This window comes from Raphanus sativus, chromosome 1, assembly GCF_000801105.2.
Source record: "Raphanus sativus cultivar WK10039 chromosome 1, ASM80110v3, whole genome shotgun sequence".
Taxonomy (NCBI): Eukaryota; Viridiplantae; Streptophyta; class Magnoliopsida; order Brassicales; family Brassicaceae; genus Raphanus; species Raphanus sativus.
In genome coordinates, this window is record NC_079511.1 from 23,320,842 (window position 1) to 23,392,930 (window position 72,089).

At 34.3% G+C, this 72,089-nt stretch overlaps 5 protein-coding genes, 1 long non-coding RNA gene and 2 pseudogenes across 8 annotated transcripts in view; 3 read left to right on the top strand and 5 right to left on the bottom strand.

The window, feature by feature from the left end:
• Positions 1-3,393, bottom strand: part of LOC108860934 (DExH-box ATP-dependent RNA helicase DExH12) — an 8,220-nt gene extending 4,827 nt beyond the window's left edge. The window contains exons 1-3 of one of the 2 annotated variants that reach the window (XM_018634782.2): positions 3,256-3,393; positions 3,082-3,165; positions 1-2,949 (exon numbers count right to left, since the gene is read on the bottom strand). The exon at positions 1-2,949 is cut by the window's left edge and continues 11 nt beyond it. In XM_018634782.2, coding sequence (XP_018490284.1) covers positions 1-2,947 — 2,947 coding nt within the window. In that variant the 5' untranslated portion in view covers positions 2,948-2,949; positions 3,082-3,165; positions 3,256-3,393. Of the gene's footprint in view, positions 2,958-3,081; positions 3,166-3,255 lie in introns of both variants that reach the window. The other variant, XM_018634777.2, reaches the window with a different exon arrangement.
• A 1,776-nt stretch (positions 3,394-5,169) lies between these two features.
• Positions 5,170-6,858, bottom strand: LOC108840435 (pirin-like protein At1g50590). Its single transcript, XM_018613265.2, has 5 exons — positions 6,652-6,858; positions 6,523-6,561; positions 6,154-6,182; positions 5,888-6,066; positions 5,170-5,802 (listed from the first exon to the last, which is right to left on the bottom strand). Exons 1-5 carry the CDS (start codon positions 6,809-6,811, stop codon positions 5,277-5,279), a joined length of 933 nt encoding a protein of 310 aa, XP_018468767.1. The 5' UTR covers positions 6,812-6,858; the 3' UTR covers positions 5,170-5,276.
• Positions 6,859-9,069: 2,211 nt separating this feature from the next.
• Positions 9,070-11,686, bottom strand: LOC108809104 (scarecrow-like protein 5). Its single transcript, XM_018581238.2, has 2 exons — positions 11,530-11,686; positions 9,070-10,921 (listed from the first exon to the last, which is right to left on the bottom strand). The coding sequence occupies exon 2, from the start codon at positions 10,919-10,921 to the stop codon at positions 9,308-9,310; it is 1,614 nt and encodes a 537-aa protein (XP_018436740.2). The 5' UTR covers positions 11,530-11,686; the 3' UTR covers positions 9,070-9,307.
• A 14,048-nt stretch (positions 11,687-25,734) lies between these two features.
• LOC108841853 (uncharacterized) lies at positions 25,735-29,396 on the bottom strand. The gene is made up of 4 exons (XM_018614636.2): positions 28,841-29,396; positions 26,616-27,065; positions 26,137-26,455; positions 25,735-26,057 (listed from the first exon to the last, which is right to left on the bottom strand). The coding sequence occupies exons 1-4, from the start codon at positions 29,267-29,269 to the stop codon at positions 25,921-25,923; spliced, it is 1,335 nt and encodes a 444-aa protein (XP_018470138.2). The 5' UTR covers positions 29,270-29,396; the 3' UTR covers positions 25,735-25,920.
• Positions 29,397-32,677: 3,281 nt separating this feature from the next.
• On the top strand, positions 32,678-35,029 carry LOC130497421 (uncharacterized). 2 transcript variants are annotated; one of them, XR_008936411.1, is made up of 7 exons: positions 32,678-33,117; positions 33,210-33,439; positions 33,538-33,674; positions 33,756-34,029; positions 34,112-34,268; positions 34,422-34,622; positions 34,799-35,029. It is a non-coding gene; the product is annotated as an uncharacterized LOC130497421 (long non-coding RNA). The 2 variants fall into 2 exon arrangements; XR_008936408.1 differs by lacking the exon at positions 34,799-35,029 and having other exon boundaries at positions 34,422-34,773.
• A 9,561-nt stretch (positions 35,030-44,590) lies between these two features.
• Positions 44,591-45,088, bottom strand: LOC108832354 (uncharacterized). Its single transcript, XM_018605844.2, has one exon. It carries the CDS (start codon positions 45,086-45,088, stop codon positions 44,591-44,593), a length of 498 nt encoding a protein of 165 aa, XP_018461346.2.
• Positions 45,089-47,594: 2,506 nt separating this feature from the next.
• Positions 47,595-49,660, top strand: LOC108832355 (probable disease resistance protein At1g15890; annotated as a pseudogene).
• A 12,049-nt stretch (positions 49,661-61,709) lies between these two features.
• LOC108848916 (uncharacterized) lies at positions 61,710-63,938 on the top strand (annotated as a pseudogene).
• Positions 63,939-72,089: the final 8,151 nt, after the last annotated feature.

Here is a 72,089-nt window from a genome sequence, read left to right on the forward strand (position 1 = left end):
TTCTTTCCTCCAAGACTACGTCTTTTACAAGGGCATCAGGCGCTAAACCATACAGCGTAGGATTACGAACCATACGGATATAGAGATACGTATACCCAAGCCAGTGGCAAGCCTCTTTGGCATTCTGAACAGTTCCAAGAACAATTTCAGCATTAAGCTGATCAGCAAGTTTGGAAATGAACTGGCTCTCAATAGGTAGTTGCTCATTCATCAAAGACAGATAATACTGCAGCTCGCTGTAGCCAGTGATAATTATACCCTCCCCAGATTGATCATACTGAGGTCTTCCAGCACGCCCAAGCATCTGCATAACATCCAGGGGACTGAGTTCCATCCACGCCCCTTTCTCAGGATTATAGACCTGTGTTCCTTTGATTATGACGGTATGAGCAGGAAGATTCACACCCCATGCAAGAGTTGCTGTGGAAACCAAGACTTGCACATGCCCTTCCCCAAAAAGGGCCTCGACTATCTCACGATCACCTCTTGTCAGCCCAGCATGATGAATAGCAAAACCGTAAGGCAGAAGATTTCTCAGATCACCATTCTTAATAAGACTAAGCTGACTCTGAAGAACTTCACGACTTGCACTGTCTTCTTTCAAGAACCTGCTGAGTGTATCGTTCGCCAATGCAGTGTCCACTATTGCCTGTGCAGTTTTTGCTGTTTCCTTCCTCGAATGAACAAAAATAAGAACCTGGTGCTTTCCAGCACCGGCCAATACTTTCTGATAACAAAGATCATTCATCAGCTGGAACCTCTGCAACGGTTTTCTCACACTGATTCCAATATATTGCTGACCAAGAGGCACCGGTCTGTAGCTGCTGTCGAATTTAAACAACCCTTTCTTAAGATCAACCCGCAGAAATAAAGCCACATCTTCGTAATTTGGCAGTGTAGCTGACAACCCCACCAAGCGAATATTCTCCTTCGTGGTTTCAATCTGCCTAAGAGTCCTAGCAACAATGCTTTCAAGTACAGGCCCTCTATTATCATGAAGAAGATGGATCTCATCGATTATAAGAAGTCTCACAAGCTGGGTGTAAGTGCGATCACCAGATTTCCTTGTGATGATATCCCACTTCTCAGGTGTAGTGACAATGATCTGGGTCTCCTCAATTTCCTTCCCACTAAGCGACTGATCCCCACTGAGTTCCCTCACAATGACCCCATAATCCTTCAGACGATTCGACAGGTTACTGACAACCTCAGCAACAAGGGCTTTCATGGGTGCAACATACACAATTTTGTACTTTCCATGATTAAATGTTCCATCTTCGTTCCTACTGAACTTAATTTGCTGCAGTATGGTGAGCATGGCAACATTGGTTTTCCCAGCACCAGTTGGAGCACAAAGAAGTATGTTATCAGCCTTGAATAGCGCAGTCTCATACACTCTGCTCTGAACCCTGTTCAACTGTTGCATTCCCTTAAAAGCCGGCTGAGCCCAATCTGGCATCTCGGAGATCTTCACAAGCTTCTCACTGGTATCCACCTTTTTAGAAACCGCTGGAACATGAACTTCATCATATCCCTTGCCATGAGTTCTGTAGGAGCCAGGTGGAAGGTCACACTTCTTATTCGCCATCAGAAGACCACCTTGGTCAAAAGCCAAGCTCTCGAGGTCCAGCATCTGACGCTGACCCTTCAACCAACCACTCTCTAAATCTCTATCAACAACATCTCTCCTGCCTCGAACTCCATCTCCAACAGTTTCATCCTTCAAACGCCGGGCTTCTTCATTAATACTTTTTTGTAGGTTCTCCTCCCTCTCTTTCGCTGTTGCTCTAGTTGCATGCAACTGCTCCACAATTGCTGCCAATTCCAGACCCAACCCTCTCATCTCCTCTTCAATTCTATTCCTTTCTTCCTGGTCTTCTGCCCTAGCCAAACGGGTGCACCACACAATTTTAAAGCGGTTCCGCAGCAGAAACTTAACGAGGCTGAACTTGTCATACTGAAGATGCCTAAGCAGCTTGTTCTCAACATCCCTATCATCCCCTTCAGCGAGTACCTTAAGCAGCTCTTCAGCTAGTACTTGGCACTGTGTCGGATCAATCTGCTGTTCATAAGCCTGTGATACCTTCCTCTGGAGCCAGTAAGCATCAATATCCTGAACGTTCAGACTGGTGCCTTCATTCGCATCTCCTGCATCCTCTTCATTTATCCCTGCATCCACTTGCATCCCTCCAGATTTCTGAGGTTCTTCATCCTCTTCATCTTCTTCGTCATGTACCATATCAGGATCACTCTCCTCGTCATCTCCTTCATTCTCCTCAAACTCAACAGCCACACCAAGATCATCATCAAGCCCCTCATCCTCATTTGCTTTACCACCACCAGAATCACCACCTTCTTGAAAATCCGTGATCAACTTCCCAATGGAAACAAGCTGATCGAAAACCTGATGAATCTGATCAGGTGCAGGGTTGAGCAGCTTCTGAATCTCCGCCTTCTTTTCAGCGTTCTTCACAGCATCATTCTTGAGAACAGCCAAGACCTCATCTGCAGCACCACTAACAATATTCAGAGGCAACCCACCCAGCTGCTGCTGAATCAGACTAAGCATAGCCTCGTAAGCAGCCCTCGTCTCCTTAGTCTTGGGCTGATAAACCACATCGTCAGTATCCGTGAGCACACTCTCTTCCCTGAGCCGACGCCTCTTGCTCTGCCGAGCAGAAACAGTATCATCCGCAACAACATCACGCTCCTTCTTCTTCTTCTTAGACTTGTTAAGCTTATCCTCCAGCTCCTGAGGTCTTCCCTTAGCAACTCTATCTCCAAAGGACTTGGGATCAATCTTCCCCCACAGAGTCTCAGGTTCTCCGGTAGGCTCGTGTGTATCGCGAGGACGATTCTCACTGGTTAGCACCAAGCTAGAGTTGGCTCTGTACTCGTACTGCTTGAATCTGGCATGAGCTTCTGCGCCGCCTCCCAAGTTCGCCATCACTGAAACCCTAACAATTCGAAATTAAACAATGTTAAAACCACAAATCGAATCTAATCGGCGTCGAGATTTAAACCTAATAACCGCCACGAAACGAAGCAGAGAGACAGAGAGAGAGAGAGAATGTAACTTACGGAAACAACTCGAATCTTCTCTGCAGAGAGTGAAGCTTCGTGTAGATTTAGGGTTACTTCGTTCTCCGGCTGCGAATCCTTTACCTAATTGTCGAATTAACCGATATCAAACAATGTTAAAACCACAAATCGAAAACTTCGCGAAACGAAGCAGAGAGAGAGAAGGAAACTTACGGTGAAGAGCTACGAAATCTCTTCTCGAGCTCGAATCTTCTCTGCAGTGAGAAGAAAGCTTCGTGTAGATTAGGGTTTTTTCGTTCTCGCCTCCTCTAACTAACTAGGGATCCCAACTAACTTACGAAAGATTTGATAGAGGACTATAGGTCGGTTCGGGTTAGGTCGGTTCGGGTTAGCTCGGTTTGCATATAAAATCTGAACAAATTTAAAAATTGGATGTCTGAACCAAACCAAACCGGTTATTATCCATCCGAACCAGATCGGCTTTCATCTATTCCAACATCCTATTGGTTTATTATCCAATTTCCGAAACTAAAACAAAGATATCCCAAGTGCACAAAAAAAAAAAAAAAACAAAGATATTCGACACTATAAAATCTAAACTTTACAACTATTCTTTTTTTCTATAATAAATATTCACATGCCTCGAGCTGACCTTGCTAGTTTTATAATTCATGAAATTTGCGATTTTGAAGATTATCAAATTTCATTTAATCTAACTCCAAACCTTACAAATCCAACTCTTATTGTCTCTTCTCCATATACGTCTTCGAAGAAGAACAAAAGCTAAATTCTATTTTTGTATCTTTCGATATAATTTTTTGCCTTTTAATTGATTAAATTGATTATTTTAAAATGATAGTAAACCTTACAGTTAAACCCTTGATTACTTGGTTTGATTAGTTGTTCTCAAAACTATTTCCGATAACAATGTCGTTTTAACAATTTAACTAGATTTTGACCCGCGCTTTGGAAGCGCGGAATATTTTACGATGAAAAAATTCACTAATAACTTAACAAATATTTTGGTAATTTTTAAAGAGTATGTATTTAAAATATTTTTTGCATTTAAATCAGTGTTTTAAAATTCAACCCGATTGTGATTATACCGGTTAATCCGGAGATCTGACAATTCAATTTAGGTTTTTAAAATATTCATATTAAAAAAAAATCACTAAAACCCGAGATTAACCGATTGAACTGATGGATGACCGATATGTAATCTAATTGGATTTAAATTGTAATAGTTTCATAATTTGTAATCTTATAATCCAAATTTTAAAGTTTCTTATTTTGCAATTTATGAAATTATAACGTTTCTACAAAATTTTAAAAAGAAAATGATATATATAAAATAACTAAAATTAATTATTGTATTGTTTGGAAACATTGATAGTAGTATAAAAAATATATTGTTTGGAAACATTGATAGTGGTATAAAGAAATAAGTATATTGTTTGGAAACATGGATATTAGTATAAAGAAAGGAACATTAGTGATTTAATGTAGGTTTTAACTATAAAGTATAAAAATGTATTTAATTTAAAAACTTACAAAATAAATGTTAGGTCCAACAGAATGTTTCTGTTTTAATAAGATAGATTTGTTTTATTGGACTAGACTTATACATGTATTTGATCACTTGACTGATTCGACGCCTCTCCTTCGACTTTTTCTTATTAACAAATGGATTCATCTCCAAATCAAGATAATTGATCACCACCTAGAGCAAATGAGTCATTTTATTTAAATTTGTTTAATTCTTTTAACAATCGTTTGAGTTTGATTCAAGTGTTTCCTCTAAAACATTGACGTGCATGGAGTTTGACTATTCTTTGTCCTTATTGCTATGGAAATTAACAACTCAATTCAACGACGATCATAACTGTTTACCTTTTCTTAACTAAATATATACATATTTCAATGACAATATTCACAATTATGTTTTAGAATATGATCGACGATTTATTTTCTCACGAGAACTATGATATAACATAAGATGTCTCCCAAACTATGATCTCGTTCTATATATTCCCGAAAATAAAATTTAAGATCTATTTCCCAACAAAAAAAAAAGAGTTTAACATTTCTTTCTACACTAAATTAAAGTTCGAAATCTGAAAAACCATAGATCATAATTAAATTTGGTTTACTGATTATAAATCAAACTGACATGAAGAAATCAAGAAAAATGAATAACTATAAGGTACAAACTCATTGAAACAATTTGTTAAGTATTAGAACAACAATCCCAAGTCAGAGGCAGCTTGAGACTTCCAATGTCTAGCTTTTTCGAATCCATTTGTAAAATTCTCAAAATCATCAACGGTTTGATCAATCTCTTCCTGTGTGTTCATAACAAAAGGACCAAACTGAACCACTGGTTCACCTATAGGCTCACCACCAACAAGGATAAACCGAAGCGGCAGACCTGAATCAGAACCATTCCAAGCCTCTAACCGGTCCCCACCTAGGCCTAGAATCAGCAAGTGATGCGCGGCAGCAGTTGAGTGTTGTGACCTGGAATCCCCAAAATGGCCATGGCCTTGAAGAACATAGACAAATGCATTCCAGTGAAGTGGAATGTGCTGAGAGATTTTAGAACCAGGTGTGAGAGTGAAGTCTAAATACATTGTTGGTGTTCTTGTGCAGATCTTTGACTTAACTCCATTCCATTCTCCTGCTATGATTCTCACCCTCACACCATCTTTCTCTGCTTCTGCTATATCCTTGCTCTCTATCTCTTGATAACTCGGCATTACTCTGAGAATTCACACACTTTGAAGTAAAAATCATGGATCACTCCACATTTACCTATATGAATATTTTTTACATAAAAGAAGCTTACAGTTTATGTTTTGAAGAAAGATTGATCCAAAGCTGCAAGCCTTTGTTGCGAGTAGTGCCAGTAGCGTTAGAAGAAGGCATTTCAGAGTGAACTATGCCTTTTCCTGCCGTCATCCATTGTAATCCTCCTTCTCTTATTACCCCTTTGTGTCCTTCACAGTCTTCATGCAAAATCTCTCCCTATGTATAATACATACCAATAATGCATCAAAAACTTGGCGTTTTGTTTTTGTGAAATGGAATTTGAAGATGAAAAGAGGTCAATACCTCTAACATGTAAGTGACCGTCTCAAATCCTGCTTTTGAAAAGGAAAAAAATATTAAACGCGAAAGAACAATGTTATATAGCAATAGATTTGGTTACTAGTCATACTCTGTTTGTTACTTTTTAATGTTATATCCTTGATCGTTTTTTTTATCGCAACTTGAGTATTTTAACAAAATTTAAACCATAGAAGAGAGTAATTTAAGCAAAATTATTTGTTAATAGTAAAAAAATAAATGTCAAACGCAGATGAAATATAGTTGCAATGTCTTCATGAATACTCAAAATATTAAATAAAAATAAAAATATCATGTAGACACAAACGCAACGAGTAAAACTACGTGTAGAATATGCGGTAAACCAAAACCAACCTCTGTGTGGATGATCTGGGAATCCTGCAGGAGCCGAAACTGCAAGTTTTAAAGATGTTCTGTTAGCTATCTCTGACAAGTTGGGTTTGAAAGAAGCAAGCAAAGACAAACAAAAGAAAGATGGCTCACCTGAGAACTCATCCAGAACAAGAAATGGGTCGAAGTATCTCAACTCAAACCTTCCTATGCTTCTTCTTACAACAGCACCAAAGCCTTCGTGCTGCTGTCTAGCGAAAAGCTTCTTAACAACTAACCTCTTCTTACCAGAAGCTTCCTCTGAGATTGGCATCTTCAATCTCTTAGTGAAGAATATGTTTTTATTTGTTAAGTCTCTCCTCTGGCAAGGATGTATTTATATACTTAAGAAAGAGTTGTTGTATTTGACAGTTGGCCAAATTTAAGAGGATGATTTACAAGTCAATTAATTTGGTTTTGAGGACGCCTTCTCTTTGCCTTTAAAACATTAATTAACTAATTTTGATTATACAAAAAAACTTCATTTTTTGTTTGCTTAATTAAAAAAAGAAACAAATAAAAACAAAATTTAGCTGAATGAAGAAAGAATGATTTGGACCAATATTATTAATGGTTTGTTTTACGTCATCAATTCATCATCCTCTCTATCTTATTAGAAGTTTCAATTCGAAATGTTCTGGTAGAAAGACAAAAGTGAATGCATCATCTCTTGATTCGTTAATGGACCATGTGGTGGATTTTTGCATGCGAAATATTTATATTATTTCTTGATTCTCTCTTTTGTATCCAGAGCTTTTAACAACGATGCACTTATATATATGGCAATGCTATAACAATTGTTTTTCAAATCAATTGATATACTATACGATCTACTCGTTTTGTTATTTAAGATGGGGTAAAGAAAAAACGATTACTTTGAAATTTTCAAGACTAACTAATGTAAGTTCTAGGAAGCTAGAAGTCCACAGCTTATTCAGAATTTGATTTACAATTATATCTTTTATTTGAGAAAACTGATACTACATTTTCCACATATCTAGATAAGCGCACAGGTTTGTGTGCGGGGGATCACGTGACATAAAGGCTTTCGACAGCATGGCGTAAGGATGACGCCACATAAATGGCCAGACGATTTATCCATTCGTTGTCTTCCTGTGGGTACGTACTCCTGATTTGAAGAGTCAAAGATATTACAAACCCAAGTCTTTGACTACTATTTATAATTACACCGTAAGAACAAGGGTCAAAAGCTCAAAACTTCTGGAAACTTTAGGTGTCTGACGAGTGTTTACATAATCATGACGTCATCAGGTATCTAAGTATTTTCTTTCCTAATCAAATAAAAGGATGTATTTATATACTTAAGTAAAATTACAACATTGACCCCTCTCAAACAAATTCCTGCCTCCGCCACTGCCAGGTATACTAGATTAATTGGTGAGGAGGCGGTTGACCAATTAATTAGACAGTTGTTTACATGTTTATAGTGGCGACAACCACTTATATCATCAATTATAACTTTGGTTAAATCGCCATCTCTTTTACCGAACCACATTTTCTTTAACCGTAATATTACCGCGTCAAACGCACATTTTCTTTGATATGGTTGGACTATATTTTTGTTACCAATATAAAAACACAATCAAACTAGTGTGGCTAATCATAATGGTACGGTGTCAAGAAAGAAGAAGCTAATCATAATATACACAAGTACTTTTTAAATACCATTTTTTTTTAAATGAAATTTTATTACGATCGAGCGTTACGAATGAAGTACATCCGCGCTCACGTTAGGTTCACCACCAACCAATGTAACATTAGGAAAACACCTTGACCAATAATTAGCCATTCTTCTGGTATCAAAGACGTACAAGGCAACTCCAGTGAATCACAATTCACAAAGTAACAAAACCTATATTTCATGTTGTAACTTGTAAGAGACGTCGCATTGTGCCCATCAATTGTTCAAACATTTTAGTTATACTGACACATCTTTTTAGTTTATTATTCAGAAGTATTGATTTTACATTTTTAGCTCAATAATTCCTATATTTTACAAGTGTATAACAAGGGTCAATTAGTGTTTAACATTTAATAACTTTCTAATTGGTTAACTAGAAACGTGGCAAGTAGTTCAACCTGAAAATATTCAAAAAAAAAACCCTAAAGATTACATGATTTGAGACAAAACCAATGTTACACGCTTTACCTTTGAGTTTGAATTTTATTTTGTTAATTAATTAGGAAGAGTGTTAAATAGAAAGAATTTGCTTTTAATTTCCTCCAGACCCAAAACCAACTTGTATTAATAACAAAAACATGACATAAAACACTTATTTTACCGGATTTTGAATTAAAAACATAATAAAACCGACTCGAGTGCTTTTAAATCACTAGTCTACCACGTTCACTTGACCCAGAGTCTTATGACATTCGATCAAATCAATTAGGTGACTGAATATTACATCAACTTCATGATTTCTTATAGGAAAAAACCCAGAAAATCTGCAATTTTCCTAATGTCGGTGCTTGATAACGACAAGAAAAAAGAGTTGACCAACATCTAACGTAAAACCAGAAAATCTCATCAATCTAACACATTAAAACAGAACAACAGAGTTGTCACAAGGTTTCAATGCCAAATCATAGTTTTCTTATGAAAATTAAAAACTTTAAACACCAACAACCAACCTTACTACTATTACTATTACAACATTTCTTCGGTTCATAAGTTGTTTACTTTTACAAAACAGAATCAACAAACTGTAAAACATCATCTAAACTCTCTCTCCATATCAAAAGGCATAAGTTACCTCCAAGCACAAGAAGTGATGAGAGGCTGATTCTTCCACCCTAAATACAACGCTCCATCCCTCTCCTCAAGTGTATACTTCTCTGAATAACTCTCAAGCAACCCTTTGATCGTCGCATTCACATAAGAGCTCAACGGATAGGGCTTGAAACCCGCCATGTGAAACCTCGACCTCCACTTCCCCAAAGGCTCATGCCTCTCTTCTCTTTCAACCCCTTCGCAAGCTATAAGATTCACCACCTCCCTAGCCAGACAGTGCTGCTCCACATTGATCCTCTCCTTGTGATCCCTAGCGAGCTTCACATCTATGGACTCAAAAACCGCCAAGTAATGGTTCATCGTCTCCACAAACCGAGGAAGAAACGGCGCGGTGTTTGTGTTCGCTTCTTGCTCAACCAGAGTCACAACGTTGGGAGACAAACGCTTGACAAGCCTCAGCAACCTGTCTCTGTGATTCTCCACGGTCACACTCTCGTCAGGCATGTGGTGAAGGACAAGAGGGAAGTTAACCGCCAAGGCTTCTCCGTTTCTAACTCCAAGCTTCTCTATTTCCACTTCCGTGCAGCACAAGGCAGCTCCGTGAAACTCAAACGGCACACCGCACATCTCAGCGAGCTTCCCGAGTCTCTGTCCGACTAACTCAAGCCCTCCTTGTCTTGCAAACGAGGATCTTGGATCATCAATCCCCGTGATCCTCACCCTCGGAGGTCCACCAGGACGAGCCCCCAGAGCACGGATCAAACTCACCCACTGACCACCTTGAGAGATTTGAAAATCTATAATGTGCACAAAGCTCTCGTTCTTCACAGCTTCAGCTATAGCTCCGTTGGCAGATTCGTAACCGAACTTGAAGTAAGGACAAGCTTCGTACAAGATGTGCATGTAGGTGAGAAGCTCAGGACCTGTGGGGTCTTTGCATCTAAGAGCTTTGTAGATTGAGCTGCCAGAAGAAGCCAGCCGAGCGACGAGGCCTTCAAGCATATAAGCTCCTAAGCGCTGAACAGGCTCTCCAGAGACAGAGACCATATGCTGTAGCTGAGAGATCAACCAATCAGTCATCGCCACATCGCAGTTCTCAACTGCTTTGGCGCATTCGTAGAGCGTTCCTTTTAAGTCTCCTCTGGAGATCATCTCCATGGATCTGTACATAGCTGAAGAAGCAGCAGCTCTGTGTTGTTGCTGCTGTTGTTGTTGTTGTTGTCCATACTCATAACCGTTGAAGCTGGTGTCTTCTAGATCAGGCTCCATCATTGCAGTCTCCAGGTCTTTGAGCATGAGACTGAGCTCTGTCTCGTTGTTGTTTGTGGCGGAAGATCCGCTTAGAGGAGAGTTGTTGTTGTTGTCTTCAGGGGAAAACTGAGATGTGTTGTTGTTGGTGTTGTTGGATTGTGAGACGGGACTTCCGTTAGAGGAAAAGCTTGTGGTTGAAGAAGTGATGTTGTTGTTGTTGTTAGGACAAGGATGATGAGACTTGGTGCCTGAAGAGGATTCAAGTGTACAGTAAGAATCAAAGGTCTGAACAGAGATGTCCATTTGCTTGACTACTGAAGATGGTTGATGATAAAACATTGAAGATCCATCTTGAATGATATGTTTCTGTGTAGCCTCCATCTGCCAGCAAAAAAAAGAAAGAAAAAAAGACAGTTTCTTAGATCTTGAGAGTTCTAGTTTCGGACAAGAACCCTAAAATCTGTTCAGACAACCTTAAAGGTTGTATCTTTACATAGATAGATTCAGTTCAAAGGCTGACCCAATACGTAAAACTCATAAACAAGATCAAAACATGAATTTAATCATCAATAGAGAGAGACAAAGTTAAGAGATTTAAACCGTAACTGTGAGCAAAAGAAGACTGTTACATAACCACCTAAGCTGAACAGAGACAACCATAAAGGTTGTAACTTTATCTAGATAGATTCAGTTTGAAGGCTGACCCAATAGTCAAAACTCATAAACAAGATCCAAACATGAATTTAAATAATCAAAAGGTGTGACAAAGTTCAGAGATTTAAACCGTAATTTTCTGAGCTAAAGAAGACTGTTATACATAACCGTAAAGCTTGATCAATTCATTGCATAATCAAACAAAAGGTAAGTTATTCTGCAGATAGGTTGAAACTTGAAGGAACAGAAACTCAACCGACATAAGAACTTGAATTTGATTGGAGAAAGAGGATGAAGATTGAAGCTTTGAAATCAAGAATCTCAAGAAGACGAACCTTGTTAAGTTTACAGAGAGAGAGAGGTTCTTGAGGTTTCTTGAGCAGGAGATTAGTTGATATGAAGAGGATCAGAGGGCAAAAAGGAATCAAAAGGGAAGTGCTTTGTTGCTACCACTTGCTGCCCACTTTCCACCAGGGGAGAGAATAATAATCTCTCTTATCTCTCACTTTTATCCTCATCTCTTTCTTTACCAAATTACCCCCCTCCTTGACTATTCTCATTCTCATTTACGTCTTTGCCATATCTTTTGTAGCGCGTATTATGACTGCATAACAAAAAAATATAACTTTTAATTGGGTCCAGTCATTATTGTTACTAAATTATGTTTAGGATGTATACTTCTGTTATTTTATTTTATCCGTGGTTGGTTTGGAGGTTTTGATTCGGTTTGTATTCGGTTCGATTTGTGTTTTTGTTTGGTTTAGTAGAGTTTTTTTAATTTAATTCTTTTAATAGAAATCATATTTTAAAATACAAATGTATTGTCATGAAATCATCGTGTTGGTGACAATGAAAAATAAACCATGTAAACTGAAATAATTTTTTTTAAAACACACACACACAAAATTTATAAGAACATAATCATATCAAAGTTAACTAAAGTAAATAAAAAATTAGGAAAACATTGTTAACAATACTTTTTAAAAATAAACTAAGTAAACTAAATATACTATAAATTGAAACAAAAATCTTAAAAACCACAAAAGTTTATAAGAACAAAATCAAACCAAATTTAAGTAAAGTAAATAGAAACTGAAAATCCAACATTGTTAATAAAACTAATATTGATTTTAATGTTAGGATTTCACTATACTGTATATTGCTATTATGTTTAATTCAAATAATAACAAAAACACATTGGTTTGTCGATTCGGTTTGGTTTGGTTTGGATCGATTTCGGTTTGGTTTATTCAGGTTAGAAATCTTAAACCAAACTATTTGATAATAGACTTTGATTTGGTTTGAATCGATTTCGATTCAGTTTATTTGGTTTGACTTGGTTTGATTCGTTTTTTTGCTCATCCCTAATTATGTTTACATACTTTGATAATGTTTTGTCTGAAAAATACTTTTTAACAAATACCTAAATTTAGTTAACCAAATTGTGGTGTAAATTCTACGAAAATAAAATACAATAGTTAGAAATCGTATTTTATGTTTGTATATTTTACACCACTGGTTTGGATTTTCTTTTATATCACACTACTGCTTTGGTTAGTGGAATTGATTTAGGTTTTTAATTTATTTTACTGACAGACAAAAAGTTTTTTTTGTTCTTGTGTACTGTTAAATCATTTCAAATAATAATCTTATTGTTTTAGTATGATGATAATTATGATTGGCAGTTTGCATGATATAAATATTTCAAGATATTTCAAATTTTTACACTCGCGTATGATTTGAAATCGTGATTTAGGTTTTGAACAATTTATATGATTCCTGAGATTATTTATTTCAGTATCTTTCTATATTTTGGGTTACTGATTCCATTTGAAGTATATTTTTGACTAATTTTCAGTTTTTGCGTTTCTTCCGTGTTTTATTGTTCTATACTTCTATTTGTACTAATGGAAAGCATTAATCGCACCAATGATATGATGCTTTTCATCTTACAAATGATGGAATACGAGACTTGGGAGTTAATGAGAGTAGTTGAACTGTCGTGGGCTTACCATCATTTACCAGAGTTTAAATCAATTCTGGTTACGTCATTCTAGTTGTAACAGTTTTTGTTTTGTTCTGTTCATCGAAACATCAAACATCATATATTTTTAACCTCGGAATTTCATGGAACTAAGATCAGTCATATAATATATGGACGGTGTTAACCACGTAGACCATTACAAACTGAATTTGTATTCCTTTGTGTATATATTATATAGTTTTCTAATTCCTCTTAATGAAATAAACACGAGCGAAAGCAAAAACACGGGTTAGTTATCATATCATTCGACTAAAATAATAGCACATGGTCCTCTATACTAATGTGTTAATGTTTAGTCGTTGGAATAAAAATAAAGAACGTACCAACCGAGTCTTTTTTGGTAAACCTCGAGTCTTCAATGAACAATAAAAGTACATACGTAACTAATGTCATAAACATACTATACTGTGGTGATATAGAATGCATTACAATTCAATTTGACCATTTAATTGAACTGTTTTAGCAAAAAAGAAAAACCCATTTAATTGAACTTGAACCATGATCTTTCGGTATGGTAAAAAGGCAAGGGTAAAATAGTCCGCACAGACGCAATCACCGATGAGATCGAAAAGAGATGAGATGACGCTACACGTGCAAGCCAGAGGTTGGTCCGACACTTCTCCCTCTCGGGCCTAAAAGTTTGGGCCTAAAAGTTTGTGATTATTCCCTCCTTTTCTATCCTCTCTTTTTTATTTACTAACACAAGTATCCAGATTGACCAAAAAAAAAAACAGAAGTATCAAGGGGTTTTACATAAAAATGTGAATTTTTACTTTAATAGTTATACAAAGATCAACGAGCTATTTAAATATGAATGACTAGTGATAATTTTAATCTAATCAATGATACATAACATAACATTGACACATTTGCCAAAAATATATTTACCACAAGCAGATATATATATATATATATATATATATGTATTTTGACCCATGCAGATATATATATATATATATATATATATATATATATATATATATATATATATATATATTAGTTGATGTATATTTAGGTAAATTTTAATTGGTTTTCATTTACTAAGACATTCACTTCTCTATTAGAAGAGGAATACAATTTTTATCTACTGTTTCATTAATCATTTAATATGACATATTTGGTTATTTACATTAATCAATCAAATATATATTATTTCTAAAAAAATTAATAATCAATAAAAATACTAATAATAAATCAATTTTATATCAAAATCTGTTGGAAAAAATCTAACAAGATCTAACTAAAATAGTTTTTCAAATAGTATATTAATTGATTTCATAATTAATAATATAATATTATTATAAATTAATGCTAATTAAAAATATGCTATATTTTATAGATTTTATTATTATAGTCTATATTATATTAAAACAGAAATTCCATATCAAATTAATATAAAAATTATAATAAACTGGTAAATTACCCTATTTTATTTGTTTTTGATTCGTTTCTAGCTTATATGAACAAAATCGCTGTAATATGTTTGGATTTATATTTCAGTCTATACAATAACATATGATCTAGTTATTCTTAATATTAGTTGGAATGCATTAGAATCAGATCAAACAATGTGATAACCATTTCATTCTATAACATAATATGTGTGTGTGTTTTTTTTTCCGAAATTGACCCGATAACAGATATGATTCATAAAAAACACCAGAAAATTAAGGTGGAAAATAATATAAACCAATAAAGATAAATCATCTATTTTAGCACATAACAAGTACATCTTCAAAAGCTTCATAATACTAATAACATAATTCCCAAGAATCACATTATGGGTTGTTCTGATGTTTGTGCAACAGATCACTTTTGTTCATCGCAACACAAAGATACATATACAAAATACTTATCAAAACATTGTATTTTCGAATGTGATGTTAAGCTTTACCGGACATGAATTATAGAAAGACTATCAGATAATGAAAACAAAGGCTGAAAATTTCAATCACAACTTGGACTTGAGATGTTGATTTATATACCACCTTATTTGCACTACTGGAGTAAAGAAAACTTTATGAAACTAAAACAGAAAATATATTATATTCAATTGGTTTTACAAATATACACTTGTTCATAAATATTAAAAATACATTAATAAATGTATCATTTTGTGACTATCAGTTTTTAATAAAGTTAAACTAATCTTAATTAATTTAATTATTTTTTAAAAAAAAAATTCTTATACTAAAAATTATAGAAAACAGGAAATTTTGATTTTTGTGAAATAAATTTTTCCAAAAGATGTATCATTGTGGAAATGAAATAATAAATATATAGGATCGGAAATCCATGCTTTCCAACTTTTTCCAAAAGATTTATCATTGTAAAAAATTGGTCCCATGCTGGTATTGAACTCGAAGAAAATATTATCTTCATCAAATATGAAAAAAAAAATTTACCAAAAAAAGAAAGTAAACTAAGTTCCAACAGGAACAAAATTGATATGGACGCTCCAAGGACCAGCACAGGGTGTGTACTGGAATGTTCACACGTTACAACTTTCATTCACTACAAAATCGCCGACCAATTGAATGGGCCCAACTTTTGATTTTAAAGCGTTTGACCATATTACGCGGCTCCTTTGAAGATTTTCAGAAATACTCTTTACACTTGACCTCTCATTTATTTATTTTACATTGATTTCCAACCATATACTAGTAATTTAATTTCTCATTTTCTCTTTGTTTTCTTTTTGTCGTCTCACGAGTAACAACACTGTCGGGACAAATCAATTCCTTCTATTCGTGCGCAGTCAGAATAAAGGAATTACAAAGTCACCATTTATGATTTCTTTGGAAGACTTTTAAAATGAACAAATATTTCCTTGCTACTAATAAGGGCCCTTCTATGAAAAGAACACTAATCTTTCTGTCTACAAAACAAAACTATCACTATAGATAATAGATGATAATTTTGTTCATGTGACATATCAAGACCAAGAAAAGATAACCTACTATTGTTTAACCAGTTCAGATATCAAATTTGTTATACCAGCTCAAATGACGATCAGAACAATTGATTCACATGTACAACTTAAAACTATATGATGTTGATGTAAAATGTCAACCCTGAAGTAGTCGCTGACGTAGTTGCTGAAGGAGACGTTTTGTAGAGTGATGAAGACCATGTGGAGTCGAGATGCTGAGCTGGAGTCAACAGACTTGGACAGCAAGAGAGTATCTTGAAGATATGGAAAGAGGAATAAACTTGAGAAGCAAGTTTATGATTTAAATTTAAAGAAATAAGTGCATTCCAAGAAAAGGAAAGTTGCACTTATTGTTATGGAAGATGTCCATATTCATGTTGCCTTGGAAACTAGGTTTCAGGAACGTGGGGAATAATATAAAATAGCTATGGAGTCGTCTGTATGAAGACAGAGACACAAAGGCTGAGTTTATAGAGAGAGAGAGAAGCTCTTGGAAGTGTTCTGAGTTGTGCTGAAGCAGTAACTGAAGTACTTGACGTAGGAGATATATAAGCGGTGTAGCTTAGGAATCTTTCAGTAGCGTGTGTTAGGGTGTTAACACTAGACGTGTAAAAGCTGAATTAAGCAGATCTTGTAATAGATTGTTTAAAGAAGATTCTAATAAAGCATAGTGGTTGCTTGTTTTGTTGTGTCTCTCGGTTTATTTTCTGCAGTACTATTGGGGTGCCCCTTTTGTTCCAACAAGTGGTATCAGAGCGGGTCACCTAAGTTACTGGTGAGGATCCCGAAGGCAAGAGGAAAGAAGGGAAGATAAAGTACAGCAGAAAGCATGGTGGTTGAGTTTATGCTAGATCCAGAACAATATGGGCACTGGAAAGCAAAGATGAAGGCAAGCTTACAAAGTATTGATATGGATGTTTGGGCATCAGTAGAAGATGGCTATGAAGTTCCCAAGACAGTAGATAAAGATGGTGTTATGGTCAACAAACCATTGGCTAAATGGACAAAGCGTGAGAAGGATATGTCAAGGCATAATGCAAAAGCTTTATTTGGTATTTTTACATCAGTCACAAAGAAGCAGCTAGATCTTATTCAAGGATGCAAGAATGCAAAAGAGGCGTGGGATATTCTGCAATTACACTTTGAAGGAACTGAGAAGGTTAAGAGCTTAAGGATGGATTTTCTCAAATCAAAATTTGAGAACTTGAAGATGAAAGAACATGAATCTGTATCAGATTTTAGTTCTCAACTCAGTGGGTTAGCACAAGAGGCTCGTGTTCTGGGCATGGAATACAAGGACAAGAAACTGGTGAAGAAGTTTTTAAGGTGTCTACCAGAAAGATTCACAGCTTATAAGGCAGCAATGTTTGTGTCTCTTGACATAGATAAATTCAGCTTTCATGAAGTTGTAGGGATGTTAAAAGCTCATGAGATGGAGCTTGATGACGTGGGGAATCATACTGAAGTGAATTTGGCAGTTGATGAAACAACAAGTCAAAAATCAGAGAATGAAGATGAGGTGATCAAGATGATTCGCGTGCTTCACCAAGTACTACAGGAAATGATAAAGTGGCAAGGACATGAGAAAGTTGGTTTGAGAAAGCGAAGACATGAAGCTGGCGAGCAATGTGTCAATACAGAGGTGCAATGTTACAAATGCAGAGGATATGGGCACTTCAAAAGGGAGTGTCCAACTTTCAAGAGACTAAGATTCAAAAGCTTCGAGGGTAATGAATTTGGTAATGCTCAGAAGAAATGTGACAATTTACTGAAGCAAAAGAATAACAGTGACGTCAAGAATGAATCTGATATTGATTCAGATGATAGTGAAGAGTTGAACAACTTGGTGGCGTTTACTACTTTTGAGTCTGGTTCTAAGACGAAATCTGCGGCAGGATCTGCATCAGCATCTGTGACAGGGGCTTCATATGGAAGTGATGATGATGATGGGGATTTTGATCTTGCTGAGAAGTCTGGAAAACTGTATGAGAATTGGCTCAAACAAGTTGAGGCGAATTCAAAGTTGACAAAGGAGAAGGTCAAGCTAGAAGCTCAAGTTGCTGAAGCACTTAAGTATGCTTCAGAGAAAGAAGAAGAAGCACGACATATTAGTGCTCAACTTGCAGAGACTCAGAAGGGTTTGAGGATGCTGAATGGTGGGACGAAGCAGCTAGATCATCTTCTCAGTATTGGAAAAAGTGATCGATGTGGCATTGGATATCAAGGAGAAAGTTCTACAGCTAAAGGTATTTTTGTATCAGCAGGAAAAACTGAGGTTTTAGCTACGTCTGCTACAAGACCAGGGGTTAAAGTGTCTGCAAAAAAGACATCCAATGGAAAGACTACAATGAAGACTGTAACTGATGTGAAGAACACGACTGCTACACGTACTGCTACGACAACTGCTACGGTGACTGCTCTAGAGAGAGTTTCTAGATTGAAGAGTGCAACTCAACGGAAGTTTCGGCCTGTTTGTCATCATTGTGGTGTTATTGGGCACATTAGGTCAAGGTGTTACAAGTTATTGAGGGAGAAGAACCAAACGGTGCAAGCTTATGGTATGAGGAGACATGGTCCTATATGTTATTCTTGTGGAGTTCAAGGACATATTCGACGTGAGTGTTTCAAGTCTGTTCAAAGGGCTAATCATGGAGGATTTGGGCTCAGGAATAAGTGGTCTAGGAGATTTGATCACTATGGAGATGGTGGAATGAGATTTTCTCCTTACTTTGGAGGATATAAATCTTCATATTAGTTTTTGACCATGATGTGACTCATAGGGGGAGAATGAAGACGTGGTTTTCTATCTAGAGGTGATGAGTTCACATACATAGTCAAAAAGGGGGAGATAAGTATTAGTTCGCGGAGTACTACAGGAGGTAGTACGTAACATGTTACATGAAGCTGGAGTTATATTAGAGTACGTGTGTTGATTGCCTGAGCTTGAAAAATGAAAGAAGATACGTGCCTTATGAGAAATATAGACCTCGTAGAATAAAGAGAGAGGTTTCCTTAGTGTGTGTTACTGCTTGGTGTCGAAGCAGTGTTTGAAGTAGTTCATAATGGAGTCTGATGTGGACTAAGTTTTATGGCATTGGAGTTGACGTTTTGTGTGGTGGAGTTAGCCATCGTGTGGTGCTCGTGGTGAGCGTGTGGTGCGTTGAAGATAACGTGCTCTTAATGTCACTGGTGTAGTACTTGGTGCTGACGTACTTGGTAAAGTACTTCTGAGAAGTGGACAAGATTGAAGCATAGACTCAGGGGGAGTTTGTCTATAAGGCTTGACATTTAAGCATCTGTGTTTTAGCTTAGTATGCAATCAAGCAGGGGGAGAATGGTGACGTTCTGGTACAAGGAGTGCATATCTCCTGAGGGAGAAGAGTATGGTGGATGACGTCTTGATGTAGATTGTGCTTATCTCATGGGGGAGAAAAGCATGGTGTGGTGCACATCCCGTGAGGGAGAAAAGCACAATTAGCATGGAAGCTTCCAGGTGGGAAACATGGTTGTTGAACCAGAACAGTATTGTGCTTGATTGGCACACAAAGCTAAAAGGGGGAGATTGTTGATGTAAAATGTCAACCCTGAAGTAGTCGCTGACGTAGTTGCTGAAGAAGACGTCTTGTAGAGTGATGAAGACCATGTGGAGTCGAGATGCTGAGTTGGAGTCAACAGACTTGGACAGAAAGAGAGTATCTTGAAGATATGGAAAGAGGAATAAACTTGAGAAGCAAGTTTATGATTTAAAGGAAAAGAAATAAGTGCATTCCAAGAAAAGGAAAGTTGCACTTATTGTTATGGAAGATGTTCATATTCATGTTGCCTTGGAAATTAGGTTTCAGGAACGTGGGGAATAATATAAAATAGCTATGGAGTCGTCTGTATGAAGACAGAGACACAAAGGCTGAATTTATAGAGAGAGAGAGAAGCTCTTGGAAGTGTTCTGAGTTGTGCTGAAGCAGTGACTGAAGTACTTGACGTAGGAGATATATAAGCGGTGTAGCTTAGGAATCTTTCAGTAGCGTGTGTTAGGGTGTTAACACTAGACGTGTAAAAGCTGAATTAAGCAGATCTTGTAATAGATTGTTTAAAGAAGATTCTAGTAAAGCATAGTGGTTGCTTGTTTTGTTGTGTCTCTCGGTTTATTTTCTGCATTACTATTGGGGTGCCCCTTTTGTTCCAACATATGATTGGGTTGTTACCCAAAGATATCTCTCACTTAAATAAGAATCTTACAAATCCAAAAAAGAAAGCAGAAAACACACATTTTTGCCAATTTCTACACTCGTGCTTTGTCTATTCTTTGTAGAATCAAGAACACCAAGTAGAAACAAGAACAACAAGTAAACCGATATTAAGAAATAACTCTTCTTTTATTGCTTTAGAAAACTGACTCAAAAACTAAAGCTCTCAATCACAAATCACTTATCTATTACCACACATTGGTATCTCTATTTATAGCCAAACATAAGTCCTAATCATAAGACACAAAGGATGTTTAGATAACTCCTAAACACCAAGGACTTTACTATTTCCTATTCTATAACTCAGTAGGAAATAGATAGCTTTATCTTCAAGCTATTTCAAGCTTATCTCAACATTCTCCTCCTTAAGCTTGAAATCATTTCTTGTCACCTCGTACATTCCAATGAGCTCCTTCATCTCCTTAAATTTGATTCTTCCTAAAGCCTTTGTTAGGATATCTGCTTTCTGTTGACTCCCCGCTATGTGCTCCACGTTTACTTGCCCTTTCTCAACACTCTCTCGTATAAAATGAAACCTCGAATGTATATGTTTGCTTCTCCCGTGAATACTGGATTTCTAGTAAGGGCTATGGCTGATTGATTATCAATCCTTATGGTTACCTTCACGACTGGTTCTCCTAAGATTTCGCCAAGTAGTTCCTGTAACCATATAGCTTGTTTAGCTGCCTCTGTACCTGCCATAAACTCAGCCTCACAAGATGAGAGTGCAACCGTTTCTTGCTTTTGTGAACACCACGTGATCATGCTATCATTTAAGTAGAAGATGTGGCCAGTGATGCTCTTCCCGTCGTCCAAGTCTGTGTTGTAAGATGAATCACTATATCCCACAAGTCTTGGTATACTCGGAGTTGATCGCTTGTATATCAGTCCAAGACCAGTGGTCCCTTTAAGGTATCTCAAACATTGCTTCATTGCCGCCCCGTGTGATACTTTTGGATGAGACATGTAGCGACTAAGTACTCCCACTACATAGGACAAGTCTGGTCTCGTGTGAAGTAAGTACCTAAGACATCCCACACTCTTCCTGTATCGTGTAGCATCTATGTCCTTCTCGTTGTCTGAGCGACAAAGCTTCAAACCTGCCTCCATTGGTGTATGAGTCATATTGCAATCTTTCATTCCACTTTCTTCAAGAATCTTCATTGCATACCTTGTTTGGTTCAAGGTTATTCCTCCATCGAACTGTTTGACTTCTATTCCAAGATAATAGCTAAGCTTTCCAAGATTACTCATGTCGAACTTAGAAGCCATCTCAGTTTTGAATGTCTCAATGACATTCTCACTTGATCCTGTAACAAACAGATCGTCTACGTATACTGCAACCACCAATAGATGAACGCTCACACTCTTCCTGTAGACGGAGGGCTCTTTTGAACATTTATAAAATCCAAGCTCGAGTAGTATCTGATTCAATTTATGATTCCAGGCTCTTGGTGCCTGTCTTAAACCGTATAAAGCTTTGTTAAGTTTGTATACTTTTCTCTCACTACCTTTCACTTCAAAACCAACTGGTTGTGTCACGTATACGGTTTCCTTTAACTCCCCATGTAAGAAAGCAGTTTTCACGTCGAGATGGTGCACTCCCCATCCCCTTGCTGCTGCCATTCCAACTAGTAGTCTTACTGTCTCAAGTCGTGCCACAGGAGCAAATACTTCTTCAAAATCTATCCCATACTGTTGAACGTATCCTTTAGCTACCAAGCGTGCTTTAAACTTATTAATCGATCCATCTGAATTACGTTTGATCTTAAAGATCCAACGTAGTCCAATTGGTTTTACACCATATGGAAGATCAACCAAATCCCAGACTCTATTCTTTTCTATGCTTGCTATCTCGTCTTTGCAAGCTGCTATCCATTCTTCACGTTCGCTTGCTTCTTCAAAGTTGATTGGTTCGTTGTTTAAGTTTAACAGTAGTAATTCTCCTTCTTCCTCAGCAACCATGACATAGTCTTCAAGATACTTCGGTTTTATGCTCTGTCTCTCGCTTCTTTTTAACTCTGTCGTCTCATCTTTAGACTCAGATCCTTCAGTGGTTTCATCAGTTTGATGCTCTGTTTTAATCTCTGTTTTGCTCTGTTCTGTAAGTTGCTCTGTTTTACTCTGTTCTTCAAGTCGAGATGTAATCTGCTGAACTCCATGATTTCCGAACTCTCCCAAATCAACTATAAAATCTTCTTTCAACTCCTTGTCCTTTTCGCTCCATTTCCAGCCTTTTGTTTCATCAAACACTACATCCCGACTCACACTTATTCTCTTTGTCTCTGGATTCAACATTCGATAAGCCTTTGATCCCGGCTCCGTTCCGAGATGAACAAGTACACAGGCTCTATCCTCTAATTTCTTCAGTTGTGGTTTCACAATCTTCGCATATCCGATGCAACCAAAAATACGCAGGTGACTAATGTTTGGTTTCTTCTCTCGATAGACCTCGTATGGAGTCATGTCCTTCAACGCTCTAGTTGTGATTCTGTTTATTAGATATGTGGCGTGTCGTACGGCTTCTCCCCATAGATAATTAGGCATATGCATATGCTTTAGTAAGCTCCTCGTCATCTCTATTAAAGTCCGATTCTTTCTCTCGACTACTCCGTTCTGCTGCGGCGTATAAGGAGCCGTGAGATGTCTTCTGATACCTGCAACTTCACAGTAATCATTGAACTCTCTGGACACGAATTCTCCACCTCTATCAGTCCTAAAGGTCATTATTTTTTCTCCTGTCTCCTTCTCTACTACTTCTCTCAACCGTTTAAACTTTTGAAACGCCTCATTCTTCTCTTTCAACAAGATAGTCCACATATATCTTGAGTAGTCATCAATCACGACAAAGATATACTTACTTCCTCCTGCTGCACAAGGGTTTATAGGACCGCAGAGATCTCCGTGTAAGAGCTGGAGTGCTTTATCTGCTCGATAGCTAGTGGCTTGAGGGAATGTTTGCCTTGCTTGTTTCCCAAGCATACAACTAGAACAGACTTCGCTGATGACACTTATGTTTGGAACGCCTGTCACAAGTTCCTTTTGAATCATTGCTTTCATAGTTGCAAGGTTTACATGCCCCAATCTTGCGTGCCACTGATTTGACTCGTTTATCTCTGTTAGGTAGGATTGCTCGATGTCTCTGATTCCCAAACGGACCTTGTATAGCCTGTTTCTTCGTCTTTGTGCACGAACTAGTAACTTACCTTGCTGATCATGCATGGTTAGATTATCACCTTTGAGCCTTATATCACAACCAGCTTCTGTAGCTTGACCTAAGCTTATTATGTTACTCCTTAAATCTGGTATGTAGTACACATCCGTCATCTTTCTTGGCTCACCATTCATGTCTGTGAAGCTTATAGTTCCTTTTCCTCTTATGTCGATCCTTGAGTCGTCTCCGAATCTTACCTTCCCTGTGATGGCACTGTCTAGCAACGAAAAATATCTCTTGTCACCCGTCATATGGTTGCTTGCTCCATTATCTAGGTACCAAACATCCTCGTTTCTCTCATGTTTCTCTGGTACACAGTTTTTCTCATTAAGATAGACTTCTTCGTGCATCATAAGCTCATCCGCATTATGTGTCTCACTGTTATTCTCTTGAGCTTCTTGTAATTTCAACAAACGGTCTGGACAATCACTCGCATAGTGACCAACCTTGTCGCATCGATAGCAAGTAATACTACTTGGATCTCTTGTCCAGTTGTTACGACCTCTTCCTCGTCCTCTGTTATAGTATGATCTTCCTCCTCGTCCTCTGTTTCTGTTGTAGTCTCGATTATAGTCTCTGTTGGACTCTCTCCCATAGTCTCTTCGTTGATCTTGACCTTGTTGATGCCCTTCGTTGTTTGTGTACATAAGTTTGGTTTGATCATCACGTGATTCATCCTCATCTCGTATACGCTCTTCGTATGCTTTCATCCTTCCTACTATATCTTCATAACCTGTTTTGTTTAGATCCAACATCTGCTCGAGAGACGCCACCATGTGAATATATTTTCTGCGCGGGAGTGATGACAAGAATTTCTTTACGAGCTTAGGTTCTTCAATAACCACTCCTAATGCCGAGGACTTTGATGATATCTCAGAAATCTTTCCACTAAAGTCATCTATGGTCTCATCATCTTTCATCCTGAGTCTATCAAATTCAGACATTAAGGTACACAATCTTGCTTCTTTAACTCTTTCTGCACCTACATGCCGTGCCTTGATCGCTTCCCATACCTTCTTTGCTGTAGTAAGTTCTCCAAATTGTAGAATCATTGATTCTGGTATAGATTGAAACAGCAAAGCTTTGGCCATTGCATTCTTATCTCCCTTAGCTGCGTCTTCTTCTTCTACCACCTCCCAAACCTTATGTACTTCTAATGCAAGCTTCATCCTTATACTCCAAACTGTATAGTTTGTGTTGCTCAACATTGGGCACTTAATTGTGCTCGGACCTCCATCTTTTATAGCCTCCGGAGAGGTCACAAGTTCACCCATCTCTTCTTGTTTGCTCTGATACCACGTGTAGAATCAAGAACACCAAGTAGAAACAAGAACAACAAGTAAACCGATATTAAGAAATAACTCTTCTTTTATTGCTTTAGAAAACTGACTCAAAAACTAAAGCTCTCAATCACAAATCACTTATCTATTACCACACATTGGTATCTCTATTTATAGCCTAACATAAGTCCTAATCATAAGACATAAAGGATGTTTAGATAACTCCTAAACACCAAGGACTTTACTATTTCCTATTCTATAACTCAGTAGGAAATAGATAGCTTTATCTTCAAGCTATTTCAAGCTTATCTCAACATTCTTGGTAGAGTTTGATCTTCCTACTTTCCGTTCATTCAGTTTCTTGGCTTTCAAGTAAGAAATGACAATAACGAAAAGAAAGATTTCACAGAGATCATTCGATTCCATTGCTGGTGTGACTGTAATGCGTAATTGGGAGAACCTAGTTGATACTAACAATGAATCACAAGGTCTTGTAGGGAAAGATGTTGAGTGTGATGATCCTTCAGACCCGGTATCTCACTGAGAGACTCGTAATCCTCCTGAAGTAGAGAACAAAGAAGATCCGAGCAAAGATGTTGTTGATGAATCAAGTATATTACATAGTAAAGATGATCACTGGAGCTTTGTCCCCTGTTTAATCTCTCTGAGTGAATGATTCAGTTGTTTTCTACGTCACTCACTCTTGTTAGACAACTCCTTGACTAGTATACATGATGTAATTGTAATGCGAGACACTAAGATGAATTTATATTTATTTTGCTACAAGTACAAAAATCATTTGCAGAATTTAAAAGACAGTGTGAAATGTAGAAAATGAAAAGAGAACTTTTTATTTTAAATCTAATTTACAATAACATAAACTCTATAACAATAAGAATACATAGATATTTAAAGCACAGATAACCAATTCACAGTAAAAAAAAATAAAGGAAAAAATAATTTGAAAGTGATTATAGTGCCGAAACATTCTCGATGATCTCAGATAAGAGATTCAAGAAATGCCAATGGTTTTACCAAGAAGCCAGAGAACAAGAGACAATTCAAGTCCGAAAATTGTATGGAGTGTACCTCTATCAAGTGTAAATCCATAAACTGTGATTCCTGCTCTGTTATTCTCGAAGTAACTCACTACAAACAAACAAAATCAAAGTAAGATTCCACTAAGACATAAGCATGCAGAAGAATTTTTTTTTTTGTTTTTGTTTACCTAGAGCTTGTCGCTTTTGGAATGAGATGGTACTGAAAGCATAAGCAGGAATGATGTTATTGTTGTCCAGATCATCTTCTTCGTCACCATAATCGTCACTATCTGATTCTGCTAACGTAATAACATCATTGCCTTTATTGCTATGACTGTTTCTAGCAACCAAAGTTGGAGTCTCTCCATCTGCTATCTCAAAAGATTCTAACGTTGCGCATACATGCCATTTCGCAGCTAAACATGTCACAGCTTGAGCCTTGTGTGTGATCTTTGACGCACTTCGTAATAGTATCAGCAATGCAGTGACTAATGTCATGGAACAAAGCTGAAGATAAAAGCAAACGAAATGAGTTTCTCTAAATGAGTAATATATTCAGAAACAAACATTACTATAATGAGTGAACATGGCGGGTTTTAACCACAACCGGATTAAGTTATAAATATTTGTATCTTCCAAAATCTCAGATTGAGTAAATGAAACTTACAGCGAGTTCTCCAGCTCTGTAGATATTGACTTCAGTGTAAGCTTTGGTAGTAATAAGCAGAGAAGAAAACTGACTTCCAGTGACAAGAACCAACAAGCATAGAATGAAAGAACGATATCTATGACTAATGATTCTCAGATGACGTCTGATACGAAGATGTTCAGACAAGATTGAACCAACATCTGAATCAATCTGAAAGAGCTTAGCAAAGTCCTGTAGGCGAAGGATCTGAAGATGGCAAATGAGACGGAAGAGAACACAGACAAGGAAGATCACGGTTGTTCGGTAAAGCCAAGAACAAAGCTCCATAACACAAGCGACGGTATCGCTCAAAATAACGTTTCCTAAAAATGGTATTTGAGATCCACCTGAAGCGTACCACCATATTTTGTAAGCACTCATTGCTAAGAAACATGGGATCACGAAGTAGGAGACAATATGAAGCGACGTCTGCAAAAAAACAAAACACATTTAATAAGATGATGTAGCTGGTTTGCTTGTGGAACAAGTAATATTGTAAATCAAAGTTCTGGACTTTAGAAAACGTGAAAAGGTTCCCATATACATGTGTTGTTGATTAATCTCGCAATACATGAACTATCTAAATAATGAATTTGCTATCTGATCTTCTAAACTGTAGTCAGGTAAATAGTAAAAAAAGTAAATTGTGTTAAATCGTCCTGACGTGTGTAATATGTTGAATACTCCTGAAGTAACATCAAAGTGACGTCATATGATCTCACCAAGACACCAATAAACTAAAAAATAGTTAAATCAGTTTTAAGTCAGATTAAACCGGTATTTGACTGTTAAAGGAAAATTAGTATTGTTTATGGTTTTGATAAATTAAATTAATCATATTTCACAAGATTATGAAGTAAGTTAATGCTAAAATATTTAGTATTTATTGTATTAGTCAACATTTCGTCTAATATTTATAAGGTAATGAGCTAATTTCCTTTAAAATCAAGGAAGAAAATCACAATCATATAATAATTATATTATCTTTGGTCTTCGATACTCAACCCTTAAAGATGCGTCGAGTAGTTTCCTAACTTTATAATATTCATGATACTTTCCTAACTTTTATAATATTCATGATGATTCTTCCCCTATCTTCTCATTTGTTCTATTATTTTTGTCCATCTAGTCTAATATTTTTTTTTTTCATCTAATTTTTATTAAGGGTCAAAATCCAAAAAAAAACCCAAACATATAATACACATAAAACAAGAAGCCCACAAACAGAAGATCAAACTAAAGCCACATGGACTATAACTCAGGAAACTGTAACCCTTAACAAGGAGGCGCCAACGAAGCCACGCGTCGAGTAGTAAACATGGCCGGTACACGTGTTGGAATCCTCAACTGCGAGGAAACACGCGTCACATGAATCCCACATCTTGACCTAAGCGTAGGTCCATTCCGGAGACCTAATCGACGTTTCACCGGAAACAAAGCCGGAAACCAGAAACCGATCATAGATCTCCACCATCGATCATCCGTGAAGAGAAGCTTAGCACTATTCCTCTTCTCTTTCCATCTTCATCCGTTCTCCAACTCAACCTTCAATCGGCCAACGTCGAACACACCCCAAAGTAACAGAGCCACCAACCAGGCGGATGACTCCGGGAATTAGCCGCCGTCAACACAAGGAACAGTGCGACGCGGAGATAGAAGCCGGATAGCTCCGCTGGAGAGAACGCGAACCACCGGAGGCAGTAGCCGGATATATTCGTCAAAGAGATCGCAGTATACCGGAGTCCAGTCACCGAACGATAATCAGCAACAGAAACAAAGTTTCACTCAATCTCATCCTCGTGAAAGATACGCGAGAGAGAACGAGGAGAGAGAGAGAAACCTTCGTGTTTTTATCGATATCTTCCATCTAGTCAAATATATTCTTTGTACAAATTATTTGCCATAAGAATAGAATATTAATTCCTTTTACAATAATTGCTATATTTTTATAAACTTTACTTTTTTGTGTGGCAAAGAACTTGTTTTGCACTTTACACCGTTAGCGAAAAAGATCTATCGCCAGTCGGTCTAACTTTAACATACTCCGACATGATCTGGAAGAAGTACGGTCCAAAATTTTCTAACACAACACAACAGATTTGTCTTTTACCAGTTCTGTAACAATCTTTTATGAATTCGAAACAACGGTAGAAACTAACAAAAATAAATTTAATTACTATTTTTTTATTGAGAAACAAACTCACATTGAGTTGATTGGTGTAGTTTCTGCGTACGGTTTCGCTCTCGTCCCATAGCTTATCGAAGAAGAGGAACCGTCGGAGACCGTACTTGCTGACGAATCTAGTGAGGCAGAGGAAAGAGACTGCGGCGACGCTGCTTAGAGACAGCTGCACGACTCCGTCGTACGGTCTGGAATGGTAACTGTCGCAATCGGCGCAAGCGAGGAGGAAGTGAGAGATCGCAGGAACCACGAGCGTGAAGACGACGAACATGGTCCAAGAGAGGATCGCAGTCCATGGACTCGAGTGGTCCACGCACATCCATCTCAGGTATTTACGGAAGCTCTGTAGCTCGTCTTGCTGGTGCGAGACGCAGCGATTAAAGACCTTGTTTCTGTTGTTCTCGTGGTTGATCAACGGCTCGTTGCCGGTGCTGATGTCGATGTCCGCCATGGAAGAGAGAATCAGAGTTTGAGAGAGAGAGATCGCGTTTGCGTTTTCCTTTTGGTATTCGGTGACACGATTGGTGAGCAGATGTTACTGATGGGAAACGCTATTTATAAGTTAGTTTTATTTGTTTTGCGTGGAGTTGTCTTGCAAGTCGGGATCAAATATATATTTGGCGTATAGTGAGAGATAATATTTCGAGTATCATAAAATTAAGGATAAAATATACTTTTGAGTGTTAATTCAAGTAAATGATATAGTATTCCTCTAAAAAGCATAAAATTAGGATCAAATTATATTGATTCACTATCTAAATATATTAGGATAGTTAGAGAAATATTATGCCGTTTACTTAATTAACTCTCGCGAATTTATTTGATCATTAACTTTATTATACTCCAAATATGAACGAGATAATAGTTGTAGCATAGAATTAAATATCAAAATATATTTCTTCTTATCAAATGACTATCAACCGTTTTCTTAAAAAAATTGATGCCAAAATAAAAAAAAAACGTTTTCATAAAAAAAATATTTAGGTGTATGCTTTTTCTATTAATGACACAAAGTTTTTCTCAACAGCATGTTATTAAGAGACATGCATGTCTTTTTGTAATTTTTTTAATCCTCTATATATTAAAGGAAGATCATTTTTAAAACTTACCATATAAGAGATTGACAAAGTGTCTGACGTGGCTTCACAGGAAATTTCTATGATCAGTACACATTTAACATTGGCAGACGGTTTTTTGTGAGTAAGACAACTTACTACACTGGCCACATTATTTTACAGTTTTTATGAACACACTTACCACCTTATCATAATGTTGAACACATTATTTTAGTTTCAGTTATTATATTTTATCGACCATTATGTGAGATGTATATGCAATTTATATGATCAAGTTTGAAATACTATGTATCGAAGTTTTGCAATACTCATGTACTGAAGCTTTGAAATACATTGGATTTATACGATTGCTTTCCTATTATTTAATATGTTTTAAACTATAATTTTATTTAAAATATGAAACTGAAGCCACTATATGTAGAAAACATGAGTATAAGGCGTGTTTTCCAAGTTTTCTATAAGTTATCAAAAACTTTATATCTAAACTCATAAGTAAGTCATTGGTTAAAGCATATAACCCCTATACATTAATCTTGAAGTATTGCAACATTGTTTTAGCTACTAGATGATTTTTAGAATCCTGAGAAAAATAGTCAGTTCATCTAAATATATATTATATTTTTATTAAACTAGATATTAAATTGATTAGTAGTATATAGAAGAATATTCTTAATTGTTTCCTTAAATAAAAACTACAGAATTGCCTATTATGATAAACATATATATCACAATTAATAATTATGAATAATAAAGATTTTATAACAATTTTTGATTCTTCCTCATTTTTTTTAGTTTTATATTATTATAAAATGAAACTAAACAATCGCATCACCCATATAATAAAAAAATTATATTTTTTTCTTATATGTTATATTTTGAGTTTTTTAAAATGACTATAAATTACTAAAAATGTTAAAAATCCCACTGGAAAATTTGTGATTAATTAATGAATTTTGTTTTGTTATAACAAGACACAAATGATCATAAGATCATATGAATATGAATTCTCATTTTATTATATGTTCATATTAAACAATTTTTTTGATATATATTAGTTTCGTTTAAATAAAAATATATACAATATAAAAATTAAAAATACATAAATATGTTAATTTTGAAATTTGCTTTTAACAACTATCACATCAAAAATTTTGGGATTAATTGTTTAATTTTTTGTAACATAAAATATACAAATGTTAATAAAACAGTATGATAATAAATATTTGTATTGAAATATATTATGTATTTATGTCACTATCATTGACATTTAATTATATACCATACAAAATAAACAAAATAATTATTTTGATTTACTTAGCATAAAAATATCGTATATAAATAAGATATATTTTTTTGATTTATGTGATTATTCTAATCTCATCCTATATATTAAAGGAGAAGCATTCTAAGAAATGCGTTCACACTATAATGGACACGTGATAGTCTTACAATGATTTGAGAATGAGCATTCACACTCCACATAAATGTTTTCAAATTCTACATAAATGTGATCACACTATGTACGTTATGTTTTGTTTTTAATATAAATATGAATTTAAAATCAAATTCTACAATAAGATATTAAGACATAATAAAAACAACCCAAAACCAACTATATCTAAATTAGGGTTGTTCAATATGATAAAAATGAATATTACCAAACCAAACAGAAATAGATAATATGATTTTGTTTTGGTATATACCATACAAACCGAATGTATGTGATTTTATAAAAATCATAGGATTTGGATATGGTTTGGTTTATAACCGACTAAACTGAACAAAACCGATCAAAAGTAAAATCATGTAAATATGTATAAATTTATAACGATGCATGAATATCTATTTGTTATATAAGTTGAACTATAATTATAATTTGTAAATCACTTTAATTATAATCAAGTAATAATTCACTGTAACTGAGACTTCTTATTTTCTTAGTCTTTTTTTTAATCTTTTTTATTTATTTTTAACATTGACTGAATTGAAGTAAATATTTTAACAACAATTAGTTGAAATTTTTTACAACTTTTTTTTTATCTTTAAACAAATAGAGTTGTGTTCAACCGAAGACATATGAATTTGATGAACACTAAATATGGAAGAATAGAAAACTTTTCTTTCGTGCTTCTGTTCTGTTTTTTTATTTTTATTTTCAAAATTTAGAGCTTTGATATTAATTCTAAATTTGATTATTTTATTAAATGATAGAAGCGTTTTTCTATTATTTTATTTAAATATATAATGTTTTTTAATAAATGACTTTTTGACAACATGACTCTAAAATTCGTATAATATATAATATGATCTCAAACTAAATAATTATGTTTTTTGGTATAAAACCGAATAAACCAAAAGCCGACGGTATATATACCTAACTGAATCGAAATAAATATGGATTTAGAGTAGTAGTTATATTTTACTAACCGAAATACGAAAAAACCAAAAAAACAGAACTGAACCGAAAGCAAACCGATATCTGAATTTAACACCTCAATCAACATGAAACCAAACTATTGTTTCATTCTTGAAAACATAATGAAAATAACAACTTCATTTCGCGCAAGGCGCAGATCATATCATAGTTGGATTTTAAAAGAAAGCGCTACAGAAACTTACTCAAATTACAAAAGTCAAGTCGAAAAGAAGTTTACAGTCGACGGATGGTTTCTTTGCGCACGAGAGAGGAAGTACAACTTTGCTCTAAGAGTTTGCTTAATGTCTAAGATCAAAGCAGATGGAGGTCTGCTTATCTATTTATATAAAAGAGAGTTCTTTCTCTCCAGATTGAGCCACGTAGGATGACACATAGATAATTCGTTTAACGTCGTGCTGACACGTCAGCACGTGTCCAAGGAGGCTGAAGCGTCGTTTTGGAATTTAGGTTTCTATCCGTCTTTGTTCTACGCCGTTCTTAAAGTCGACGTGAGGATTCTATTCATTGGGTTTCGATCGCGTTGTTTGATCTTCCAGGATGTGTGTAAGTCGAATCGTCATGAGGAATCACTGGTCGATTTTCATTGGCATCGTTTCGTATGCGATTCTTCCCCTCTAAAACGTTATAACATCCATTAAAATCGCCATCAATAACCATCTTTACTTCTTCTAGCACCGCCGGCACGATCAATCATTCACCGCTTATTATCTTATCTTGAGTCGGTGGATAATACCTATAAAAAGTGCAGCCTTCTTCCATCAACTCATACTCCTCCTCGATTCTAAGGTTATTTCGTTCTTAGATGATTTTAGGAAGCAAGGAATCTCTTTCTCTCTCGCTGTTCAAACGTTTTAATGATGGTGATTTACATGAAACAGGGCCAGAGCCATAACCATGGACTCTTTCGGATCTTAATATGTCGGACAGATCTTCCGAACATCTCATGGTTTCGGTGATTCTTGCTTGGCTTACCAAGGCAGGAGTGAAGATGGGGGTTCTTGCTTGGCTCAAAGGTGAGGATTGGAGCATGGTGAGTCGAGAGTGGTTTGGACAGGACGACCGGTTCGACTTTAAGCTCCGACCTGTGATCCTTCTGATGTATCTACAGGTTAAAAACATCAGTTTGTAGCATTTATATTTTATATTACAGCGAAATGAAAAATATAGTTTGAGTGAACCATTTCTTGATCACTACAATAACAACAGATGGAAGATGACATCTCACCTTCGGAAGTGTCCGTCTTGGATTGCGAATTTTGCATCAGTGGTCCCGGTAGTTATATAGTACATGTTTGTTGATGAGAATGGTATTGGGTTTGTTGAGCTTATGGGTTTTTACAGTGGTAAAACAAGTTTTTCTCTTCATGTTTTTGCTAAGACCTTGAGCTGTTAATGACTAAAGGTTATTCAATCATTTACAACAGAATCATTATGATGTATGCTACGTAAGCCAGTCAGATGTCGACTGCTACATTACTCCTGAGTCAGCATTTTATCTCGAATGAAAAGGTGGACTCTTGAAGTTCATTGAGACACAGAACAAGTTGATTGGTCACATGGTGATTGTTCTTGATGTAGAAGCAGAGCAGGAGTTGATGTGCAAAAGCATTGAATCTAACAGACTCCTCTGATAACAATCTTCTTATAGATGTCGCTTCTGGATACCACAAAGCATGGTGATGAATCTCAGATACATAGGTAACAAAAAACCATGACCCTTTCTCCCCACATTTAAACTATTTGGATAATTTAAACCCATTTATTCGTTTCTTGCTTTTAGATCATACCTACATGATTCGGACTGTTCAAGCAACGCATCAAACAATGTTGACCGTATACTTCTTTCCCATAGTGTTGTTGTTAATGGTGCATGGCAGGTTACACTAGCTACATCAGTAGTCTTATCAAATGGACGACAAACATACATTCCTTACAGCGTAAGTTACTGACACAAATCAAATGGGTTTTTCTCTTTCAATCCAGGAAGGATCTGAGTTGTGATTATGGATGTTACAATGGAATAATCTGGTTCGACATAACAGAGCTGTGGTTTTGGAATCGCCCTGACCTGTTTTTTGTTGTTGTTGCAGAGTATAACATAGAAACAAAACAATATGGTGATTACGGATAGGATGTGGACAAGGCTAATGTTTTAGACGAATCAGCCCAGTTTTTAGGCCCAAAGGATATAATCAAGGAGAAGAAAGAGGTGCCGGAAAAGCTACTTCTTAAGAAAACTGTGATAGAGTTTTTGATTTTCCTACGGCTTCTTAAGAGATCGCTAAGTGAAGGTAAGAAAAGCATGTATTTCCAAAACATGTGATATTCAAAGTTTCTTTGAAACAATAATGTTTTGGCGAAAGTGAAATAATTGTATGTATTTTTTTTTTTTTTTTGTTTAGCGATTACGTTTATTTGTATTCATTTTCCGTGTGATGAGTTTAACACTTCAGCTATATTCTTTTAGTGCTGTGCTCAAGACGAAGCTGAACTGTGTAGAAGCTTCACGTTCTACCCTACGAATAAGTGAAGAAGTATGAACAACATTTTTGATTACGTATTTTTTAACACTAAATTGTCATTGTCGTCAAGGAGAAAATAAAGAATCAGGAATATAAAAGTGGCTTCATTGTGTACGGTGTGTTATGATTCTGTAAATAACACAGATTGTATTGTCTATTTTTTTTGTCGATGATTGTATTGTTTATCACATTAAAAATATATTCTCATTATCGAATGAACAGAAAAACAATTAATCTATTTCATTTTTAATATATTTTAGATAGTTATTTTGTTTCAAAGATTTCACGGAAAATAACCTAATTCTCAATATCAATGATGCAGGAAGTGAAAAATATTAATATTTTTAAGAATTGATTCATTTTCAATTCAATTAATTTATTGACATAAATATGTTAACATATAATCCTTTTCAAAATTCATATAATAAAATAAAAATAAATAAACTTATTGTAATTTTTAATATTTTCATGGATGCAAAAAACTAGATTTATAAAGATTATCAAAAGTTTTAAAAAAATAAATTAAAGAAAGTATTGGAATAAACAAAATATTACATCACCCCAAATTAAAATAAGCGGAGTTCAACAACATAAAAAGATATTTTATATACATCTTCATTATCTTTGGTTCCATATAATATAACATTATTTTAAATAGTCAAATATAAAATTTAACTACATTAAACAAAACACATTAAAATGATATTATTCATTTATAAAAAACTACAAAATATTAAATTAAAACTGTAAAATTAAGAATAAATAAAAATCAAACTATTTACATAATAGTAAACAAATATGTCTCAACTTCTTTTTTTTTTAATATGTGTCTCAACTTCAAAATTTAGTAACTTTCTTACCTGTTTTTATCTTTTTTTACAACTAGGTAACGACCTTAGACGAATTAAAATATTTGAAATTATATTATAACTATATATTTTAAGTGTTGATTTATAATATAAACAATATATTTACATTTTTAATATTTTATACAGTTTTAAATATCATATTCAGCCTAACATAAAACATAACAAAATGCATTCGTAGCAATTGATAATTATGAGAACCACTAACCTATTTTTGAAAACCCAAAATGTAGCAACTCACAATTAACCAAGAAACTATGAATTTATTATTATTAAAAAAACAAAAAACAAGAACACCTTCTACACCTAATCCACCCAATATAATAAGTTATAGGAAGAAATCTATTAATATACACACACACACATCAAAATCAAACATAATTAATCTTAACATACATAATCTCTAATCCTTGCACACCTTAACATTTTCTAAAACTACAGATGTTACTATACACTTCTCTTGCAAAAACTTATCGAAAACACACGTAAAAAAAAATATACAATTACAAAATTACATATATCACAAATAGAGTAAATCCCGTCCGTAGGGCGGGCCGGCCCTAGTTTTCTAAAAAGACATGTATGGTTTTTTATTTTCTTCATATTTAAATTTTATGCTATTTAAAAATTAGCGCCTAATTTAATTTATCTTTACAATAAATCTAGAACCTAATTAAGTATTTTCTTACAAATGCTTTTATAATTGTTTGCATCAATTAATGAATATTCATAGTCATATAGTGCTATGCAACGATATTACTATAAACGTGATATACCATTTGTTTACGATAATGTTTTCATGAATCGCGGGTGGACTGAATTTATGTGGATGTTTACGGGAGAGCCGGAACAATTGCTCTAATACCTCTATATCTCATGGAGTAATCTTTAAAGGACCTGTTTTTTTTTTTAAATTTTATATGGCAAACGAAAAATCATAAAATTAAACTGGCAACATGAATATTTTTTATATGATTTATAGAATTTGATAAAAATATTTCAAAAATCGAAAAATTATTTTTTCATATTTTTACGAAAATCATTAAAATATAATTAAAAACGATTTTAATTTTTTTTTTTCAAATTTAAAAAGTATAGAAGTTAAATTTTTGTCCATGGATTCACTAATCCATAAAGAGGGTTAGGGTTTAGTTTTGATGATAGGAGATAATTTGATTTGGTAATTTGAGTTTTGATAAAAAATAGAATTACGAAAAATGGCATAAAAGAACAACGAAACCCATAAAAAATTGACTCTAAAAAAATAGGGGCAGCGAAGCTCATGGTCAGAGAGCTTTGGGTCTGCCGGATTTTTGGTGAGCTCTTCGAATGTGATTTATCTGATTGAAACTAGTTGATAATATTCATATAAACCAATCATATATTAACATGTTCGTGCCAAACTATTAATAAGAACTTAATAATGTTGGATATAAAGAACCTTATTAGAAGAAAAAAAAAGATGTAAAAAAGAAATGAGGCAGAAGGTGAACACAGAGTGTCGAGTGGGCCATCGTTAGCATGTTTTAAGGTCTTCTCAGACCACCGTATAGACAACGCCACGACTGTTGTTAGGCTGTTCCTAATAAACCATTTTCATTTTTAAATTACTAAACAAGTCGGTTTAAATTGTGCAAGAAACCAAAAACATCACTGGATATTTGTGATTGTACGATGATTTTCTCACTAAATTAATGTACGAAGACCATTAAGAACTGTTTATAACCACCGAGCGGGAGATGTGTCTTTTTTTTTTCTTTGAACATGGGAGATGTGTCTTGTTTACTGGAAGAAAAGAATATTTTTTAAAAGGCATCTTAAAATGTGTAACTTAGCCAATGCTAATGATCAATCTGAATATGTAATTATTCATAATTTTTAATTGAAAAGTTAATCATTGTGATGCTTTGAAATCAACTCGCTTGTTTGTATCTGGTTGATCACTTGTGATCTTGTCAGTGCCTTAGTGGTTATGTTTTAGACACACTATGGAACCAAATAATTATACTGTGATCAATTACTTATTTCACATGTTCATTATTAATCATATAATTTCATGAATGAATTTCTCCAATAGCTATCATGAATACACCTCTCGGCAGGTCCAGGTAACGCAACAGCTTTAGGCCAGATAATATTAAAACAGTCTGGGCCATATTTACAAATTAAGTGCTTCTGAAATGGTTAGACAAGAGAAATTTGTGACCTCCTTTCCTTTGGTTCGAGTATTGCTGCGACTCTCTTTCATATAATTTTTTTCCCACTATTAATATAACTACCAGCTTTTGACCCGTGCGAATGCAATACTTTTTAAAAGCGCTTTTCTTGTTTTTTCTAAAAAAAACGAAAAGATAATCCATTGGAAAATAAAAAATATGCATATTTTTCAAAAATATATTGCTATTTGTTTTCATATCAATATTAGGGTTGGACGAAAGATCTAGATCCGAAGAATCAAACCAAACCAGATCTGAAAAAGTAGTACCAGATCCGAACCAAAATTGATCAAATATCTGAATTATTCAAAATTATGGTACTTAGAGAACCAAAACCGAATCTAATTCGAACCTAAGTATTTCGAGTACCCAAATGTATCTGAAATAGATATATATATATATATATATTATTTATTTTTAGAATTAATTTATATAAAAACATGCAATATATATATGATATTTTTAATTTGGTTTTAATACTTGAAAATATACACAAATAGTAAAAAGTAAAAATCTAAAATAGTTAAAGTATACTCAAAACACCAAAATACTTGAAAACTATTGATTTTCTATCCAAATATTTAAACCAAACCAATTTATATGTTAATTTAGGTATTCTTACATATGTTATTCAAATTATATGTAAAATACTATTTTATTTATGAATTTTGAGAAAATTAAAGTATACAATGAATTTTAAAAATTTGAAAATAATTTAAATGGGTTATCCGAACATGAATTAAACCTACAAAGATCAAAATCGAACTCGAACCAAAATTTAGAAATACTCGAATAAGACCGAAATTTTTGACCCCAGAAACTCGAAACCCAAACAAACTCGAATTGAATCCGAATTGGTATCCGAACGTCCATCCTTAGTCACTATTATATATCATATATGTGTCATCATATAATTAATCGTATTTTATACGTACCGTCATATAAGTAATCATAAATTTAATAGTATTTTATACGTACTATCACATAAATAATCACATATATTATATTTTTAAAACTTAATGTGAAATATAAAAACCCTAATTTAAGTTGTTATATTAAATTGGGAATTTTGCTTATATATATTTAAAACAATTTTTTAATAATGATTAGTGGAAAATATTTTAGTAAAAAATCAAAAAATTTTTTTTTGAATAAATGTTAAATTTTTATTCAGAAAAAACCTTTGGAACATTAATGCTTCCTTATGCTGAAAGACTTTTAAAGAAAAAGAACTTTTTAAATCTATACAATAATGAACTTTATGTTTCTGGTCTCATCGAGAACCAGAATCGCAACCCATCCTCCATACTATTATCTCCTGCTCTCCTAATAGATAAAAATCTATTTCGAACTGCTCTATCAATTATCCTACTCATTGTACTGTGAGGCTTCAAAACTTATCCATGTCTTCTTCTTTTTTTTTTTGAATGAAATGTTAAATTAGATTCAAAAGAAAAATGAAATTGTTTACAGCATGAGCCACTTTAGCTAATTAATTTGCTAAACAAAACCACATAAACAATTATGTTCGTACGGCTTCGATCCATAGCTGGAAAGCACGATCAAGTCTCCTGTCTTGTGCTCTGATGGACATAACTCTGATTTTTGACCAGTCTATCAATCACTGCAAAGAGAACTTCTTGAGATCTAGGTCTCTCTCCATGCCTCCGACAGTTTCTTTCATGCCAAATCATGTAGATAGTGGCTTGGAAAACATAACGAACAAGGAAGCTCCTGGTTCTGGTTAGGTTTGGCTGCTGTATGAAAGACAGAACCTCCATCCACTCATCCGAATAACCGTTACCCATAAGTACATTCATCAGTTTGCTCCATAGTGATGAGGTAAACGTGCAGCTGAAGAAAAGATGGTTTCTCGTTTCCAACTGCTGAATACACAGTACGCACTTTCCGTCTATCCCAGCGTTCCATGCCTCCATTCTATCTCCCGTGGGGAGCCGGTTATGGATAGCTAGCCAACTACAGAACCTATGCTTCGGCGTAGCATGCGTGAACCAGATTCCTCTATGCCAAGAGACTGGATCTCTTTTTGTTCTGATGTGATTCCAAGTTTCTGAAGTTATAAACTGTTCCTTGTAAATGTCGTGTTCCCCTTTCCAAAGAACAACGTCCTCCTCTTCAGAGCGAGATAAAGACTGTAGCTGGTTCTCAACTTGAATAAGGCCTGCAGAGCGATGAATTCTTCGTCTTCTCTTTGTCCAGGCGGTGTGAACCGTATCATGTTGCCTTATGCCTGTATCAATCTGACCCCTTGTGCCCAACTTATCCATCAAGCAGCCTAAAGGAGACCACTGGTCATACCAAAAAGACGTCCCTTTCTCGTTATGAACCTCTACTCTGCAAAATTCTCGAGCCAGGTTTCTAACTTTCAAAATTTTCCGCCACATCCAAGAACCTTTTTGATCGTTTTCTTTCACAGCCCAAATAGTCTCATTCTTTAGAAGAGTGGAGTGAATCCATCTGACCCAGAGCGATGTTTTGTTTGAGATTAACCTCCAGAAAAGCTTTAAATTGGTAACCTTGTTCATCACTTGCAACGAACGAAGACCAAGGCCACCTTCTTCTCTAGGTCGGCAAACCTCTTCCCAACACAACTTTGCTTTACGTGGATTTAGCTCGCTTCCTGACCATAAAAAAACAGAACAGATCTTGTCAATTTCTTGTATACACGCCTTTGGTAGACGAAAGGCTAATAACCAGAAACTGGAGATGCTCCATATAATTGAACCAAGAAGCTCAAGTCTGCCTGCATAAGATAGGTACCGGTTTTTCCATGAACCTATTCGCGTTCTTATTGTTTCGATGAGAGGTTGGTAATCAGAGCTGTTCATACTTTTAGTGGTTAGTGGTAACCCCAAGTAGCGCACCGGTAGTTGATCTGTTGTGAAGTGAAATTTATTTTCCAATTCCATCTGGATATCTTCGAGTACTTTGCAAACTTGTCAAACACGTCTACTATGCCTTCCACTGATCGCACTTTCCCATCTGTTACCACCATAAGATCATCTGCAAACGTCAGATGAGTTAGACTCAGACCTTTACATCGAGGATGATAGCCAAAGTTCCGAGCATGTGCCGCCTTGTCAAGAAGTTTAGATAGAACATCCATTACAATAACAAACAGGTACGGAGAGAGAGAACATCCCTGTCGCAATCCCCTCTTGCTTTGGAAATAACCAGACAGCTCGCCGTTAACTTGGACTGACAAAGATGGTGTTGATATGCATAGAGAAATCCAGTGAATGAACTGATGGGGAAAGTTCATATCTCTTAGAGTATTAAGGAGAAAGGGCCATTGAACAGAGTCAAAGGCTTTGGAGATATCAATCTTGATGGCACAACGAGATGAGATATTGTCTTTGTGGTAATCCTTGACGATTTCAGTAGCGAGCAGGAGATTTTCAATCAAAAGTCTCTCACTAACAAAGGCTGACTGGTTTGCAGAGATAAACTGAGGAAGAAGACGCTTTAGACGATTCGCAATAAGTTTTGATATGAACTTGTATAGCACATTGCAGCAAGATATCGGTCTATAGTCCTTCATCTCATTGGCTTCAGTTGTTTTCGGAATCAAAGCTAATATGGTTGAATTTACTCCTTTTGGAAGGAATCCTTTCACAAAGAACGCCTGAACTGCGATAACAAACTCAGGTCCGATGATATCCCATGTTGCTTTATAGAACTCAGCATTAAACCCGTCCGGTCCTGGCGACTTATTTCTAGGCATAGCAAAGAGAACATCTTTAATCTCTTGTGGCGTTACCGGTTGCACTAGATTCTGTGAGTCTTGATCAGAGCATCTAAAGGAGAGGAGGTCATGTAACTGCGAGACACCCATACCAGTGTAGTCCTCAGGCTGATATTGGAGGAATTCTCGGAAAAAGCTCTTTGCTTCCTCCTTGATGCCATTATCATCATTTACCAATCTTCCAACCCGACAACGGATCTCTCTGATACCATTAACTGCTTCTCGAGTAGCAATGGCTCTGTGATAGGTCTTATTATTCTGATCCCCAATTTTCAGCCAGTGTAGTTTTGACCTCTGCTTGAGAAAATTTTCTTCAAGTCTAGCAACAAATTCCCATCTTGCAAAAGCTGCATTTTCCAGTTCCTGATTTTGTGTCGAAGGGAACTGAAGGTTTAGCTCTTGCTTTTTACAAAGATCCTCATAAGCTTCTCTAAATTTTTTGACCAAATTCCCATTCTTTCTTTGGCCAGAGATCTGATTACCGGTTTCAATTCCTTGAGCTTCTTTGAAAAGCAAAATAAGGATGATGTTCAGAGGAATATTTGTTGTGTTTCTGCCCAGAACATTTTCACCGTGGGCAAGAACTCTTCTAGAGTAGTGACTGCATTCACAAACTTAAAAGGCTTTCTTTTGGTTTGACTCTCCGGCACGGTGAGATAAATACGACATCGCAAGTGGTCAGAGCAGCCACCAGCTTCAAAAACAGAATAAGCCTGAGAAAACCTCTGGTTCCATGCATCATTAACGAGAACGCGATCCAGTTTCTTCGATATAAGATCATTACCTCTTTTATTATTCCAAGTAAAAAGAGGACCATGATACACCATATCCACCAAAGAACAATGATTGACCATGTCTTGAAATCTTCTCATTCACAAAGTTACTGCTGGAGAGCTATCAAAATTTGAATGCTCTGCCATATCCAAAGTTTCATTAAAATCTCCCAAAATTATCCAAGACTTAGGACCAATGATTGGAGAGTTATGATGATCACATAAATCTCTCCACAATCCTTTCCTTTTTTCCGCGTTGTTCGACGCATAGACAAAAGAGCAGAAGATTTCCTCCTGCATCGATTCAAGCTTAACTGAACAAGTGATCACTTGACTACTCTTGAAAAACGGAGTGAGCCTCACATTGTTCTTCCATACTACCCAGATCCTACCCAAACGATGATGCTCATAGTTTGTCAGAATCGACCAATCTCTAAATATAGATTCCATCAAAATTGGAACTCTACCTTCTTTTACCTTTGTTTCAATCAAACAACCAAAATCAAACTGCCTCTCCTCCAACCACTTCTTTATTACGGAATGCTTAATAGATTTATTTAAGCCGCGGACATTCCAAAAGAAGCACGACATATTATTGTTTTTTGGAGGAACGTTTCCTGCTTGCGCCACTAGGTTTTGTATTCCTAGGCACAGCAGACTGTGAGCTTACACGAAGTGTTACTCTCGTTGGTCGGCCTGGTTTTGTTACCTTCCCGTCCTTTTTAAGTTCCTTACTTTCACCATCATGCTGCAGAATTTCTCCCTCCTCTGCATCTTCCCTGATGTTTTCAGTAGAGAGATTACCATCTTTCTCTTCTGTTTCCTGAGTCGTGCTCTGTGTATCCTCATCTTCCTCTTCTGCTAATAGCTGAAATCGGGATGGGGAGATTACTGGTTGAGTTTCCTGCATCTCTACTGATCGTCCAATTTTCCCCGGTGAAACACTCGACCAGTCTTTTCCTGTCTCCATTCTGTTTTCAGCCTCCGTAGTTGCTTGGTCATGTGGATAACCTTGAACTTCAAAGTTTATATTCTTTGCCACAGCAGGCGCCTCCTTCTCCACTGATGCCTCTGAATGTTTGCCAACTTCCCTCTCTGTGGCAGACTCGGAAACTGTTACCACCTCCTCCATAACCTTAGTTGGGTGCATCTCCTCAACTGTTTCTCCCCCTTGGAGTCTCACTTCCTCGACTGGCCTTTGCTCATGGGTACCAGTTTCCTTACCCTGTTCAAGTACTTCTTTAGTTTCATTCATTACTTTTTTAACGCACTCTTTATCCTTATGTCCCCATTTCGCGCAAAGAGAGCACTTAGTAGGAGTCCAAGGATAAGAAAACTTGATGTCAGCATTGATCCCAGTCTTGGAACGGAAGCGAATGCCAGAAGGCAGTGGTTTTGTCATATTAGCATTAACGAAAACCTTTGCCTCCTCGAAATTAGAACATAACTCTGTTTCCGGGTGTAGTCTAACCGGTTTCCCTACATAGCTGGCTATAAAGCCGAGTCCCTTCCAGGAAAACATGCTATGCGGAACGTTTTCCATTGTAACCCACATGGGAACAATCTTCACTTCTGTTTCTTCATTCTCTTTTTCTGACAGAGGAGCCCATTTAGAGAGTATCATAGGGATGCCCGCAATATTCCACACTCCACGTCGCAGAACACGGATCCTGGTTTGTTGGTCACAGATTCTAAACTTCACCGTTCGTTCATTCACCGCATACACATCGATCTTAATATTTTTGTTTCCCAAAGGCCATATCTTGTTAACAAGAATATGGATCTTAGCCACGTGAGAAGCAAGATCCAGAAACCTTCCTTCAATAAAATCCTCCCACAAGGGGACTGTGTTAACGAGAAGATCGTCGGGTATTTCTACCATCTGAGTACCATCTACATCTTCAACTCTTACGTCATGGCTCACGAGAACATGCTTCTGTTGAACCGCTTTAACAAAAGACTTTTTACCAAACTGTATATCATCCGCAACCTTCAGAGGAGAGCTCTCCGGTACCGGCGCCGCCATGGAGCGATCCTTAGGGCCGTCACAACGCGAAGAAAAACTCAGAACCCTAGAATCGCTTTCAGAATCACCCTCAGAGCTATTTTAGGAAAGTCAAATCATTTCATAAACAATTGCCCAAACATGTGAATAATCATCCCCCATAAGCTTCCCAGCAAGATTCTTCCAAACCGCTTCAGCATACTCACATTCAAAGAAAATGTGATTCCTTGTTTCCATCTCCACATCACAAAAAGAACAACCAACATTTGAGTTACCTCCCCAGCTCATCATCCTGTCCCCCGTGGACAGTCTATTATGATTTGCCAGCCACGCAAGGAAAGCAAACTTCGGTGTCGCATAGGAGAACCAAATACCCTTAGACCAATTACACTCTTCACTTCTGGTTCTCAGAATATTCCAAGTGTGTCTTGTTGAGAATTTGCTCTTGAAGACATTTTCCTTCTGCTTCCAAAGACCAACATCATCAGCATCATTCACCGTACATTTCAATAACTCTTCTTCTATCAAATTCAGAACAGGTTCTCTATGCCTTCTTCTACGAGACATCATCAACACTTCAGCAACCGTTGCTTCCTTACTGATACCCATACTCATATAACCTCTCTCCCCCACCAGATCAATAATACAACCCAACTCAGACCAAGACTCATGCCAGAACAGAGCTTGTTTCCCACTGTTAATTCTCACTTTGTAGAGAGATTTCGCCTTGTGTCTGAATTTGAGTATTTTTTTCCACATCCATGAACCAGCTTGAATATATGTAAAAAATCAATTTTTGAATATATGTATATTTTTGAATCAATTTTTTGATATAAATCAACATTAAATTTTAAATTTTATTTTATGATTATTTTATACAAAAATAAGTAATTAAATTGACCAATTTTCATATATTTTAAAACGGGTCCAGATATATATTATCTGATAATATAATGAACTTTCAGTTTTTCTTAGTAGCATGAGCTAATTATTTATTTTATAATATACTACTATCCAAAATAAATCATATCAATAGCAATATTCAAAAGCTTTATAAGCTACATATGTTAGGGAATATATGTTTCTTTTTATAAATCAAATCAATAGCAATATTCAAAAGCTTTATAAAAAGAAAGTTTAAATTAAATGTGTTTCGTTAATCATAAAAGTTTGAATAATGGCAGATACATTTTTATTTAATACATGTAGATACATATATAAACCAATCGGTTTAGTATTACTGTGAAGGTTTGTAGCTACGTACATCATAACTTTGGTTTGTAATTTACATCAAGATTTATTATTATTGTGAAAGTTTATACTCCCTCCGTTTCTTAAAGAGTGTCGTTGTAACATTTTTCACACAGATTAAGAAAGTTGTTGAAATATATGTAAGTTGTAATTAATTATAACTCTTTGACCAATAGTATTTTAGATAAATAAAATTATTTATAAAATCAATGCAGTTTACAATTAATTTTCAACTGAAAGTTAGTATAATTTACATTGGAATTGTAAAGTGACACTCTTTGTATAACAAGAAAATGAACTCAGAGTGACACTTATTATGAAACAGATGGAGTATAATTTAGACACTGGTATAAAACTGTAAATCAACCGGTTTATTATTTCGAGGTTTGGAAAAATACACATGACGTTCTTTTTTGGTAAGTGAATAATATGACTATTTTGGTATAAATGTGTTAATTGATTTTTGGTTAATTAGTAGTTATTAGTGCAATGGCTTTCACTAGTAAACTAGATTCTGATCCGCGCTTTTGAAGCGCGAAATATTTTACGATGAAAGATTTCACTAATAATTTAACAAATATTTTGGTTATTTTTAAAGAGTGTGTATTTAAAATATTTTTGCATTTAAATCAGTATTTTTAAATTCAACCCGATTGTGATTATACCGGTTAATCCGGAGATCTGACAATTCAATTTATGTTTTTAAAATATTCATATTAAAAAATCACTAAAACCCGAGACTAACCGATTGAACTGATGGATGACCGATATGTAATCTAATTGGATTTAAATTGTAATAGCGTCATAATTTGTAATCTTATAATCGAAATTTTAAAGTTCACTATTTTGCAATTTATGAAATTATGACGTTTCTACAAAATTTTAAAGAGAAAATGATAGATATAAAATAACTAAGATTAATTATTGTATTATTTGGAAACACTGATAGTAATATAAAAAATATATTGTTTGGAAACATTGATAGTAGTATAAAGAAATAAGTATATTGTTTGGAAACATGGATAGTAGTATAAAGAAATGAATATTAGTGACTTAATGTATGTTTAACTATAAAGTATAAAAGTGTATTTAATTTAAAAACTTACAAAATAAATGTTAGGTCCAACAGAATGTTTCTGTTTTAATAAGATTGATATTTAAAATAAGTAAATATTATTTTCTATTTGTACTTCACTTTTAATAGGATAAACTAGATTATGATCCGTCCAAAAAATGCGGATATATTTTTGTTTTACTTTTTAGAAATTTAGGTTTTTTATTTAGTTTTTTTTGTCATATTTATATTTTTCTTTGTATAATATTTTTTATATGATTAATAAGAATTTCTAATCTATTCTAAATATTTGGACCAAACGTATATCAATAAGTCATAATGCTGTTTTAATAAAATAGATCTGAAAAAAATTAATTCAAATATTAATTCAGTTGTGATTTGAATTAATTATAATAACAAATATAAGTTTTGAAAGATTTCACAATAAACGTTGATAAAAAAAGATTCATAATACGTTCTTTTGAAATATTTCACAATAAATATTCTTTTAACTAATCAGAATATTCGTGATTTAAGTAAGTAAAACGTGATTTGTAAGAATAATTATTGGTCATTTAATCTGATTAAAATCTTTAGGTAACAAATAATATATTTTTTTTGTTAACTAAATTGGACATGATGTGCAAGGTGGTTTGTTAGAGAATATACGGATGATGCTGATTGTTTTTTTTTAACACTGGATTTCTATTTCAAGAGAATCAAAGAGTATCACAATCCCTGGACAGGTACCAAGGGAGATAAGAAAATAAACGAAGGCAAAAAGCAACAACGAAAGAAACAGCACTAAAGATGAGGCCATTCTCGTCCAAGAGCAAAACAAGGGATGATGCTGATTGTTATCTATTTAATAATGGTGATTGGTTAAATGTAGGAAAGGTTAATAAATTGTTATTGGTTTAATTGTGAAACGAAATTATTAGTTTAGATATGATGGACCAAAATTATCTTTAAATTTTGGTCAATCTATTTTGACTCATTTAAACTAATTGTCAAAGTTATAAGAAAAAAAGATTTTAATCACAAAGGATTGTAAATATAAGAAGAACAACTGGTTGAAAAATTAATGTAACAATAATTATGAACCGAAAACATACAATCCTTTAATTTTATATATTAAAAAATTACTTAGACAACAAAAATATATTATGGTTCGGTTTTGATATGGTAAGTTTTATAAAATTGTTATAAATAAGTATGAAACTTTGATTAGTTGTATTTGATTCTCTAGAAAATATCAGAAAAAATAAATTAGTGGCATTGAAAGTTTTGAACACGTACATGGTAGGCAGTTGGGATATATATAAAGTACAGTGAAACCTCTATAAATTAATAATGTTGGGAGTACACCAAAACTATAATTTTTATTAATTTATAGAGATTATTAATTTATTAATATACTAATTGAACCAAAAACTCAATTTGAGACTATAAAATTATATTAATTATATTAAGATTCTTTCGATTTTGAAGTTCAGCTATGACGGTTTAGAGGATGAAAAGGTGAAATCATGCTTCATGTATTGTTCTTTGTTCCCGGAAGATTATGAAATAAAGAAGAAGGATCTGATAGAGTATTGGATCAGCGAAGGAATTATAAAAGGAAAGAGAGATGAAGATGGAAGTAACAACAAAGGTCATGTTATAATTGGTTCGTTAGTTCGTGCACATCTATTAATGGAATCCGAAATTGGATTCACACCTGCGGTGAAAATGCATGATGTGTTACGTGAAATGGCTCTTTGGATATGGTCTACTTCTGAAAAAGAGGAAGAAAAACAGTGCGTCAAAACAGGTGCGAAGCTAAGCCGTATACCAGATGACATTAACTGGTCAGATTTGAGAAGGATCTCGTTGATGAGTAATCAAATTGAAGAAATATCTTGCTGTCCCGAATGCCCCAACCTTTCGACTCTATTTCTCGGGGATAACGATCTGAAGGTTATACCGGGTAAATTCTTTCAGTTTATGCCAGCCCTTGTCATCTTGGATCTTTCGCGTAACCAAAGTCTTAGGGACTTGCCGGAAGAAATTTGCAGTTTGATTTCATTGAAATACCTCAATTTATCATTCACAGGTATAAGTTCGTTATCAGTTGTTTCGTTATCAGTTGTTTTGAAGGGGTTGAGGAAACTAATAAGCCTGGACCTGGAGTACTGTAGCTTACTTAAAAGCATTGATGGGATAGGAACAAGCTTACCAAATCTTCAGGTGTTGAAACTATTTCGCTCTTGTCATTATATTGATGCAAGATCGATTAAGGAGCTACAACTTTTAGAGCACTTGAAGATTTTAACAGTAAGCGTGAACGATGCTTTAATGTTGGAAAGTATCCAAAGAGTGGAGCGATTGGCGAGTTGTGTTCAACGCCTTTGGATTTACGATATTTTCGCAATGGTTATAACATTAAACACGATAGCTCTAGGTGGTCTTCGACAACTTGAGATTGTGGATTCCAGAATCCCAGAGATAAAGATAGATTGGAAATGCAAAGAGAAAGAAGATCTTCCTCCTCCGTGCTTCAAGCACCTCTCCAGTATTGTTGTACATGATTTGGAAGGTCCAAAAGAATTGACCTGGTTATTATTTGCTCCAAATCTCAAGAATCTTGAGGTGAGATATTCAGAAAGCCTAGAAGAAATAATAAACAAGGAGAAGGGAATGAGTATTGGCAATCTGCATCCTGACATAAAGGTTCCCTTTGCGAAGCTAGAATCCTCACTTTAAGGGGTTTGCATGAATTACAGAGAATATGCTCAAATCCTCAGGCTCTTCCATCCCTGAAAAATATTTTTGTCAAAGACTGCCCAAAGCTACCGAGAGCTGCCACGGAGTTTCCAAGGAACGAAGAGGAATAAGGAAGATGATGAATGAGGCTCGGAAGCCCCAGTTGCATATGTCATATGTGTGTGTGAGTGTATCCACTCTCAGGTCTTAAACTTGATGTTCGGCTTTTGCTTGAATGTCCTTGTTGCATTTCTACTTCTCTCCAGTTTGATACATTTTCATCAAAGCCTTCTTTCATTTGTGTTTTTTCTTTTCTTTTCGATTCATGGATATCTTGATTGATGCTTGCCAATGCCATGGCTGGTGTTTCTGAACTTGGTTTTATGTTCTGCTTTTGCTTGAATGTCATTGTTTGTCAATTTTGTTGTATTTCTCAAAGCTGGAAAACCTCATTGTCTTTTCGATTCATGGATCTCTGACGCAAAACCTCATTGTTAATTGTAAGAAAACGACAGTGGCGTCTTCTTCAGTTTCTGCAGCTTCGTTAAGCTTTGAGTATCATATCATGGTGGTCGGCGAAAATTGCTTTAATACTTGATTGATGCTCGCCATGACTGTTGGTTAATGGCTTTTCTCTCTTCTTTGAATTAAAAGAGCTAAGATAGAACAACACATAGAGGGAGGGCATCTTAATTTGACAAAACTTTGGGACTTTATTATATCAATACTATTAATTTAGAAGCATGACCGGTTGATAAATATTTAGTCTAACTAATTATTTTCTTAACCTACTTTAAAAAATAAACTAACTCTTTTTTAACTGCATCTAAATCTATATATTTCATACCTGTTATGTAAATTGTAACCTCTTTTTTTCCTATACTCTAGCAATCCATAACTGTTATGTATTAGAACTTATAATTTATTTATTTCATTTTAAAATAGTTGTTTAATTAACCAATACAGATTCTGTAAAAATTATATTTTATTCTTTCTACTCAATCAAAAACGCAGGGTGAGTAAATTCTTATTCACTCTTAATTGTTTGTGGTTTCTTGGTTAAATTAAAAGAACCCAAATGGCTTTTTAATGCTCTGACTTTTGTATTTTTATTTTTGGGAAATATTAACACTATAATCAAAATTTAGGCGGTTTATAAAGCCCAGCTTCATACTCCATCCGTACTACTTTAAATGGTTTTTAAGTTTTTTTGCACATAGATTAAAAAAATAAAATAAAAATTCTATATAGTTTGTTTTGGTTATATAAAATATCATTAAATGAAACTCATTCAACCAATAAAAAACTCAGCATTTTGTAATTAGTTACAAAATTTAAATAATATTAAATTCTATCTAGAATAATGAGAACATCAATTATTTTGAAACAAAATTTTTTTCTCTTAACACCAATTAAAATGGTACAGAGGAAATATTCCATTAAATAGTGAATAGCTTTTCAATGTCCCATTTAATCAATACATTTTACATTGAAAACAAATACTCCCTCCGTTTCTAAAAGATCTATATTCTAGAAAAAATTGTTTCAAAAAGATGTATTTTTATGTTTTCTATACAAAAATTACAAATTTCAATAATATAAATTGAATTTATTGAAAGACTATTGGTTAAAATGCATTGGAATTTGATAATTTCTAAAAATAATGTATGATTGATGTATTTTATTAATATGTGTGAAAACACCAAAAACATATATCTTTAAGAAATAGAGGGAGTATTATAAATCCACTTCGCAAGCCCAGAAATTTTAAATTTATTGTATAATCAAATATCCAAACAATAAATGTATAGATGTAATTAAGTAAAATATGAAAACTTGCAATTTATAAAAATAAAAAGTATAAAAATAACAAAAATAGGTTTTGAGAACTAAAAATACGCATTTTGATTATAAAAGAATATGGATTGATGTAAGAATAAACTTGCTTAATAAATTAACGAGAATTTGGCATAATAGTTAACTTAAATTTATAAAACAGTTTTTTTTAAATATAAAAATGAAATGAATATACTTACAATAAAAGTATAAAATAATATACTTGCATATATATATATATATAGGAATCATATATATATATATTTTAACGGTTTATTTTAAAGGATAATTCTCTTAAATAACACTTTTTAAGTTTTTGTCACAAAATAGCACTCAAAAAATAAAATGACCAAAATAGCATCTTTTTGTTTTGAAAATTTTAATTTTAATTTTTTTATTTTAAAAAATTTGAACACATTCCTAAAATCCCACCCCTTAACTCTAAACCCTAAATCTTAGATTAATTAACCCAAAGATTATAAATGCATATTTAACCTTCAATAACCTTCTTTTGGTCATTTTTCTTCTTGTGATGCTATTTTATGACAAAAACTTGGTTTTGTGCTATCATGGTCTTTTCTTTACAATTTTCAAAAATTTGTTTGGTATTCGGGACGGGTAGGATTTGATATTGGTTTTCGGATATAACACTTCAAGAACTGTTCGAGTATAGAGACCAAGTCTAATAGAGTATGAGACTTTGATTTTCGGGTCGATTAAAAATCAATTATTTGGTATGAATATTCTTGACTAATTATGTTAGGTAACTATTAAAAAATATAATATGTTGTAAACTTTAGGAATAAATCTTTAAAATAATTTCTGAATTGCATATAATAAAAATGTATAGTTAAAAAAACTTGACATATTTATATAGTTACCAAATTATATTAAATTAAATTAATTCTAGATTTTGACCCGCCCTTAGAAACGGCGGGTATATTTTTTGTTTTTGTAATTAAAAATTTATATTTCTTTTTGTTTTATAATTAATTTTTGTATAAAATTTTAGTTAAAATATATTTTATAAACACATTAGAAACTTAGTCAAAAGAAAGTAGACACAATATCTAAACCTTTTACAAAAAAATACAAATATGATTATAAAAAAATAAAAAAAAATAAAATTAAATTTATCAAAAATTAAAACCGAAAAATATAAAAAGTATTTTAAAATAACAAAAATATGTTCTCAAAACTAAAAAAAAATACACATTTGATTTTAAAAGAATATGGATTTATGTAAAGAAGAAGGTTGCTAAATAATTATACAAGAATATGGATCATATCAATTTTTTTCTGAGTATATATCCAACAAATAAGAACATTCAAGGAATCAAATCGTTATATTTCTTTATAATGTATGGGCTTTTAAAATTTCTATTTTTTTGAAAATTATTTTGCCTAATTAAGCTTAAATTAGATATTAGTAATATCATATTACTAATCTACATTATTATCAAAAAAAAAAATTCTATAATTTGTTATATCTTTTAATAAAATACCTACTTAAGTTTAGAAATAAATGTGGGAAATTAAAAATGTTATCATATAAGAAATTTTCGAAAAATATAACATATCGCAAACTTTATCAACAAAGATTGAAAAAAATTCTCAAACATATATATGACACAAGTACATACTTATGAAACTTGATTTATTTAATATACTGAAAAATGATATATTCTATTAAGTTCATATCATACAAAAATATGATTATACAAACACACAAATATATAAATTATATTAGGCAAAAAATTTAAAAACAAAAAATATACCCGTCCTCACGAGGGCGGTCAATCTCTAGTATATGACTTAAAAAGCAACTACGTCTCTGTTAAGATACTAAGTGTGGCCCTCAACTGAAACAGTTTGATTCAAATGTTGTATGTTTCCGAAGAACCTTAAAATTTCACTCGTGGATCTGCTACGTAACCTCACTCAATACAGAGATTAAAGATCAGTGACGAGCAAGGAGATATTTAATGTTTGAATGATTTATTTTCTGAAGAGGTGGTCATATGAAAGTGATAAGCAACCCAACTATGAATCTTATTATTGCTTATCGGAACAGATAGAATCTCAAGTCACCAAATGATGCCTTGAGCCATCACAAGCTCTCTGTTTCTGCTTTCCTTGAAGAGATGAACTCAACAAGCCCTAATGATGCAATCTACATAACAAGAAAGGTAACGCTTCTTCTATTTATACTCTCCACTAATCATCTGCTCTCTAACTGCCATCTCCTTTCCTCTTGCCACAGCCACGTCAGCTTCCTCTTCCTCCTTTCCGATTCAACCTGGCTCTTGAAAGTGGCAACTTCAGTGTAGCCGTTGCATCAGCTACAAAGGTTAACGAGAAAGACTACTGGTAAAGACTTGGAGCGGAGGCTCTTCGCCAAGGCAACAATGGAACTGTTGAATTTGCATACCAGCGGACAAAGAACTTTGACAGGTTGTCATTTCTTTATCTCATTACTGGCAATCTGGACAAGCTTTCAAAGTTGATGAAGATTGCGGAAGTGCAAAACAACTTAATGAGTCAGTTTCACAATGCTCTCTACTCGGGAGATGTCAAAGAACGTGTTAAGATAATGGAGAAGGCTGGTCATTTGCCTCTAGCTTATATCACTGCTTCGGTTCATGGTTTAAAGGATATCGCTGAGCGACTTTCTACGTACTGAGCTTGGGGACAATGTGCCCTCATTGCCTCGAGGGAAAACTCCATCGCTTCTAATGCCACCAACTCCTATCGTGTGTGGTGGTGATTGGCCTCTCCTAACGGTCATTGGAGCAGACGCATCTAGTTTGATCAGCTCTCTGTCTCGGGTCCCGTGATTGATAGGATGCCAGATGAAGAGCAAACTGAAGTCATTGCTGAAGCTAACAGTGAAAAAAAGACAGATAAAAAGATGTGGTGGTTAGAAAGTCAACGAGGAATAAGTTTGCGACGAAGAGATACTTGAGATAGAAGAATAACTAACGTCTTCTTTCAGCTTTTACTTGTTCAAATAATAAGCTTATAATTCTCTGGTATGTTTCATTATGGTATCAAAGTCGTTCTTTTGTTCTTGTTTTGTTGACAGTATTCTTCTTGAACCAACGATCCTCAAGATCACAGTGATAACAACAAGGAGAGACTGATCAAATGACCTTGAACGCTGACCAAACACAAACACACCTCCCTCACCATTAAGCTGGAGTTTCCCAAATTCAGTGGCAGAGATCCTACGGAATTGATGAATAAGGCAAAACAATACTTTGCATATCACGCCGGTGCAACAAAGAGTGAGCTTTTCTTCTTACACTTATCAACAGAGGCATGGTGAGCTTTGCTTCTTCAGTTTCTGCAGCGGTTCAACTTCGTCAGCTTTGAGTATCATGGTCCGCGAAAATTGCTATCAAATACTTGATTGATGCTTGCCATGGCTGGTGTTTCTGTACTTGGTTAATGACAAAATATTGGGACTTTATAGATAAGTGTGCTCTGTTAAGATAAGTGTGCTCTCTAACTGCCATCTTCTTTCATCTTGCCAGCTCAACAACCCACAGCCACGTCAGCTTCCTCTTCCTCCTTTCCAATGCTAGCTCAGAAAGCTACACAGTCTGCAAATGGAAAGAACAGATCAATCTCTTGGCAGGGATGGTTGGAGAAGCTTAGCTTTGAAAATGTCTAGCAGACTGAGCAGTGTATTTTCATATTTATGGTTTCTTAACTAGACTAAAAGTACTCAGTGTTATCTATACTATTAAAACAAGATCTATTGTGCTTTTTACCTAAATCTGCCATTTTTTTTAATTAACATTGCATATTTTATTAAGGACAATCAATTAATATTAATCACACATCTATATTGGATCATTTTTTTTTGATCCAGCCCACATCAGATTTCTTTTGGACCATTTGAACCGATTAAGAAATCAGAACAAATTCTTATTTTTCTCCAAGTTCAAATAATTTATTTTTAACCATTCTTAATATTTTGTATAGTGAACAAAAATTAATCACTTAATTATTATGTTTTTGTTTAAATATAATTTAAGTATTCATAAAAATTGAATTTTTTGATTGAAAAGTATAAATCTTTATTAAAAGTTTATAATTTTTTTATTTAAAAAATTAACAACATAATAAAATTAATTTATCAGAGTTATACCAACTTAATTCATTAAAAGATAAATTTTAATTTTCTAAACATAAATACTCATTAGACCTGGACGTTCGTATACTCGTTCGGGTACGGATCGGTTCTTTCGGGTATCGGGTTTTTCGGGTTTTGAAATTAAACCTAATAAGGGTATTATAAAATTTCGGGTCGGGTTCGAGTCGGATCTTTCCGGATCCGGGTGGGTTCGGTTCTCATGCATAAAAACCTGAAAAATAACCAAATAACCAAAGTATCTAAAAAGGGTTCGGTTATTTGTACTCAAAGTAACCAAAACATCCGATTCGGTTTAAATTTTTGTATCCAAATTACTCAAAAGTAACCAAAAATATCCATTCTATACAGTTTTTTGGGTAAAGTTTTATCCAAACTATCATATTTTATTCAAAAATACTCAAAAGTACCGAAAATAACTACTATAGTTAACTTATAATATTAATTTAAAATATTAAAATAATTATAAATTTAATTATAACATATATTTTTAGATATATATTTACATTTCAGATATCTTCTGGTACTCATACAGTTCTCGGTTCGGGTCGGATTCGGGACCGGTTCTTCGGATATAGCAATTTAGAACTCATTCGGATATTTACCCCGGGTCTGATCGGTTTGGAACCCTGATTTTTGGGTCGATTTCAGGTTGGTTCTTTGGGTCCGAATATTGTGCTTAGACCTATACTCATTTAAAATGAAATACGATAAAGAAAGATAAAAATTTTAAGTTTTTTATAAAAAAACAAATATATGAAAATATGACATTTACTAAATATTTGTCAATTTTACAAAAAATAAAGGAAAATAAATCCGCGTTTTGAAAGCGCGGATCAAAATCTAGTTGTTTCTTAAAATTGCAGTTTTCAAGGCAGTGAAATTTCTCTGTTTTTTTCTTGAGAAAGTTGGAAGGCTGTGTATCAATACACAGTTATCATGTGATCAAGTGTTGAATCAAGCATCAGCCTTTTTTAGTGTTAGGAATTACATTCCCATGATGGAGCTTAATCTAGAGGCGAGAAAACTATGGAGCTTAATTGCTACAACATAAAAATAAATAAATCATACATCATATTTATTTTCTGTTAAGAAAATATCTACATCTCTGTTTTTTATGTTGTAGAAATTTTAAAGTAAAAGAATTATTTAAGATAAATAAATTAAAAAAATTGTAGGCAAAATTTCTTATTCTTATAGATTTTAATATAATCTTTATTAGATAATTTAATTTTAGAATAATTTATATTATAAATTACTATTTTTTAAATAACCTAATATTTTTATTATTAGAAAATATTTTAATGAATTAAAATAGTTATCTTATATAAAAATTATATATAAGCCGATGCTTACTTGTACGCTTGTAGTTTCATCCATTACCAAGATATCACCCATTACTCTTTGGAGGTGGTCAAGAAAAAAAACAGAACGATCCAAACCAAAATATAAATTTAGCATGGTGATATTCAACGATGTTGATTCAGAGTCTGCAACCAAGGCAAAATCACATTTCGTTTCAGTAAATTGCTCAGGAAAATAACATAACATTTTGGATTGGACTGTAACATCCAAAGTCTTAAAGTCCACAAGTGGTTCGTGTGACTCTAGCTAGATATCCTAAGGGATAAGGAAAAGTGTGGCCTTCATTATTATTGTTCGAACCCCGGTGTCTACCTATTTTTATTTTCAAATAGAATAAAACGAAACTACGTCGTTTCACTTAATGCCAACAGTTAACAGTGGGTTAACACTGTTTTAACTCTCGTTTAACAGTGTGCTAATTTGGTCAGTCAATCGTAAGTTTCTTAGTAATCTAATCAAATCGAATAAAACGAAACGACGTCGTTTCACTTAACGCCAACAGTTAACGTTGGGTTAACGCTATCTTAACTCTCGTTTAACGGTGTGCTAATTTGGTCAGTCAATCGTAAGTTTCTTAATAATCTAAATAAGTCAACAAAAGTTCAGGCTTTTATTGGTCAGATAAGTGTACAAGTTTCTTTTGGTAATTCCTGCAAAGTTCAGTGTTTTTTTGGCCGATTTTCCGTTACATTATTGACATAATATAACGCTGTTTTGAGCTCTCTTTATAGTATCAGATAATAAGAAAGTATAAAATGTTATTATTATATAATATAGCCATTTTATATTTGTTAATAAATAAAAATAAAATATTTATTATAGTTTCACTACATGAAGTAGTTTCCCTTATTGAAAGGCCACAGAAACACTCTGGTAAATTTCCAATAACTTATTTTAGAGAAAGGATTTTCTTACACTTTTTTGTCAAGATTTTCTTACACTTATGTTGTCAGATTCCTACGTTGCCGCTGCAACACTTTCAACATAATAATTATCACGATGAAGTCGAGCAAAGGGACCATGAGCAAATAGTCAAAGTACGGGTTCACTGGTATCTGTGATTCGTCAACCTCGTAGCGGATAATCATCTTCTGACCAGCGGCTGAGAGCGTGACAATCATTTCAACCTGAAAGAAAACAAAGATGTATGTTTCTATCTTTATTATTCAGTCACCACTATAATTAGAAGGAAGAAAAAAAGAGTGTTAATAAATAATCAACCTCAGTTTTTGGGACACCAACTTCTACTCGCGAGCTCATTGATAAGGATTCTTTTTTCGGCCGATGAATTTGAACGTCTGAAATAGTACGGTCATATTTTAAATACATGTGCAAAATTTTTATTTTAAAAGTTGATATAATCACGGGGCTTTCAAGGGTTTATTATATGGTTTTGCTGTGTTGTCTAGTAAGTAGTAACTATGATTAGGTTTTCCTGATGAGTCTCTGTTTATATAAGATGTGTAGATGTAAGATATATGTCCTAAACAAGGTCTTGTAAATATTATTTAAGGGCGGTTTCTAATAAAGTATTGGTGTTTGTTTGTGTAATTTGTATATCTGATTTATTTTCTGCATTGCTATATTGTGGTGTGATCTTTGTAATAACAAAACGTCTCAGATGATGGGAGACAAAATCTTTGGCTCCTATCACTTCATTAATTTACAAATTTGAATAGTAAATAATTAATAGGTTACCAGAGTTCTCGAGTATAGTAACGATGACATTGTTGAACTCTGAAGTTATATTCATCACCTGCACCAAATTTTGAGTGACTCAAACTTATTGACTTGTTCTATTAAATATAATAAGTTAAAAGAAAACCTTTATATTACCTTTCTAGTTCCCGAAACAGAAAGGCGTCCCAGAAGAAGCGCGGATGAAGCTCCTTTGAGGGGTTTCGTGTTATTTGAGTTTGAGAAAAATATGCAATAGATATTGCCCGTTTCAAGCTCAATCCATGGCTTTGACGTTCTTCAATGTACGTTCATACGTCAAATAAAAGAAAGTTCGTTAACTTTAGGATGAGTAGAGTTTCTTAGTAACTATTAAGCACGAGAAATTTATTAACCTAGTTTTGGGAGTCTCTTTCATGTGAACTTGTGAAGTATCATTAGCAGGAGAAATTAATTAAAAAAACTTTTTTTTTGAACTTAATTAAAAAAACTTTCTTTATGGTGTTTTTCGAAATAAGGGAAATTTTTGATTTTTGTGGCGTCCTATTGTGATCATTCATCATTGCAAAATAAATACAAATGATTATTGGTGAAGTCTGGTTTCCGGAAAATCAGGTCTCCAAGTGTTGTCTTTTGTGTATGCGTCGAACGAAAGTTGTTAAAATACCATAAGTTTTTTAAGTCATGGCGATGATCGTTCATATTTTTTTTTTGGTTTTCCTATGGTTAAAGATTTAAAATCTTTTAAATTGAAGTTGGGACAATTCATATCTGTGGAAAGTTTTTAACAAATAATCTAGGACATACTAAAACAAAACTTGATATTATATGATATATACATATAATAATTTGTCAAAGAGTGAAACTATTTTATATCAAAGTTGTGGACACAAAATCTAATAAAATATTTAAAATAGTCAAATATTGTAGTTTTTAAAAGTAATAAATGATAAATAAATAAAGAAATAAAATCTGATATTCTTAGAAACTATATAAATAACACTTAATCTAATTTTTAAAATGAAATATGTATTTTAACTTGATAACAAAAATGTACATTATATTTAACCATATATTTTTTTGGTGCCAAAAAAAAAACAGAAAGCTTCCTATCTTTTTCCATTTTATCACTTTTGATAGTCTTGCATTAATTTTATATACTTGTTTTCTCCTCTAACTTTATTTCCTAAATTTACTATACATAAACTACATGTAACAAGATTTTTGTTGAGTATATACGTTAAAAAAGAGGACACAATTATGCTTACCCTATAAAAGGAGGTTTCACGTGGCATTCAAATGTAGCTTTCTTTCCATTGTCAAGAGCTACAAACTTGTTTTTCCTGTTGCAGTTTGTACAATTATCAATCAACCATATGCTGACGCCGAGGAATAACAAATCAACTAGTAATAGATAATTTTCATGACCAGAAGCAGCAAACTTTACATGCACACTAATGGTATCCGTATAGACAATATGTACAGATCGATGTGAAGATTTATCATAGTGAGAATAGAAAAGCGAATATTAGTCCCCAAACCTGAATTTCAATGGATAAGTATTACATCTTCTCGACGAAAATGATTCCTTAACAGAATCAGAATCAGTATGTGTGCTATTTCTATGTAGCGTTGTATCGAAATTTTGAGCACCTAATAGAATGAATATACGTTAACAATATACAGAATACATAATATATATATATATATCAAAATGATACAAGGAGATAAGTTTGACTAATATTTACCTTTTGAATATTTCACTGTGATGCCTATTTGTAGACGTGATGCGACAACGGTCTCTACCGGAACATTTTGCCACATAACCATAGAGGCTGGAACGGGAACTTTGACAAAAATCTGTGAAATGAAAAATAAAACAATCTCCAGAAAGTACTAACAGGAACAGGACGATAATAAGTCCCCCCAAACAATGTTCCAAATTTGGATTGCGACTTCACTCTTGAAATTTACTATAAAAGAGCAATCTCCGGATTTCTTAAACTATCAACATATTTATTCACAGATAGAAGAAATAATGAAGACTAGTTGGTTGGAAAAATGAAAAAGCGTATGTGTTACCTCATCAAAATTTTGCGGCTCAATAGTGGACACCACCGTCACAGTAGCTATGCCAGGCCTCTTTGCCTTGATAATGCCATAAGGCGATACAGATATAATGCTTATATCTGAGGTAAGCCACTTGTAGTCACTCGATGCTTTTGCACAGCCTAAGTCAAACAAGACATATATTAGGGTTTCCTTTAAGTAAGAAAGAAGAATCCTTGCTAGAATTTTCAAATTTTGGGAAAGGAAGATCAAGAGAGACAAAATTTGTGATTAGCTGACCTCCTGTCACAATCAGCTGCATCTCCTGACAAGAAGAAGGAGTCCAAGGGAGTAGAATCTGAGGTGTGTCATCTTCAATATTGTTCGACGTGAAATGCACTTGCTCACAAACCCTAGGCAGATTCTGCCAGAAAATAAACAAGTCAGGGAAACTGATAAGACAAGAAACAAAGTGTTGTCAAGAATTAACATATCTAACACTTGATGATGAAGTTTCTCCTACAAGCGTGAGGAACATGAGGAAAATGAAAATCCCTAGCCGGACCATCTTTGTTACTACGTCAACAGCGAGGATAAAAAAAAGAAAAGGAAAAGGAATATTCTTATTCTAATGAATTGAGCAGTATTAATATCTCCAAGGAAAGTCAAGGGGAGGGAGGGGAGATTCTAGAATCTATACTATCAAATCAGAATCCCTATTAGGATTCTGCCATTAGTTTTCAGTTAATTTATACTATCATGCCATTGATTATATTTAGGATCTTTTTAATTAATTTTACCTATTTAATAAGGAAACAAATCTTTTGAAACTAATTTTGTTTACATATACAAGTTTGTTAGATTATGTTAAATAATAAGTGTATATTTCGTTTATAAATCGGTGAATTTAAATAATTGTGTTAATCTAAGTTATTTTTATTATATAAATTACATTATTTAAATAAAATAATTTTATATAACATAAATATTATAATATTTATGGCACTGACAACATATATATACCAAAAATAAAAAATAAAAAATATTACAAATATTAGAATATTTAATATATTTTTACGTAGTATGACTTTAAAATGGGTTAGAACTTAATAAAATTTATAGTATATATGTAAAAAAATAAAAATATTAACTCAACAAAAACTTAAATATTAGAAATTAAAAATTTGTTAGAAAACAATCCCGCGATTTCAAATCGCGGGTCAAAATCTAGTATCAATTATAGAAAAATATTTGACATATATAGTACATAATAATATTTGACAAAGCAGAAAAGGAAAAAAAGTATTTCTCAGATCTTATGGTGAATCTGTTGAAAAATAAACTTAATTGGATCACATTATTGGACTAATCATTCACTAATCATGTTTAGTCCAAACTTAACCAAATTCTAGAAAGTATTCAGAAAAATCTTCCACCTCCATAAGATAAAACTAGATATTTTCATAAAATAATCTAGATAATTAGAATAAAATAATCTAGATATTATACTATAATTATTTAGATTTATGATTAAAATATTTGAGATACTTTAAATTTTGGAGGCTATAAAAACCTTCCATCTCTTCTCAATATGTATCATCAAAGAATCATCCAAGTTTGTAACGAACATTCAAATAATAAGAAATCTTTTTCTAAGTTATAAAAGCGTTCTTCTTCATAAATTTTCTTTCTTTTCAAACACTAAAAACACTTTCTGCATCTTAACAAAGTTTTCATTCCAACAAAGTGGTATCAGAACTACAAGTTCCTTTTGAAGATGGCAAACAATGGTGTTCCCTTCCAAGTTCTATTGCCACTACAATTAAAAAATACGACAGATTCTGACTGAGCTTCCGACGGACAATAACTTCGTCGTGCATTTCTGACTGACGATTTTCCGACGAAATTCCGACGTACCAAAATAAACAATTGTCAGAGTTTGGTCGGAAATGTCCGATGACATTCCGACGAAACCTGAGTCTTACGATGATGGTTACCTTAGGAGCACATGATGTGTTGGAGATAGTTGAGATAGACTTCAAAGAACCAGATAATGAATGATGGTCTATCTCAAACTCAAAAGGATGGTTTGAGAGATTCAAGGAAGAGAGACAAGAAAGCTGTTTGTCTAATCTATCAAGGATTAGATGAAGATACATTTGAGAAGGTTGCTGATGCAAGTATGTCCAAAGAAGCATGGGAGAAGCTTCAGACTCCTTACAAGGGAGCGGAACAAGTTAAGAAGATATGACTTCAAACTCTAAGAGGAGAATTTGAAGCACTAGAAATGAAGGAAGGAGAACTCATATCAGATTACTTCTCAAGAGTCTTGACGGTTACTAATAACCTAAAGAGAAATGCATGTCGAGAAGTTAGATGAAGTGAGAATCATGGAAAAATTTCTTAGATCATTGGATTTGAAATTCAAACATATTGTCACCATGATTGAAGAGACGAAAGACTTGGAGACTACTTGGATCACTGCAAACTTATGAAGAAAAGAAGAAGAAGAAAGAAGATATTGCGGAGCAAATTCTCAAAATGAGAATTGATCAAAAGGAAGAAGTTGTAAGTAATCATCCGAGACGTGGTGGTGGTCATTTCCGAGGACGAGGTCGTGGTGTAAATAGACGAGGCTGGAGACCATATGAAGAAAACTTCAACAAAAGATGAGAAAACTCATCAAGAGGTAGTGAAGAGGAAATACAAAATCAAGGTACGATAAATCAAGCATTAAATGTTATAGTTCGGAAAGTTTGGACATTATGCTTCTGAATGCAAAACTCCAAACAACAATAGAGTTGAAGAAAAGTCCAAATATAATGACGAAAGAAGTAAAGAAGAAGATATGCTATTGATGGCTTACAAGAAGGATGAGCCAAATGAGGTTCACAAGTGGTACCTTGATAGTGGTGCAAACAACCACATGTATGGGAATAAAAGAATATTTGTGGAGCTCGATGAATCGGTGAAAACTAATTTGGCTTTGGGATATGAATCGAAGATAGAGGTGAGAGGTAAAGGAAATATATATTCTCATCTGGTCAAAGAATGGAGATCATCAATTCATTTCCAACGTTTACTACATTCAAAGCATGAAGACCAACATCTTGAACCTAGGACAACTCTTAGAGAAAGATTATGACATTTGACTAAATAATAGTCTTTCTATAAGAGATAAAAATAATAATTTCATCACAAAGGTGTCAATGTCAAGCAATAGAATGTTTGTCCTAAACATTCTAACTCGACTCATAAGAGAAAGAGAGGCACCACAAATGCTGCCGCCATTTCCGTCAGAAGCTCAGAGCGACCTTTGTTAACTGACTAACACTAAGACCTCCACAACTCTCCTAGGTATACGTCGCAACAAGGATATACTCGACTCAGAAGAGAAAGAGAGGCATCACCAATGCTGCTGCCGTTTCCGTCATAAGCTCAGATACTGAAGGAAGGTGGCTCCCTCCACGCGGTCCGACGGGGTCGTCGGAGACTGGGCTCCACCTGAAATCATATCAATTATAAGATTTCAAAGATGATATAAGAACAAAAATACTGGTGATGATTAGTTCGATTATTTCTCTAAAAATTTAGTTGTACGTAAGTTGTTTGTAACTCTAAAGTTGTTACGGTAGATTTTGATGCAAATATTTTTGCTGTAATTAAATTTGTTGCACCTGCAAGTTATAGGCAATAGATATTTTAAAATAAAATATGTGAAATAGGTGATATATATATAATTTTTTTCTTATAAATTATCAAAGTTTACTGTTATTTAAATGTGATATGTAACATTTATGTTCTTTAAAATATTTCAATAATTTAAAAACACCCAAAATTAAATTAAATTTTTATATATATTTTAATTTTGATTATCTAATTTATTTGATAATATAGATAATTTTTATTTACTTTAAAGATTCTACAGCCTACAAAAAAGCTTTAGGTTTTTACCTAAACTATATAAGAAAACAAATTTGCTTTAGTTTTTTTTGGTGTTGTAGCTTTAAACATAAAGCTAAGCATGATGCAGGCTTTAACTTTTAAAAATTAAACTACAATATGATTAGTAAAGTTTAGGGATTTAAAAAAAATTAAAACTAAAGTAAAGAAGTAAAGTCCTACCAATCACTCCCACTACAATTTCTCCAAAAATCTATATATGTTATTCTGTTATACCAAATAGCTCGGTATACAACCAAACTTGTTCGAACTTCTTAGACTATCTCTAATGATATCTCATATAGGGAACAGTATTCGCAAATATTTATTTTGCACAGAATAATGTACTACTAGGATAATACTTGCGCCTTGCGCAGGATGAGGTTTAAAAGAAAAATAAACAAAATTTGGTTCTAAGATGAAAAAGTAATATTTGGTGTGTTTTTATAAAAATATATAGAATTTAAAATGATTTATATAAGTATTTTTAAATATTGGATGAATAATTTGTATTTACGATCAAGGATCTTGCATTATATATTTTTATTGACGATTTTGTTATGTTTATTTACTAAAACAAATCAAACCCGTTCAATTTTTTTTTTTCAAACTAATCTACTGCATTAATTTATATTTGATTATTCTAAACACTTGAAGATAGGTTCATCAATTTTGGAAAAAAAATATTTGTCACAACTTTTATGTAAATTATAAAGGCATAACATATAACATAATAGATTCTCGAATTATTATTATTTTTTGCTCAAGGTATAGTGACGATCAAGAAAAAAAAGTCAGATTTGTGAATCTAGCTTTGTGCATTTATTTATTTCCTTGTAGATTAAAGATATAATATCTAATTACCTAAATTCCCCTAATTATATCGGATGAATTATATTACTGACTACCGTTCAGTTAAATCTATACTATTAAAAGAGAAACATTCTGAAAAAATTTACTTATGCAAAGTTGTTGGACCTATTGGACCTATTCATTTTTAGTCTAACCTTCTATATACAAACCAAAATGCATAACTTATATTTAACCTCCCACCGCATAATTTTCAACACCCAACGGTTTATATCAACCAAAAATTAAGTATAAACAATTGCTTTTATCAAACCTATTCGATTGGTATTTCATACACACATTTTATCAAACGAGATCAAATGTTCTAATACAAAAGGGTCATGTGTCCATCATATCTGTCTCATCCTCCTCCATTAAAAGTATCAAGTTCTCTGCAGAGAGGCATCAATGTGATGTTTAATATTTTTTTTTATCAAATGTTTATTCCACGCACATTTTATTCAATGAGATCAAATGATTTTCAGAGGGGGCATGAATAAGCAATCTTATATTTCATCTCTTCCATTAGAGCATCAAGTTCTTAACAGAGATGCATCAGTGTCCAATTTAATGTATCAAAACAATTTTATACATTCATTTCTTTATTCATCTTATCCGATTCATATTAAAAATTTAGATATAAGAATTAAGATTGCGTTTTTCGTCACATTTTTTTGAATTACAAATACAAAACCAAACCCTATAACAGAAATAATAAACAAATATTTTTTACTTTAATATTGAGATTTTTTTTGGAATCTTAAATATCTGCACGTTTTTAGATTGTGTATTATACACGATTTTGAAAATAATTGATGTAGCTTTACATAATTATCATAGATTTTATAGAAAACGTAATCTAAATATTCTTTTAAGATCTCTTATTAGTAACAACCAAGATATTTAAAAACTTATACCCTAATTTTCGATGGCCTATACCATCTTACCCCTAATATTATAAATATACCTTCATTCTTTAAAATTTGAGAATTGTCCTATTTTAGTGGTATGGATTTCACTTCTGATCGAGTTTTAAACTAATTTTGATTGTTTAGATTTTTATTAAACTATCCCGGATTTTTCAATTCTAAAAAATAAAATATTTATATATTGAAATAAACAGATGTTAAAATTATTCATTCAAATTTTAACTATCAGTATATTAATATCTTATATAATACCACTTTTTATAAAAAAATGAAATCAGATTTCTAATTTTTTTATAGAATTGTTATTTAAGATAAATTTAAAAACTACAAAAATCTTATAAATCTATATTATTAAATTAGCCAAAACACTGTAAGTAATCTTAAGTCTCACCAAACATAATAAATGTAAATTTATAAAATGCATACAAGATATAATACGAGATATAATAAGAGATAGTAGATTTAGGCATTCAGATTTTTGGGTCAGGTACCAATCGGTTTCTTTCGGTATGAATCTTTCAGATCCTAGACATTTAGATCTAAGTAGGTATTTGATTTTGTTTTTTTTTGGGTTCGTGTTGGTTTCTTTTGAGTTTGGATGAATAATAAAATACGCGTAAACTACATGTAATTTTTGGGTACCAAATGGATCGGATCGATTCATATTTAGAACCCGAAAAATATTCAAAGTATCCAAAAAACTCCAAAAATAAACACAAAATACCCAAAATAATCGAATACTCAAAATTGTCCGAAATTGACCTGAAATCTGATACGATGAACCAAAAAGTACCCAAAATTTCATCTAAATATCTAAAATATTTGTATTTAAAAAAAAATTACTTGAAGCCTGAAACTATAACCGAAAACCAAGACCCAAAACTTAAAAATAATAATTGTAATACAAAACATATCCGAAATACCCAAATATATCTAATATACACAAATGTTAATTCAGGTTATTTTGAGTATCCAGTCCGGTCTCGGGTTAGATCCAGACTCAAACAGAGACCCGCATATCCAAAAAAATCTTAATAGGTATTTTGCTTTGGACTCGGATCCGAACCAATATCAATGCATCGTTAGTCTGTATATATCTTTTCAGTTAGATTTTAATTAAAAAAACAAAACTCGCGCTTTTAAGCGCGGATCAAAATCTAGTTGAAACTTAAATGAATCCTAACCAACATCGAATAGTATACACCAGATAAAAATAACATTTTCCATTGATATTGGTTTGAATTGTATTCCATCGTTCTATGTAGCCCTGGGCATTCGGGTTTCGGCTAGGGTCGGTTCGGTTTATTCGATTTTCGGTTTATTCGGGTTGGGATGTTTAGGAACCGGTCAATTTTCGGATTGGTTCGGTTCGGATAATGTCGGGTTCAAATCTGGTTTCTATTTTTTTATAAAACCCAAAATGGAACCGAATTATAAATAATTCGGGTTTTGTTCGGGTTTAAAACAAAAAAAAACAGAAAATTTTCGAAAACCCGAGTTAAACAAAAAAAACCGAAAAAGTATTCGGGTAATTCGGGTAGTTCAGGTTTTCTGAAAGTTTTAGATTTATAAATTATATTTTATATATATTAAAATTAAAATAATGCATATTTTTTAATATATTCAAAATATTCGGGTACCCGTTCCGTTTTCGGTTCGGTCCCGGTTCGATTTCAGTTTTTCGGATTTAGAAATATAGGAGCTGTTCGGGTTTTTGTAGTTTTTAGTCTCGGTTTTCTCGGTTCGATTTTCGGGTTTCGGATAATATGCCCAGGGCTAGTTCTATGTCCTCCATTGATATGGACAAATGGTAGAGACTATATAATGTTACTATACAGAAACCAGATTCGACATCTAAATCATTCTATGACGTGTAGAACATTTTTTTTTTAACTTAACGTGTAGAACATTCTTTCGAATTAATTTGACATGTTTGTAGGGTGTAAAGACCTTGAACATTATAGTGCCGATCTTCGAACATCATAGTGTATGTCTTTTTAATCTATTCGTGTCCAAGCACAAAAACGACTTAAAGAATAATCGTGATGACTATTTGATATGCGAGATATGAGAGTTTGTAACCAAAATATTATATTTTGCTAGGATGTTTAATTTTATAATATGGTCAGACTATGCTGCTCTATTAAACTGCCACGTAAGATAATTTAGAGCACAAAATTATGCCACATAGAAAGGGGCTATTTCAGGAAGTAACCAGCTATCACCTACGGTAAAGGTCAATGAGAACAGAGGAGAAGAGGGGAGTGGTAAGAAGATCGCCAGTAAGATTGTCACACCATTACGGTGTGATCAAGATGCGAACGTCACCAAGCGTGACAAAGGGTTAATTCGTGCCATCTCATTCTCTCCTAAGGAGATGGGGTTACCTGATGATGATCAGATGATAGGTGCGCTTACGGAAATGGAAATTGGTGGTACAAGCAACAATGATGAAGGGGCGTATGATGCGGAGATGATGCTTGTGGAACACGAGGATGACTTGATGGGAGATGACTTGATGGAGCTGGAAGCAGAGGGTTCTAAAAGCAAGGTAACACACGGTCAAGGTGACCCACAAGATCATATGGCGTCAAAGCCAATAGAGAAGCCAAAAGCATCATCGTCACATAGAAGTGGAGGAAGGTCTCGAATCCCTTTGGGTTTGAATAGGAAGGCGCAATTCCTCCGTCGAGGATCTCCGAAGCCGCACAAGTCCTCCTCTAGAGAGATTATTCATTCAGGAAGGTAACACACAGATCGGGTTAAGAACATGAAGGTTTCTACGCGTAAGAGCAATGGTATGGAGGGGTCCACTAACACCTCCAAAGATCATCAATGAAGACAATCAGTTGGAACTGTCGAGGGATAGGGAACGACCTCACAGTTCGACGCCTTACGGAGATGTGTCAGAAGCATCACCCAGGACTCGTGTTCCTTTCTGAAACGAAGAATAAGAGGCCGGTGTTGCAAAACATTCAGGCTGATTTAGGATTTGATCATTTGTTTACCGTTGAGCCACTTGGTCTCAGCGGAGGTTTACCTTTATTTTTTATGGATGAGTTTCAAGTTAATGTTTTATTTTCAAATAACAAAATGATTGACATTGAGGCAATCATTAATGGAATAAAAGTCTATATGACGTTTGTTTATGGGGATCCTGTACTAGAACGAAGAGATCAAGTTTGGGAACGTCTTACGCGTTTCTCAACAACAAGAACTGGACCTTGGTTTATGATAGGAGATTTTAATGAAATCACTGCTCACAATGAAAAAGAAGGAGGAAGACAGCGCTCTGATAGCTCTTTTTTACCTTTTAAACAAATGTTAAGTGATTGTGGGATGTTGGAATTTCCATATACTGGAGATATGCTATCATGGGTGGGAAAGAGAGCAGGAAGAGTAACAGTTCGTTGTCGTCTTGACAGAGCTGTCGGAAATGCGGATTGGCATGATAAGTTTCCTCATTCTATGGTGAAGTATATGAGGTTATGGGGATCGGATCATCGTCCGATTCTTGCAGACATACTCACAAAACCAACGAGAAGATCAAGAAAATTCAAGTTCGATAAAAGATGGTTGGATAATGAGGAACTGAGGCAAGTCATTTTGGAGGGATGGAAATCACCTGATCTTCCTCCCAATGCGACTATAATGGAACATATTGCCAGCTGCAGAAAAGCCTTGAGCGAGTGGAGGCGGGAACATAATATTAACTCGGCAAAGTTGGTGGAGGAGCTCAAAGAAAAGGTGGAAGCTCTGTATGCAGATGATAATGCTACAACGGAGGAAATTGCAGCAGCTTTGAAAGAACTTTCAGATGCTCTTAAGGCAGAAGAAATGTTCTGGAAACAAAAGAGTCGAGTATTTTGGCTACGGGAAGGTGATCGGAATACAAATTTTTTCCATGCATTAACAAAGCAACGAAGAGCAAGGAACAAGATCACACAGCTCCTAGATGAAAACGGAAATGTAGTGAAAGATGAAGAAGGACTAGTAGCCATTGCTACTAGCTATTTTAGACAGATTTTTGAGTCTTCTAACCCCGAAGATATTGAGGAGGCGCTATCTGAAGTTCCTACAACAATCACGGAGCCAATGAATGAAAGTCTAACAGCCCCGATTACTGAATGGGAGGTTAAGCTAGCACTTTTTGCTATGCATCCAGAAAAAGCTCCGGGGACAGATGGGATGACCGCGCTTTTTTACCAGAAGTTCTGGGACATAGTAAAGGAAGATTTAACTCTTATGGTTAACAAATTCCTTACTGAGGGGACAATGCCACCAGGATTGAATGAAACGAATATTTGCCTCATCCCAAAGACTACAAAGCCGAATGAGATGACTCAATTTAGGCCCATTAGTTTATGTAACGTAAGCTATAAAATTATCTCTAAGGTCTTATGCCAGAGACTCAAGAAAGTGCTACCAGGCCTAATCTCGGAAACTCAGTCAGCTTTTGTTGCTGGCAGACAGATATCGGATAATATTATGATTGCGCAGGAGATGTTTCATGCACTACGGACTAAGCCTAGTGGATGCAATAAAAGAATGGCCATCAAGACAGACATGAGTAAAGCATATGACAGGATGGAATGGTCGTTCATTGAAGCTGCCATGAGAAAGATGAGTTTTTCAGAAACGTGGATTACCTGGATAATGAGATGTATTACATCAGTCCAATATAGAGTTCTCATGAATGGACAGTCTAGAGGAAATATTATTTCAGGAAGAGGTCTACGTCAAGGAGATCCTTTGTCTCCTTTCATTTTTATTTTATGCACAGAAGCGCTCGTTCGCCTTCTCAATCTCGCAGAGAATCAAGGGAAGATAACGGGGATGCGCGTCACACGCGCGTGTCAATCGGTATCCCACCTTCTCTTTGCTGATGATAGCCTTTTCTTCTGTAAGGCGGAGCCCCGTGAATGTGAAGAAGTTATGAAAGTAGTCAGGAAATATGGAAAAGCATCAGGCCAATGTATCAATTTTGATAAATCTTCCTTACTCTTTGGTAAGCGAATTAATGCAACCACCAGGCAGGAAATTAAAGATGTACTTGGTATACAGAATGAAGGCGGAATGGGGTCTTACTTAGGTATCCCAGAAGATATTAGTGGGTCTAAATGCAAACTTTTTTGCCTTCCTTAAGGACAAGTTGATGCATAGAGTTAATGGCTGGACAGGTAGATGGCTCTCGAAAGGGGGAAAGGAGGTGCTGATTAAATCCATTCTGCTGCTCTTCCGACATATGTTATGTCTACTTTCCTACTCCCATTGGAGATATGTGAAAATCTTGCCAGTGCTATTGCACAATTTTGGTGGAGCTCCAATCCCCCGAAAAGAGGAATACACTGGTCAAAATGGGAAAAAGTATGTTTACCAAGAGAGGAAGGTGGGATTGGATTTCGTATGATCCATGAGTTTAATCTGGCTCTATTGGCAAAACAATTATGGAGGCTAGTACAATACCCTGATTCGCTGGTGGCTAGAGTTCTGAAGGGAAGATATTACAGGATGAGCTCGCCTTTACGAATAAATTCTGTAAATAGTCCTTCTTATGTGTGGAGTAGCATTTACAGCGGCAAAGGAACTCTTGTTACTGGGGATAAGACATAAGATACATTCTGGATATGAAGTTAAAGTGTGGGAGGATCCATGGATCCCAACGATACCCGCTAGGTCAGCTACACCTGTAGTACCAATTATGAATCCAAATATGAGGGTCAGTGATCTCATTAATCAGGAATCGAAGACATG

Excerpts from the sequence above, each read along its gene's own strand:
- LOC108840435 (XM_018613265.2), bottom strand. The coding sequence starts at position 6,811 with ATGCCAATCTCAGAGGAAGCTTCTGGTAAGAAGAGGTTAGTTGTTAAG. Across the intron at positions 6,562-6,651 it reads TGTTCTGGATGAGTTCTCAG|TTTCGGCTCCTGCAGGATTC; the intron begins GTGAGCCATCTT and ends TAAAACTTGCAG. Across the intron at positions 6,067-6,153 it reads CGGTCACTTACATGTTAGAG|GGAGAGATTTTGCATGAAGA; the intron begins GTATTGACCTCT and ends TATTATACATAG.
- LOC108809104 (XM_018581238.2), bottom strand. The coding sequence starts at position 10,921 with ATGGAGGCTACACAGAAACATATCATTCAAGATGGATCTTCAATGTTT.
- LOC108841853 (XM_018614636.2), bottom strand. The coding sequence starts at position 29,269 with ATGGCGGACATCGACATCAGCACCGGCAACGAGCCGTTGATCAACCAC. Across the intron at positions 26,456-26,615 it reads ACAGAGCTGGAGAACTCGCT|CTTTGTTCCATGACATTAGT; the intron begins GTAAGTTTCATT and ends TTTTATCTTCAG. Across the intron at positions 26,058-26,136 it reads CCAAAAGCGACAAGCTCTAG|TGAGTTACTTCGAGAATAAC; the intron begins GTAAACAAAAAC and ends GTTTGTTTGTAG.
- LOC108832354 (XM_018605844.2), bottom strand. The coding sequence starts at position 45,088 with ATGGGTATCAGTAAGGAAGCAACGGTTGCTGAAGTGTTGATGATGTCT.